Here is a 70,463-nt window from a genome sequence, read left to right as displayed (position 1 = left end):
GGAGGCGGAGGCCGGCGGGTGCCGGCACCCCCGGGGCGGGCAGGGGGCGGGAGCGGCGGCGCCCCCCGGCCGCCGAGGGGCCGCGCCGGGCGCTGGGGCGGGGTCTGCGGGCGCCGGCAGGGCGGGCGGCGGCGGGCGCCACGTCGGCAGCGGGGACGGGCGGAGGAGTAAAGTCTGAGCGGAGCCCGGGAGGGCCGAGCGAGCCGTGAGTGCCGTGCGGTGAGTGAAGGAGCGAGGCAGGGATGGGCGGCCGCTGCCCCTCAGCCCCGCCGCCAGCCGGGCAACCCCCGAGCGCCCTCGCTGCCTCCCCGCAGAGGAAGGGGAACTTTGAGGGGTGGAGGCAGGAGAGCAACCCGGCGCACCCCGGCGGAGCCGCCGGCGGGAGAGGCGGGTCGGGGATGCGGAGCCGCCGCCACCTGCCCCCGGCACAGGCACAGCCCGGCCGCCTTTGTGCTTCCTGCCGCGGCTCCGCGAGGCGGGAGGGCCGGGCCGGGCGTAGCGGCTCCACCGCGGCCTTGGCTGCCACGTCAGTGCCGCCGCCCTGCACCGAGATGCCGGCGGTGCCCGCTGCGGCCCGGCCGGGGACATGGGCGAGGGTCGCTGCCGGGCCGCCTCCGCAGCACCCCCGGGCACCCAGATAGATGCGAGGGGAGGGCGCGGCGGGGACTCCGGGGCTTTGGCCGCCCGAGGGTGAGCGGGGTGAGCTCCTGGGGTGCGGGACCGAGGGCAGGGTGGGCTGCTCTGCCCTGCCGCTACCATCCTCCCTGGGCCCGGCGCCCATGGAGGAGCGGCCCCCCCACCTGGGAGGGAGGGCAGCGGAGAGAGCCGTGCTCGCCTCGGCCTGGCTCCTGGATGGTCTTGTTCTTGCTCCTGAATTTCTCCGACCCAGGAGAAGCTTTGTTTCGGGTTTTCTTCTTTTTAAACTTTGCAATGTAGTGACATACTCTTTGTTTCATCCATGTCTCTCCTGTCCAGTTTGATGGAGCAGCATATTAAGACGTTTTCTGTTAATTGTTTGGGACCAGCTTAGCTTTCCACATTCACCTAGCCTAGGCGTTTATGTGGTGTAGCCTGGAATTCAAGGCAAGTTATTTTAGTCATATGCGTGGTTCTGGTCATTGTATGAACTGCAGAGACGGCCTCTGTGGATGCAATTAAATGCTTCCTTCTGCTCATTTAATTGGGGTGAAAATGAGAACTCTGCATCAGGATGTCCCTGCTTAAAGAATGTAAATATCAAGTGCACGTAGATCTTTTCAGTGTGTCCACTGTGTTTCTTCAGGCAGGATGCCCCTGTATAACTGGAGGGATACGTACAAGATAGCTTAATTTAGCATGTAAGTACTGGTTTGTATGCACATCAGTTTTAAGACTGCTCAGTAAATATTATACAGTATATCGTGTAAAGCTTTCTGTTAAATTGTGGTTAAATATTCAGAAAAGTTAGTATTGCCTTCTCAGTGCAGAAATGGACAGTGCTGCAAAAGTCCAAACTGAAAAGTGGGCTTTATCCAGCAAGTGACCAGGTCTAAATGTCAGGTACGAGCCAACAAACATTGTGGATGTTAGGGAACGGATTATTTCATTAGCAGAAGTGGCAAGGAAGTTCAGCAGCTGGCTGTTAGGCACAGTCAGGCTTTGTCTTTGAGGGTCTTCTGGAAAAGGAGATCTGAGACTGATCTGGAGCTCAGGCATTAGGAAAGTGTTTAAAGAAATGGGGAAGGTTCTTCCAAAAACTGAGCTAGAAAGAGGCAGAGGATGTTAAAACTGGTAAAATGGAGTTTTCCTGGTCTTTCTGAAGCTGTGCCATGCACCTTACTGGAATTTACCATGTACTTCTTAGGAACGAATTTTGGAGAGCTAGAAAAGGGGAATTCTGGTTCATGCCAACTTTGATTTTGTATCTTGTACATCATTGCATCAGAGAATACTCGGTTGCCAACATCAGGTGTTTCGTAGAGCCTCTTCTGGACCCTGATCTATATTTTGGTTGACAGTGATGGAGCAATGGGGGATTCTCCATCCATGGTAGATATGATACAGTAATGTCCTGGGCAGAATTAAGGGGTTTTTTTGCAGGAGCTATTATACCTCTCTTTTGCTTTTAGTCGTGGTGCGTGTTTGGTTTTTAATACAGATGTGTTGCGTTACCTTCCCAGCTGTGTTCAGTACCCTGCATACCGTGAGTCTGTTATGTACATTACTTATGACAACTTCTTTTGGAGGAAGTTGTAGCCCATCCTGCTGTAGGCTTGAAGTAAGTTGTGTTTCACACCTGGGAACTTCTGATCAACCTCTTGTTTTTAGTTGAAAATGCAGTCTTTTTTTCATGGCACGCTTGCTTCCAAACCACTCTTGCTTTGCATACAAATCTGAATTTTGAAACTTGGATTTTAAACTGAAGGCTTGTTGAAATACTAGCTATGTGCTTGTTTTTTAGCTACATGCTTTCTACATGCCTGGATTTGTTTTTGTACTTTAGTGCTGTTAGCATTGACTCTTCTTGCAGAGGCTCAGTCAACTCTCTCCCTTGCAGTAACAAACTGAAACACACATTTCCATGTTGGCTGTGCTCTGAGGGTTGTGTCTGAGAGATCTAAGAGCACTGAGCACAATTGCCTGTGACTCCTAGTCCAAGGAGTAAGGCAGTGAAGCTGATAGTGAGGGATTGCTTGTGCAGCTTGGAGCAGTACCCTGAAGAGCAGCCGTAGGTAGGATTACCTTTTTTGGCTTCATTCTTATTTTCTTGTTTAATTTGGAGATTCTTCCAAAAATTTATTTCCTTAACTATTATACCTGAAAATATTTTTTTTCCATGTATATGAAATACATCAGGTTCATTCAGAAATCTGCTGCAGCTGCTGAAAGAGGGGAAGAAGAGCTGTGCATGTGGCAAGGGTTGTTTGTTTTCCATCAGCTCTGTAGCCAGGCTTTCTAACTGTATAGCTGGTAGCCAGAAGAAAGGTAACTTCTATTGTGGTGGAACAAGACAGGGTAATGGGTTTGTTTGCAGCTCTGTCAGGTGAAAGTTCCAGCAGTGGCTGCTGCTGCTGCAGCCGTCTGGAGCAGCATTAAGCCGCCAGCTGAAATTGGCCCCATCCTTGGATCGTTTCATTGCTGCCCACAAATATCTGAGTAGCGGCATTGAAACAAGCCAGTTTTCACTGGCTGCTGCTCGGGCCAGGTTTGCTGTGCTCAGACAGAAGGGCTTTTTGTCTGTGAAGTCAGAAAGACACCAAGAGCATCCGCTGAAACCCGGGAAGTTACACACGTCTGTAATAGTTAGAGCCCACTTGTCAATGGAAGGATAAAACTTTACAGAAATTACTGTCCAAGAACCTCAGGCTCATTAAGGAGCGTTTGTGTCTTAACATGGATTATTGTGCTTCATAGCAATCCTCATGGCAGCACATGGATCAAGTCAAATTACCTTCATTGCCCAGAAGGAATTGGTGCTTTGGTGACATAAATCTCTAAAAATGTGGCATCCTGAGGCCATACCAAGTGTGCTTCTTCCATACTGGGGATTTGTATTCCTGATTCCCACTGTACACCCAGTGACAGTCACTGTTGCCTAAGATGTGATTAATCTTCTGCCTTTCTCATAGGTGTATGCCGAATACTTCTGGGGGAAACAACTAACTAGAAATCTTCACAAAGGAATATATTTGGTGAGTAAGTTTTATTCCAATCAGCTTTGATATGAATGTACGTGTAGTTGTTGCATTACTTCTAGAGCTTCTTGGTGCTTTCATTCAGGATATTGTAGCACAGTTAATGTTACAAATAGTTCTTGAATTAAAAACCCTCTTCTAAACAATTTCTTTTTATTTTTTTTACAACAGTATAAAACATTTAAGCTTTCTATGTATTTCATATTTTGACAATATGGAAGTGTGTTTTCTTTCAAATCAGTTGAGTGACTTCCATCTTTATTTTTTATTTTTTGTACGAAGGCTACAATATATTTTAATGTATTGCTAAGAAATATGAGAAGTTATTCCTTATCTCTTGAATGAATAACATCTTCATAAGCACACAGGAGAAAAAACCCAAGACGTAGTTTACATTTATCCCTGTTTGAAATCACTTCTAAGATCTCTTCTAAGTCTCTTCTAAGCTTTCACTTCTTGACATGAGAAAATACAGATGAAGAAGGGAACTGGAGTGTGCCAGTGATATGGTAGATTTCTGCTTCATTAATGTCCCTATGAGTTTTGCTGGGCCTCACGAAGATATTAAATGAAGCTGGAGGCTTTTCTGCGGTGACACAAGTGAATTTGGCATCACAGGATGAAAATGCAAAAGAAAGATCTCTTTGCTTGCTTTCTTCTTCCCTTTTTCTTTGGCCAGTCTTATTGTACTTTGAAGAAGGTTCTGAAAACGTCTGAGAAGAGTTCCAAGGTTCAGGTTTCTGATAAATCTTTGCCTTGTTGCATACGCCTGCAGTACTGGTAATTGTTGTGACTAATGATTCAGTGCATAGTGGGGACTTTGAATCTGCAGCTTCCAAGTTTCCTGAGTTCCTTGATGTACAGCATGTCTGAATGATTTAACTCGGCACGAAAGTCTTACACTTGCATCTCCAGGTCACTGCCTTCCGTTTCAGCTGAGCTGTAATCTCTGTTGGGTCTCATGAGCTTTGCTTTCTCTTCTTTGTGGGGACACATCCTCAGGGGAAAGCTTGGGATCCTCCCGAAGGATACACTGCAGTCTGGTGACGGGGAGACCCTGGTGCAAAGCAGAACATACAAGCCTAGATCTTAAGAGACAAAGGAGACATTGAATGCTTTTACCTCTATGGTATTATGTAAAATGTATGAGTGGTTTCTGTTTCTCTATCTCCATTTTCAGTTTTTGAAGAAAAAAGTTGTATTCCTGCCCTCTTGCTCTGAAGACTGAATGAAGTAATCTGCCACCAAGCAGTTATTCCAGGCCTTTGACCTCCAGTCAATAGAAATACTCATCTTAAATCTCTGGAAGGGAGCCAGGTTTAAAGCATGTTCCTGTGCATATCCTGTTCACCAGATAAGCTGCACTCTGTTTAGTGCACAGGATTTTTGCACAGAGTCTCTCAAGTCTACTGACATGTTAAATTGGATACAAGGATGCATAACACAAACTGTAACACGAACTGTAGATACTTGAAAATTTTTGTACAAGTCCTTTGTTGGATCTTGGTCTTGATTCTGGGATTTCCTGGAACACTTACACAAAGAAAAAAAAAAGAAAAACAAAAGGAACTGAATTGTGCTTTGTGAGATCTTGTGTGCCAAGTTGTCTTTCAGGTCAGGCTGTGAGCCTTTTCTGACAGTGATGTGATTCTGTTTTCACTTGCCCTGATATTATAGAACTGTGAGTAAAACCTAGTATAGGCTGGTTGGGCACATCTCTTGCAACATCATAGAATGATCAAGGTTGGAAGAGATTTTCAAGATCATCCAGTCCAACCATGCACCTAGCATCCCTGGAGTGCTTCCAGGCACCTGTAGAACCACCCATCAAACAGTAGTTTTCAACTTTCTGATTCTCAAACCCCTGAAGGCTCCCTTCTGTGTGGAACAAATTCAGTCGGACCAACAGTGACTTACTTGCCTTAGCTGCTGTTTTCTGTTGTCTTTGGGCCTCAGAGCAGCAGGTTGCTAGTGCCTGAAGAAGACCACTGGGGTCTGTCTAGTTGCAAGTGAGTGAAGTATTTCTGTTGCTGTTGTGTTAAACCAGTGTATGTGAATTATATATATTGTGTAATATTCCTATTTAACTTTTAAGGAGAAGCTAGAGATCAACAATTATGTAACCTTGAGGTTCTAGGAAAGGTAATGGGAAGGACTGCCTAATCTGAACCACTTTTTATATATAGTGCTCTGATTTTTATATGAGCTGCTATTTTAAAAATATTTTCTAGTATACTTTTAAACTAAACTAGAAACTCTGCTGTGCAATTTCTCTGCCAATACAGTGCTTTGCTCATTTAGCTTAGCAGGAACTGAAGCCAAATCTAACAGTCTAAACTAAACTGTGGAGAGTTATGAAAACAATCCTTACCTGTCTTGTCTGCCAGTCTTACTCTAACTCTTCCTATTGGACAGGTCTTAATTAAATACTGGTATTGTATCACGTACAACAGATTCCAGGGGTTTCACCTGGGCTGTGCCTGCTGTTACTATTGCTGTATCCAATACGTTCTTAATAGCAGAAAATACTAAACCTTGTGTGAAGTCTTGTGATGGTTTCTAGTGTTCTACCTATGACCAAAACTGGTAACTTGCTCCAACTCCCCTCTAAACTTTTTGATAATCCCTGACAGTGTTTTCTCTGTCCTCTAAAGATTAGATAACTTTTCTCAATCTCTTATGTGGAATTGTTGACAGAAACATTTTGGAAGCTTAAACAAGCAATTTCATCTGGTGTTCTTTTAGGAGTTACATGCTGTCTAGATACAAATAAATTCATGGAGGTAGTTCTTTATAAAAAATAGTTTACTTCTGCCTTTACTCATTTGTCTCCATTGAGTCTGCTTTAAAACTGTTTTGATCACTTTCTCATTCCTTTGTTTGAATTAAGACTTATTAGGTTCTGACTTTTATTTTACTATTTTTAGGACTTTCCCTAAAGGCAGTGGTTAAACTCCTTTTGCATTCCTGGTAATCATCTTCATGACTGAAATGGCCACATGTTAATTAGGAACATAGTTGCTTCATCTTGATACAGATGTTTTGGTTGAATAATGTCAGGCCTGTGAGTTCCTTCTGTCTACTCTTTCTTACAGTGCTTTATATTATTTCAGGATGGAAAAAAGCAACAAACCTACATGGAGCTTCGCATAGTGAGGATGATAACCAGCTTGCCTTAGATGAATGCAAAGAAGTAATGTAGTATCTGAATTAGGTCTTTTCTCAAAACCTGATTGTCCTCAATTACTCCCTGTGATTGTTTGGGCTCTTTTTTAAAAAAAATTTCTTCCCCTTATTTGTGATTAAGTAAAATAACAAGGAGTTCTATAATTGATACTTTTAAAAATTGTCTTTTAGCCCTTGTGTGTTTTAGTTTCTCAACTTTGTGTCGCTACTCTACAACTTCCTCACGAGTGGAAGCAGAGGGGCAGGCGCTGGTGTCTTCCCTCTGGTGACCAGTGACAGAACCCAAGGGGATGGCATAAAGCTGTGTCAGGGGAAGTATAGTGTGGATATCAGGAAAAGGCTCCCCCAGAGTGTGGTTGGACACTGGAACAGGCTCTCCAGGGCAGTGGTCACAGCACCAGCCTGACAGAGCTCAAGAAGCATTTGGACAATGCTCTCAGATACATGGTGTGACTCCTGGGGCTGTCCTGTGCAGGACCAGGAGCTGAACTTAGGGTCTTTGTGGTTTCCTCTCAGCTTGGGATATCATATGATACTTTCCTATTTCTTAGGTAACATGTTTGCATTTCTGGCTTTTGAATGGCACTTTTTCAGCATTTCCATCAAACTGACCATCCTGGTAGTAGGTATTTTTACTTTTGTGTTCAGCTTCTTGTGTGAAGATACCTGTGTTTTCTGAGCCCTGAATGGATACCCTTAGTAATGACTGGGAGGACTCTTTAATATTCAATTTAGGTTTGCTTCTCATCCAAAGGTCTATGATTTAGTGTGTGGGTGCCAGTTTTTAGTGTGATATTTTAACTTCATAATAATACTGTGAGGGTTTCAGCTTTTCTTTTCCAGATGAGTCTTCCCACCTGCTTCTGCCTCCACATTCCTTCTTCAGATCCCAGCCACTGCTTTCTCACCCAGAGCATGTACAGAGAGATTTGGGCATGACAAGAGAAGCAGGAATTATTTTTGTGGTGCTTGTTGACTCCTGGAAGAAATTAAATTATTTAAGGACTTGTGCAGAAGGAAGGGAACTAAGAGGTCACTGGCAAAAAGATGCTGACTGGTGTAATGTGACTTGTTTTTCCTTTTTCTGACCATGATGCTTGCTGAGGATGGGAAGCACGATGAGCAGGAGGACTCGGGGGAGGAGGCAGTACTTGATATCAAGGCATGCTTTGGTGGGGGAGGAAAGAAGGAAGGAATCCTGAACTGATTGTTACTTTCTTCTACTCCAGAGGAAAAATTCTATAAGCAGAGTTGCTGTTTGAGCTTTCTCCTATGCTTCCCCTGTCAGGGACTGCTGCTCTAGAAGAATTGCTCTAGGAAACAGCTTCTGATGTAAAGAAATCTCCCTGAAATGTTTTCATTGGAAAGTTTGTGTAGAGTTAAAACAGTCTAGTTCTGCTGCTATCACCACACCATTTATGCAGTTCTGTGACAAGATAAATCGTGTGTTTCTGTTGCTGTTCTTCCATCTTGTTTTCATGGCATTTGTTCAAATTATGCCGCAAGGACTTTGTGTTTTTAAACAGCTTTCCAGGTACTGGCAGATCTTACAGGCCTGCTGCTGTTGTTTCTCTAGCAGCCACCACCTCTATGATCACTAGGCTTTTTTTTTTCAATACTTAAACATAAGCTGTTGTATGGCAGTAGCTGTTTTGTTTTCCTACTTGTCTTCCTGATTGCTTTTTAGGTTTGAGATGCACTTGGTGTGGTGTGGCAGCTCTCATCAACCTGCTGATGTGGTGGAGAGCTCCTTTTTTGAGTCTGGCTGAAGAATGCAAAAACACAGTCTGATAGTAAAAATAGCAGCAATTTGACAGAACCTGATAGCTTGTCCAATAATGTAAAAGAAGTTCCTTTTGTCAGACTTAATCTGCTTGAATTTTGGATTCATGGATTACATTTATGCTTTGCCAGAAAAGATGTATAGCACATGTAAATTTCTTTTTTTAGGCAATAATGAATCAAATGGACAAAAATCAACAGGAAGTCCCATCATACCTTCATGATGAACCACCAGAAGGTATGTATTACTTTTCATGTTATGAGGTAAATTAAGTTCTCTCTTTAAAAATGGATCTGCAAGCTGAACACTTTAACTTTCTTTTACATAACAGTAAACAAAACAACCCTGGGATGAGATGGGCCTGGATTATTGTTCACTTCTGCATTACCTTGATTATAAAAAGGCGACTGAATATAACCGGGTAAACAACTGTACCTGTAAATCACAGAGAAGATGGGCAGTTACTGAAAGACTTAATTTGCAGATTAGTTTCCAGAGATATGAATTGGTCTCATGGGCATTTATTTCTACAATTCATTATGTGAGACAGAAAGAGCCCAGCTTCATTTTTGGACACGTTGTTGTGTTCATAGTGCATGTGACTTTTATGCAAGATGTGTTAAAAAATATATAGAACTTCATTAGTGCTTCTGGAGACTGTTTTCCGTCATACAATTAACAGTGGTTCCAACTGTTCACAATCTCATGGTTTCATAAAAACAAGCACGCGCTTGACTTTGTTAATGCAGTGACATCGTGGTCTCCTGGACCAGCTGAATATTAAATTGGTTATTAGATCTGCAGAGCAAATGCAGTTCCAAATGAGCAGCGTTTCTTCCAAGCTGTGGACTGGCAGGATTGAGCAGAGTCCTGTTTGCATAATGTGACTGGAAACATACTAGATCAAAAGCCATTCTTGGCACATAGGTTCTATGTTCTGTCTGCTCTTGCTTTAAAACCTAATGTGTTGGATGTAGAGGTCGGTGAGTCATGATTCCTCTCGGTTCATTGCTCTTCAGTTTATAATGGCCCTTTAAAGCTCTGTTGGTCTGGTTTTTTTTTCACCTCAGCTTTTGTATGTTGTATAACCAAAAAAGTTACTTCGTTTAAACAACAGTATTATCCACTAACTGTAGCAAAAAGGACTGGAGTAGCTCACTCTATTAACAACTACTAGGAAAGAAACACAAGTAGAAGAAGATGAAAGGGAAAAATAGGTTTTCATGGCACAGTAATTCTTCAGCTCTGTTATACTTGTTACAGTAGCATCATGTGAGGACAAAACATTTTGCCCTTTTGGGGTTGAGATCCCAGAAGCATTTCTGATAGCAAATGTCTGACTGGAAACTACACCTTAATGTGTTATCTTCAAGTCTAATTTTTACGGCTGAGTTTTGCTTGCTTACTTGTTAGGAGGTTTTTTTTGCCTTAAAGATTTAATTGTGTTTTATACATGTTAAATATCATGTATAGAAAGTGAACAGTGGTCCAAAAAGTAGAACTGATTCTTTATTGAATAAGGCAGTGAAACAAGTGGGTATTTTTTATCTTCCTAGAATATTCACTAGGTTTTCCAAATTCAGAGCATTACAGCAGAATTTGATCATCATTGGTTATTCCAAAGTTTTATTTAAAATCTGTGAGCAGCTAAGACTTACTTTCTTCTGCACATTGTTTTCTTTCAGTATGACAATAATTAGAGTATGAAGTCTAAAGAGATGGAGAAAGTTGGTGTAATTAGAGGGAGTAGAATGAAGCACAGCTCATCTTAATGTAAACTCCATCCTTGAAGAGGCTTTTTCCTTTTGGTTCTGGTTCATGTGCACTCTTCAAGCCTTACAAGTTTAGTTAAAATATTGGAATACCCTTGAAAAACAACCCCATTTTGAATTTGTGCAAGGCCTTATATGTGATACACTTACACCATCATAGAAAGATGGCCAAATGTGGATGGAAGGATACCAGTTCAATGCTGGCAAGATTATCTCTCTGAACAGGCTGCCAAAATACTCCTTAGAGGAAAGGCTCAATTCCAAAACCAATTTGCAATTTTTCGTGAAGATAGAAATAGTTGTAGTTTGTTCAAATCATGCTCAACAAGCTTGATGCCCAAAGGCTTTAAAGAATGTGTGGAAGGAGCTTTTGTGCTCCTGCTTTTCATGAGTAGTACTATTCTAATGCTGTATTTTCTGCCTTGCAAATGACAACAACTTCTGCAACCTAAGTTCATTCAAACTCTTGTTCATTCTTGGATTCCTTTCAGCGGGCTGCAAGATAGCCTGGTAGAGCCAACTCCTGGATAGGGAACTTGCGTCATTTTCTCAGTGCTCCATAAATCACGGAATATTCTGAGTTGGAAAGCACACACAAGAATCATCAAGCCCAACTCTTTAGTGGAGGGCCCACGTGGGGATCAGCCCACAACCTTGGTGTTATGTCTAAGTGACTGAGCCAATCTCCTTAGATTTAGGCATGATTTGGTACTCTTTAGAAAAAAGGAGACCAGGGATGTGTGTCCTAGAACAGAAATCAACTGGTAATAAAACTTTGCAGCACTGGGTGTTTGCTAGACCTCATGGACAATGCAAACAGGGTGGAAATGGAATGTACCAGCCATTACCAGAAGTTATTTATGCACCATCACATTTACACCTGTGAAATAGAGTAGATGTCAAAGGACTGGCTACCTGAAGTAAGGTAAAGATAAACACAAAAACTATGTTTGTTTATTTCTCTTATTATTTATGGAAAGTCAGTGTGTTGGCAGGGCTGGACAAAGGTCTCCCATGCATCTAGAGCTGTTTTTTTTCTTTCCTGCTGCCTCCTAGAGTAGTTGTCCTCCTCCAAACAGGTTATTTCTGCTCCTGACTCCTTCACCTCTTTATTTCATGTCTGTTTATTCTTTAGCTCTGCCCACTGTGGTTCCACTTGCTCTTTTCTTGGTTTCCCTATTGTTTGTTATTTGGAACTAGGTGTTGTATGAGCATCCAAGAAAAGCAGTCTGCAAGGTAAGTATAGACTATGTGCAGTGGCTGTTAGGCTGGAGAAGTAAATACTTTTGAGTAACTCTTTTTTGAAAATGCTTAAATTCTGGTGCTGAGATTGATTTGCTTGTTGTTTCTTCCCTTAGGGTCACTCAAAGACCACCCGCAGCAGCAGGCTGGCATGCTTTCTCGTGTGACTGGTGGCCTCTTCAGTGTCACAAAGGGAGCTGTTGGTGCCACGATTGGGGGCGTTGCTTGGATTGGAGGGAAGAGCTTGGAAATTACCAAAACAGCGGTCACATCTGTGCCTTCCGTGGGAGTGGGTCTAGTCAAGGGAAGTGTTTCTGCTGTAGCTGGAGGTGTTACAGCTGTAGGATCTGCTGTTGCAAGTAAAGTGCCTTTAACAGGAAAGAAAAAGGACAAGTCTGACTAAAACCAAAACTGAGACATACTCAATTCTCCAGAATATTGCATCAGTGGCATTAAAATCTGCTAAGATTGGGACCATGAGAAGCCATGTGTCTTAGACACTTTATCTTCTAATGAGTTGTGCAAGTAACTCAATTTCATCTGAAACGGACAGAAGAAGCTTGGCTAGCACAGCGTAAGAGGATTTATTAGAGCCTAGATTGAAGCTTTGTATCTGGTGAAATGTTACACTTGATAACTATAGAAGTGAGTGTATCTGAAGGAATAATACATATTTGAATAGTCATTTACTGTACGTCTTCTGCAGTTTTGGACTAAAATGTGAATGTGGAAACTTGGTAGTCTCTGTGATGTCATCGATACAACGAGATGCCAGTTACTGTTCTCAGTGGTTCCCACATCCTCCTGCTAAGGATCCTTCAGCTGTGTAAAAGCACTGTTGGACGTACCCAGTCTTGGTTATGAATCTATATTTGCAGGCAGCCTGTAAATATCCCTGACTGCATTCTGCCAGTGAAGATTGGAGCAAAGAGACTGGAGGTGTGCAGAAATTGGAAATGAGAATGGGAGATAGAAATGAAAAAGTTTAACAACGTCGTAGAACGGATCATAAAGAGTAAACTAACTTAATGCCTTATTAGAAGAAAAATCTCTTTTTACTAGGTGAAGCTGTGTAAAGAACTGTCCTGTCATTTCAGTGCAGTTTACAGAATGAGCTTTAGGCTCTTTATAAATCCTGATATCTGAAACTTTGTTGGTTTTTACTGAAAACATGATTGCTTCATCTCAGGTGTATTTAATAATATGCATCTATCTCCTGCAAGTGAGAACTTGCTTCTAATAAACTTCTTATAGACACTAGAAAAAATGACAGCCTATGGAAACTGGGCTGCTGTTTGTGGTCATCTAGCACAGCTGTCTAACTTGCTAGGAATTCTTGTGTAGCTGGAAACCACTGAAGAACTAGCAAAGCTGTTCTCTCAACTCTGTGATGCACCAGGTTAGCTTTTTGCTCTGTTTAAGCAAATGCAAGGCAATTTTCACTACCTTTCTCATACTTTTCACTTTGATTTTTGAGTAAAATGCAATACTTTTATTTAAAGCAAACCAAAAACAGTAGATGAGGCCTTAAAAAAAAATAAACAAAACACGATTAAAGTAATTTGTATACTGACAGGTTCCAAATGTTGACACCTCAAACAGGAACACCTGTACATCCTCTGCAGCATATGAGGCAAAATGCACTTGTAATGGCACAGCGTGAGGTTGCCTTAAAATAGAAACTATTTGTGGTCTTTTATCTGTTTAGTGATTTTTGCAAATAAGTAACCTCTTTGGAAGCCCATGGAAGGCATCTGTTCATGTTGTGTATGCAGTATTTTCTAAAAACTTGTGTTTCTATAGAGAACTTGTACGCTTGTTTTTTCAGTCGCTGTGGTTGTACTAGAAGGTTATATGGGGAGGACTTTTTAAAAATGAAAAAGACCTGAAACATCATGTGTCAAACTCAGTCCTCTGTTCATGGGTGTTGAAAGCACACCATGTCTCAATTAGGGTACTGTAGTCACCCAGTCTCTCTGAGCCATTGGTACTTCAGCTGCACTCTGTAACAAGTTTATTTTATATCAGAAATTGTATGTTGGAAGCATGATACTTGTAAGCATGGGAACTTGGGGTGGTAGGGAGAGCAAAAACCCAAGAAATGGCGTCTGCTCCTTCTCTTAGATGCACCAGCTGCTTGGTTCTGATCTGCAAGGATGTAATGAGGTAAGTTGATGCAACAAATGGAAGGCTTTAACTATTTTTTTATAGTCAAAAGCAAATTGCATAGAATATAGTATTGTTTAGAGGTACCGGTTAGCTCTAGAAATGAGCTAGCCTGGATATCAGAGGCAGTCTTGCTGCAGCATATAATTTAGTATGATCTGCTCCCCTGCAATTTCCAATGTAGCAATATTCCCCAAGTGCTGCTGCTGAACTCTTTGGGAGTCACCTGTTTGGAGCACAGTGATAATTTGTGACACTCAAGCAAACTCTTCCTAATAGTTTTCTGTAAATGGGAATGTTGAACTGGTCATACCCATTGTTTTATTAAATTCTTTAATTTTAAACTATGAAACTTGCAGCAAAACAAGCATGGTCTGAGATAAGCAATGTTAGGTATGTAAAGAGTTGCCAACACTTTGTTTTGTTCTTAACATATCCTGTAGCTATTATTTTGAGTCTTGTAACTGAAACACTTTTACATGGCACATGGTTTTTGTTTTTGAAGAGCTTTGTCCTATATCCTGTGTGTTTTCCATTCACTTATGAAACTTGCTTCATCTTAAAAACTTGTTCCAATTCTGTCATGGCACCTGTGAAACATTAAATTGTTGCTGTTTCAGACATTTGAAAGCTTCCTTAGTTTTGTGGAGAAAGGCATACTTAGGTATAAATCTTCCCATGGTACCATGCTCCTGAATGTCTTTTCTTTGTATCTACTTAGCACCAACCAGCTTTTAACAAAAGCTGTAACTTAAGTTTGTAAACTGTGCACAGACACAGCACAATATCCTTTGCACTAATTTTCTTTTTCCTGGTCAATGATGCTTGGGAATACCCAGTTTTAAGACCATAGTGAGCTGAATGGAATATGGAACTAAAATTTTCTAGGGGAGTGAGGTTGTTCTTTTGGAATTGTGTTTGTGGTGGCTTTATTTCACTTTCCTTTTCCCAGTCCCTGTTTCAAAAGGGGAAATGTTTATGAAGGCAGCTTGTACACCTGACTGCTTGCTAGGTAGTGAAAGGCTTACTCACAGGCTGGTCCACAGTCACTGTGAGTAACAAAAGATGAGGATATCAGTAATAGTGTTTTGGTGACTGGGAGCTTTCCTGAGGTTTTATTGTAAATGAATCCTGTGAAGAAGAGAGAAACAGGTTGCAGGATAGAGTTATGAATGAAGGATTGACTGAATTTTCATCTGGTAGTAGAGAAGAGCATTTCCGCTCATGCTTTTATATTGAAAAGGGAAAAGAAATTGAAACATTCAGAATGCAAAATGAGTTTGTGATAACTCAGGCTGTGACTTAGTTAAGGACATGCATTCTTTTCTAGTTCTATTGCCACTGGAAATAATACAAGTGGAATAAGCTGTTTCAAGAACTTTGTAAAAACAGATACCTGTAGAAATGCTAGAACTAAATATTCAGGGGAAACACCAATCTATGTCTTGGTTTCCTTTTCCTCCTAAGCCAACAATCAGGTCTCTGGCTCAGTTACAGGAGGCTTTTGAATTCAGATAATATTGTGGTCTGCTTAATAGCTGAGCAGAGAAAGACAGACTTTGTCAGAAAAGTGACAAAGGCAAGTTGCTGTGAATTTTTAATATGGCGTGATAATGTGTTTTGAAAGAGTCGGCATAGACAGCCTGGTGTCCCCTTCTTGAATTCCTGTCCCTGTCGCACGTGCTCCTGCAAGAGTGGCATTTTCCCCCAGAAACGCCTGGCACGTCTGCACTTGCCTGCAGAGTGCTCAGTGTAAGCCCTTCAGCTGTTGAGATCTTGGCACTGCTCCTACTGGGTGTTCCCAGCCCTTCCCCAGTCACAGCAGATAACGTGGCAGACTATATAAAATCATCGTCTTGCAGCAGCATCTTGGTCCACCCTCTGGAGCAGTAATTCTGTACCAGCTTTCTTCAGCAATTACAAACCACATTTTAAGAACTGGAAGTCTGGACTTGCCTGCCAAAAAGTGTGTTAAAAATGACCTTGAAGAATGCCTGGAGTGAGGGTGGTGTGTAGCTGGCTTTTATTCTGCTGTCAAGAGGGAATGTGTGTGGAATAGCTACTTAGGAAAGTCTGAGAAAAAAATCACTGATCCTAATTCTATTGAGATTATTGTCAGTGATGCTGTTTTATATTATCATTCACAGACCATAAATGAGAAGAAACCAAATCCCATGAGAAACTAAATGCTGTCTGATAGTTACTATTTTGAAAGTCAGCACTTCTTACCAGTTGTCATATGGTGTTATCTGAGAAGCAGTGCTACCCATATATTTAGAACCTGTTGCAGCTGTTAGCAAATCTGGTAGTCATGTTTAATCACCAGTGGTTTTCAGACTAGAGTTTTGTTGCACCTAATAGAAAAGCATGACTTTCTCTTTTGTCCTACCATCATTTGGGACTTGAGTCTCTCCCTAATATTTCTTGTCCCCAAGCCTTGCTAGAAGGGATTAAGAACTACACAATAGCAATAAATGTATCTCCTACTCTCCCAAACCATTTGAAAAAATAAGTAAATTTTGAAGTCTGAGAAATATAAAGGTTATCATCTTGTAGTTTCTTTGCATTATGGTTCGTACACAAACATACTAGGGTCTCACTGTGGCAGTCAATTAATAAAAAAATATTATGTCCAGCCCCTGTTCTCAGGACAGGGCTTTGCTGTCCAAGAAATCAAGTCTGTTGCAAGTCAGGATCCAGGAGCTACTTCAGCAATAAGGTAAAGCACTTCAAGAGTGTTTCCTGAAGACAGTGAACCAGCCAATTGATGAACACTGCTGGAAAAATAATCCTCCTTTTGTCTTCCTCAGATAACAATTGTGCTAGTCACTACCATAGGCTGGACTGTGCAGTGACAGAGCTGAAAATCTAAGGCAGTGAATGCCCTGTCAAGTAATAAAATATCACATCTGAGGTACTCTTAGAAAAAAAGCAACCTTTATAATAACCATAATTTCTATATTATTTGAAAGCAGTAGAATATTACAATTGTATAATGAAGTTGTGCCTGAGACCCCCTCCTGGACAAAGTACAGTGTAAGGCTACAGTCTGATTACTTTTGTTCCATCCCTTCTCAAAGAACCAACTTCCTTTTAATTTGCTTTTGCATAACTTGGAATTACAGCATTCAAATTAATCTTCAATGTGTAGAGGAGCAACAGGATTAAAAATTGGTCTCTCCTTCTTTGATTGTATCTTACCATAAGTGACTTCAAAATCTTTTTTAGTACCATTCAGGCATTCTAGATTTCCACTCTTTATATCGTATCCTAATGCAGAGAGCTTTTTAATTCGGTACTGAACAATTTGTGTTGTCAACTCCAGCACCATTGGTGTCTCTCTAATCTGTGCTATAGATATTCCTTCCTTCAGTAGTCCTTCAAGTCTTTCTTCCAAAACTGGAACAGAATAGTAGAGAAGGGCTGGGCATTTCAGCACTAGTTGTTTCAGTTCTTGATCACTGCACTTAAAGATATTTTTGGAGAAAAGTATACTCTCCTGCATAGTGGTAGAATTAAGTTGAAAAATGAAGCCTTTAAGTTTGGACAGCAGCTGTAGAACTTCCTGGTCAGTGAAATCATTCTTTTGGAGAAATTCCAAGTTCTCCTGGATTGTGGTGGAAGTATTTAATAAAATAAATGGATTTTGGCTCAATAGCTTAAGTATCCAGATCTTCATATTTGCTTCAGAACCCCCTAAATTTAAATAATTTCTTTGTAACGTCTCTATCACATTTTTGTTTTTCTCAACAGGGTTATAGAAAATATTGGGTGCACTTGTTAAGAACCTGGTGATTATATTATTCTTAAGTCCCAGTTCTTGAAAAAACAGTATGTTTGCCTTCTGATTCTCCTGATACTCAGTAGTAAAAAAAGACTCTGGAAATTGCTCTATTAATTTAATCAGTTGTTTTTCATTCTGGCATACTAATTGCCATAAAGCTCTTTGAGAATTTATCTCTGCTGGGGTGTGGAGAATTGCCTCAGGGCAGTGTTCTATAATGTTGGCCACAGTGGTCTCATCTGCTCCCATTTCCTGTAAGATTCCAGCAATTTCTTTAACATAGGCCACATCCTGGAGAAGGACCCATTCCTTCACTCTGCGTATCTTCGTGATGTCAACTGACAAACTGTAGAGATTCTCAAGGGTTTTTTTATTTTCCTCTCTGGACTTTGTATCAGTTGTGTAACTGGAATGCATTAGGAAGCTTCTGTTTGTTATGTCAGGCCATACTGATGAAAACTTCAGTCCCGGGTTACAGCTCTGAGATCTTGTCAACAGAAGAGTGAATGTGTCTTTTGCACTGTGAGCAACTCCTCTCAACATCATGGAAGTCAGAGAGACAACAACTGTAAGAAAACACATTTAAAGAATGAGTTAATGATCAGAATCATTGATGTTTAGACAGAACTGGCATAAGAAATTACTCTCCAGAGTGGTTTCTGTTATTAGTGCAAAATCCAGCTTTCACATGAAAGCAGGGGGAAAGACTCTTTGAAAGGTTAACGTTCTGATGGATATATCACTGGAACAGTAACATGAATGCAAGAGACCTGGTGTGGGGCAGTGCTCTGTCTACATCGATGCCTGCAGTCATATAAGCTCCAAGCTGTCAGCCATTTCTTGTAGCTAACATTGCTACTGCATTACAGATCACTCACACTGTATGAGAAAAATTATTTATACAATTTCATTTGACAGCAGTCCTACTAAATGAACAAAAAGGGCAGCTTAAATATCTTTCTTAGTTTTTATGAATGTATTTGCTTTAACTTCTCAGGCACTGTTGGGAGTGTGAGTTGTTCTTTAATGTGTCAGAGACCCACCACGCAGTGCTGCTTCAGCAGCAGTTTGTAGCATAACTTCATTTTGAAATCATTCTTTATATAATTAAGGGAGAAAAAAATCACATGAACCTTTACCTAAGTGTTTTTCACCAGCTGAGCGTGTTAATTGAGGTTGAATAAGAACCCTGGTATTTTGGGGGGAGGAAGTAAGTATACAGTAACATTTCCAGGCCTTCACCTACCTCTTCCAGCACCTACTTTGCCAGCTCTGCACCAATGCCTTATTTCTGCCTCCAGGTCTTTTCTGTAGGCAGAGTCCTTGTGGAATAGATGTGTGGCCGTGCTGGAGTCCACAGGGCCAACCCCACACCTCACCTTTGCTCAAACTGGCTGCCCAGTTATCACCAATAGCACATGTGCTGTCACCTGCTCTGCAGGGGCAAAGGAGCCTCAACAGTCAAACAAAGATATCAAGTGTATCTTTAACTTCCTGGGGGGTGTTTTCCTAACAACCCTTTGGAATTACCGACTGTGAAAGGGAGAACTGCTGATCTCTGCAATACTCCTGCAAATAGCTGCTGCTGGTAACATGCTTAAAACTGCTCAAACTGAAAGTGAGAACATTTGGACAGCTGCTTTCACCTCTCCCTAAGTATAGCATGCTTCAAAAAGTACCTACCTGATCATTGTTAAATTACTTTTGATTGGTTTTTTTTAATTGGTGTGGGGGTTTGTTTGTTTGTTTGTTTGTTTTTGAGAAAATACTGTTATGATCATGCAGTCTAATGTCCTGTCTAACGGACCAAGATACCTATTGCACAACTGCACAAGAGCCCTAGAATCTTCCTTATAGCCCATCTTCTAAGAACATATGTGGTTTGTTTAGAGCACTTTAGTGGTAAGTCCTCTTTCTAGTTGCCAGGTAAGGTTAAATATTTTCTAGAGGTAAGTTTTTTGTCTCAAGAAAGTGTACCTTTGCTTTTAGATTGCTTTTTTCCTGCTTCTGAGATGGACTACTGCTATGTTACTACATCATAAACTAACAGAATATGACGTAATTTCCTGTATGCATGCTAATGTTATTAACAGAAGCTGTTTATTGATAACTTGTTCTTTAGTATTATTTCACACCTTTAAGGTAAAACCAATTGCCTAATGCACTTCTTGTGTCAGAACCCCAAGGCTGATGGTTTTGTTTTCATATACCTTGTGACTTCAGAAGTGCTGTCCCAAGCCCCACAACAGAACAAGTGACTTTTCCCAGTAACCCCGAAAGCACTGGAAGTGTAGGTAAGTCACAGATGTTTTGTGTGCTGAAACTTGCACGTCCTGAAAAAGTGACTGCAAGCTAAACCTCCACAGGAGTGACACAACTTCCTCTGTCTGAGCACTCTGAGTAGTTCTGCTGAGTTTAGTGGGTCCAGTCAGAATAAACAAATCTCTGAAGGATCAGGGTTTTCTTCATCAATGCTTCAGCTTAGCTAGAAGTGGCCAGCAAAGTGAATTGTAAAAATTGTTTGAGATGTCAAATAATATTTCCAAAGTACAAACTGGAAAAACAACCACGACTTATTTCTACTTTAATGTGTAATCTTGCTGTTAAACAAAATTGCCTTGTGAGTAATGCAGTCTCTTAAAATTCTGTCATTTTTACTATTACAGAACTTTTAAAAAATTCTAATATAGTAAATAGTGCTCTTCTAAAATCTGACTTGGGAATGGTTGCTGCATTCATTTAAAAGAAGCTTTACACTTTCTAAAAATGTCTAGGATCATAGTCAGTTTTCCCTGTTGTTAGTGAGGATCGTAAAAGAAAAGTTTATTTGCCAAAATTCATTTGCCTGGGGTACTCAGGAGCCCTTGTAAAAAAGCCCTATGCAAAATACAACATGTGAAATAACATGAATGAATTTGAATATCATGGTGTTCTATAGAAACCGAGAAGATCTGAGTTATGATTTAATGGATTTCCAAGTCCATATATGACTTATCACATTTCCAGGGTATGTAACTGCTTTCGAGGGTTCAGAGTTCTCTTTAAGATCTTGTTGGATCTAAAGCGTGTTCCAATGTGCAGGACCCCACTGTAAGTTTTCACGTACTTAGATTGCTGTGGGGATTGTAAAGCAATTGAGAGATTAAGAAAAAAAACCCAGCCAGCTCAGATAAGATGCTTGCTCTCACTGCCACCAGCACCCTCTCACCACCAAGTGTTAGAACAGCAATAAGGAAGTGAACTAATGTCAAAGTTACCTGTGATCCTGCTTGCTAGCACACTTGCAGAAACCTGAATATAGAGAGTAAAGAGGTGCTGTAAGTTTTATTACTTAATGAGACTTCTATGTAAATCTTCTATACGAAATAGATACAAGGATCAACTGGTTGATTTATCCCTCATGTGAATTTCTGGATGTGTATTTTGAGAATCAAGTATCACTTTTTGAAAATTAGCAAATCCAAAATTTACTCATGCTGGATTGTTCACAAAAGCTTTTAGTAAAGAGGGCAACAGTATGACTGCCTGACCACTACCATTCTCATTATAAGAAACTTAGTAGGCTGTAAAGAATTAAATGAAACTACTGAATGCCTAGACTGAACTTTGACTGAACCAAGAAGAGTAGGTATCTACCTAGAAAAGAGGAGTGTAGACAAGGTTTGAACAGTTTGTGAAGGAATCTGGGTTGTTAGAGGTAGCAGTTTTGTAGATTAATGCACAGTAAATTGTCACATTTCTGCACTTTAAGAAATGAATCCCTGCTTTGCATTAGTGGTAGAAATGACATGAGGGATTATAAAATATATGCTAGGCCAACATAAAGCTTTCTAGAAAAAAATATAGAGGATCCTACGCTAAAACAGGTTTGAAGGGATCTCAAATGCTCAAAGCAGGGTATGCAGGATCCAGGCTGCTTTGTCCAGTGAGGTCTTTAAAACCTCCATGGATGGAGCCCAGCCGGCCTCTGGTTTACCTCTTCTACTGCTCAACTGTCCTCATGGGAAGAAGGTTCTTCTTACATCCAGGAAAGGAAAGACACTTGAGCAGTGCTTAAGGACGCACCGCACTATTTAAAGCACTGGTCATTACGTGGCGGCACTTTCAGCACAGAGAAAACAGGGGTCTCTATCACAGCCTGCTCCCACAGCCCGCCCACCTGGACCGCCCTTTCCCACCCTTTGGACTCTGCTTGGGGGCGGAGAGGGAGGAGCCGGATTTTCTCCTGCAGCCAGCACGGGAGCAGCGGCTGCAGGCCCGTTCCCACCGGAGCGCCGCTCCCGCCGCAGTCACCGGCGGCCGACGCGGGGGCCCCGCGCCCCGGGGTCCCTCCGAACCGCGCATCCCTCGGAACCGCGCGGCTTCTCCCCTTGCACGCCGCCCGCCCCATCCTCAGCTCCGCCGGCGCTCGGAGCGGGACAAGCGGAACGCCAGCCGGCCCCTCCGCCCCCGTGCCCCGGTGCCGGGCCCGGCGGAGAGCGGCCGAGCCCCCGCCCGCTGCCCCCGCCCGCGCTCACCGGCCTCGCCGCTGCCGCCGCCGGGCCGCACCACCGCCGCCGCGCGGGTGGTGCTGGCACGTACCATGTGCGGGAGGGGAGGGGCGCGGGCCGAGCCGCAGGGCGGGAGGACGTGGCTGTCCCGGCCCGGGCCCGGCCGGTTCCGAACCGGGCGAGCCGCCGCCGCTTGCCAAAGCAGGCTTGGCCAGCACTCGGAAAAGTGAAAGGTCGTCGGATTAAAAAAGCTTGCAGAGAGAAGTAGTGGGGTAAATAGAAAAAAAAACAAAACAAAAAACAACTTTGATAATAATTTCTAAGTAATGTAATAGCAAAGGCCGGAACATTTAGAAGTCAGAGTACTTGAGTGCCTGTGCGCTGACGGGAAGCAGATGATCCTTTTGATTCGGTAACGCCGACATCATGATGGGAGGCTTGTCTTTCACCAGTGTATTTTCTCCATATGACCACTGCCTTATTACATGATTAAATTCACATATAGTCATTGGGCTTATATTGTTTTGCTGGTGGCTTTTCAGAAGTTCATTGAACTGTGATGGTGAGAACCATGTTCCTCTATCTTAATTTTTGTAGCCATATCTACTTATATTTCTCATCTAGAGTAACAAATCAGCAGTCACATAAATGATTTCTAGACTAGAAATATTTTGCTAGAAGAGTTTGGATTTTTTAACTAACTCCAAGTCTGCACAATCACATCTTTCAGAGAGTGAAAATCACTACTGTTGTCTCTGTGAACCCTTCTTTTGTCAGCTACACGTGCAGTAGTTTGTACTGGGTCTGTGAAAAAGAGATAATGAAGAACAGAAATGCTATAGAAAGAACGTTTCCTCTAGGAACAGGGTTCACACTTGGTCTCCTAAATAACAGCTGTTCCAAGAACAGTTAACAAAGTCTGTGAATATAATCTGTATAATGATGTTAAAAACATGCATCTGAAAAAATAGCTTCTAATTTGTAACACAAAATATATTGTATACTTGCTTCTTTATGTTTTTTTCACTTCCTGCCTTCATGTTATCTTTTTTCCTTTCTATCTTCTCCCCACTCTCTTCATTTTTGCAATCACAGTCTGGGCTAAATTAGCAATATTGTTTAAAAAAGTTATTCACAAGAGAACACTGTAGAGAGGTTTACTTGTATGAGTTCCTTGATTAACTATCATTCTCTTTTTTATTTCAACGAATTTGGAGTGGCTCTTCCCTTGAGAGATGACATTTTAATTAATATAGTCTGCATCTATTATATATTAATATATCCTATTACAATATTAATTATACATTAATATGTTCTTTCTCTCATTTCTGAGTCAAGAACAAACTGTCTCACATAGAAGGCATGGCCACGTAGAGCCAAATAGTGTTTGACATAATGATATGCTAATGAAATACTGCAATTGTTATTTAGCCTGTAGCAACCAAGAGCTTAGAGACTGATGGTTTTTATGGCTACAATTTGTTTATGAAACCATAAGGTCAAGTGAGGAAGGGCTGTTTCCACCTCAGTATTCCCAAGAAGGCAGATTGCTTGATGCTGGACTTTATTCAAGTGTATCTTCAGTGTGGCAGCCTTGTGGGGAGCTAGCAGGACACATAATGAGTGTGAAAAAGCAATTTAAATGTTTGAAATAAAAACTATGTTGTGAAGTGACTTTCTTTGAAAATAAGGAATCTACTTCTTCAGTGTGTTCAAAAAGTATAGAATTTAAATGAGATTGATGGATAGTGGTCATTAACTACTGAACTTCCTTTTTCTATTTATTTGAAAATTATTTACTGACTATTTGGCTAATAGTAATAATTATAAAAAACAACTAGGCAAATAAAAACGAACTTCGTATTAATTGAGAAAGCAATTTTTGACTTTACAATGACCCCACTACTCCAGATCTGAGTTGCAGCAAGGGTATATGACGGAATCCTATATGTTCTTCTTGGATGAGAATGATGAGCTGTGGAATACAATTTTCTACATACAACAAAGTGATAATTGAAAAACTCATCATAATTTATGCTATTGTTAAAGTCAGTGCTCAAAAACTGTTCAGTCTCCACAAGCTACACCTTTTGAAAAGAAATTTTGTGTAAGACCAAGCAGAAGGGGATTCTAATCATGGCTGGGGTCTTTGCATACCTTGATCACCAATGACAGGTGCGGCCTCTTCTCCCAGGCAAGCTGCGACAGGACAGAGCCTCAAGCTGCTACAAGAGGAGGCTCAGGTTGGACATCAGGAGGAATTTTTTTTACGGACAGGGTTGTTAAACACTGGAATGAGCTGTCCAGGGAGGTGATGGAGTCACCATCCCAGAGGTGTTCAAGAAACAACTGGACGTGGCACTCAGTGCCATAGCCTATCTGAGAGGGTGGTGGTCAGTCAGCAGTTGGCCTCAGAGGTCTTTTTCAGCCTAAATGATTCAGTGATTCTGGTACTGTGTTTATTATGTCATTCAAAGTGAGGAAAGAAAAGCATGAAGGGAAATATATAATGCATGTGTCTCTCCTTGTTGACTTTTACTTTCTGTGGATCTTAGCAGAAAAAATACTTTAGAAGAAAAATGATAGTTCCTTAAGTACTGTCTGGAATTCTCGAAGTTAGGAAAGGTCCGTACTGCAGCTTTGAGTCTGCTGCCTTTTACTTGAGGCATTATTTCTAATGAGACCACTCTTGCTCTTGCTACCCACTTGTCTGTGAACACTCTGGAAGCTGTAGATTTGAGCTGCAACCCACAGATGGAGGTTTATTTTCAGATCTGCATCCAGAGCTGCCCTGTTAAGGTTCCAGAGGGTTGTAGTGTGTCCTGTCAGTACGATGCCTCTGTCGGCTGCTGGCCATGCCCCGTGTAACCAAGGAGCAGGTCCAGGGAAACCCGCTGTGTTGGCAGCACATAGACGGTGGTTTGAGCTCTGTAATTAACAGGCGTGAGAAATTCACCATTTAGTAATGGCTTTTCTAACGGTGCAAGAGGGACCATTTTAACTCGTTCTACTGCTTGAAAGCCCGTTTGGGTGCGGCAGCGCCGCACGGCCGAGCGGCTTTCTCTTGCCCGGGGGTGCCTTCTGACCAACACGTCCCGACGGCACCGGGCAGCAACGAGCCCTCGGCCCGCGTCACAGAAGCGTCAGGGTCGGAGGGGCCCTCCGGAGCTCCGATAAGCCAGCAGATGCTCCCTACGCACACGCTTATATAAGCGCCCCGCCTGTTTCCCGCGGGATGGGGCCGGGTGCGGTGGGACCGCTGGGCACAGCCCGGGGGCGGGCGGGTGACGGGAGCGGCGCGGGCGCGCGCGAGGCCCCATACATAACAGGCTCGGGGGCGCGCGCGCGCGGCTGCGCCTCCCGGCGGAAGCGGCGCCACCAAGAGCCGCCTCGCGGCCCCGTGCTCATCCGGGTCCCGCCGCGCCGAGCCGCGGGGGGCTGGCTGAGAGCCGGGCCCCGCCCCCGCTGCCGCGGTCCCCCGGCCCCGCGCCGCCCCGGGGACTGGGATTCCCGCCGGGGTTGCGTGTCCCCCGACCTCCTCTGGCCGCGCCGCGGCCGCGCGACCACCCGGCCGAGCCTCCCTTCCCCCACGCCCCGCCGGTAGCGATCACACCTCAGAAACGTGAGGGCCCGCGGTCACGTGGGAGAGGCGCCGGCCAATGGGCGGCGGGGGGCGGGGCGCAGCGGCCGGCGCAGCCCCGCGCAGTCACAGGGCGAGCGGCGAGGAGGCGGCAGCGGGCACGGACAGCGCTTTCCGTGGGCAGGGCGCCGTCACCGCCCCGCAGACACCGTCGGACCCAGCGCTCCTACTTTTCGTCCCTGCTCTCCCCGGCGCGGGGGCTCCGCGGGGTGATGCGTCCCCGCCGGGCGGCCGCTCCTACCGTCTCCGCCGGGTCCTAGAGCCGTCCGCAGCGAGGCCCCGCGGGCCGCCCGCCGCCCGTCCGTGCTCGCCCGGCGGCGCCGGGCCATGAGCGGCCCCGCGGGCGGCGGCGGTTCCCGCTGAGCGCCCGCACCCGGCATGGGGGTGAACGCCGTACACTGGTTCCGCAAGGGGCTGCGGCTCCACGACAACCCGGCGCTACGGGAATGCATCCAGGGCGCCGACACGGTGCGCTGCGTCTACATCCTGGACCCCTGGTTCGCCGGCTCCTCCAACGTGGGCATCAACAGGTGGCGGTGAGTGCGGGGCGCTGTGGGGGCCCTAATCCCCGCGTTATGTATTCGGTCACGCTGCCTCCCCGCCATCCCCTCCCCTCCGCGCCCGATTGGGCCGCCGCCAGCGCCGGCTTCCCTCGGCCGCTCGCCCTCCCGCGGGCCCGGCGGTGTTACATATCCAGCCCAGAGCCGGCCCGGGCTGCGGCTCCCGCGGCGCACGTGGGAGGGACGGGGAAGAAAGAGCCGGGAAGCCCACGGCAGAGTGCGGGGCGGTGGGCTGTGGCTTCCCGGGAAGGGGGGCGCTTGTTCTCGCTCCCGAGGGCGGCGGTTTAGTGCCGGGCGCTGGAGCTCTGAACGGGATTGCTGCCGGATGGAAAACCCTGTGGGGGAGCAGCCCGGAGGGCTTGCACCATCTCAGGAACTCTGGGCAGCCGGGAACCCCAGGGCGATTCCGGTCCTGGAGAAACTGTGAAGCTGCTCTCTTAGCTCAGAAGTACTTTTTCAGAGTAGCGTTTCTGTACGGAAGGGTATCACATAATATCCCGAATTGGAAGTGACCCATGGAGTCCAACTCCTAGACCTGCATAGAACAGCCCCAGGAAAACCACTGTGTGCCTGAGAGCGTTGTCCAAATGGTTCTTGAACTCTGGCTGGCTTGATGTGCAGTGTCCCTTTCTGCAGCGTGCAGATTTGTTCCTGCACTGTCAAGCCAGTTGTAATTCTCCTACCCGATATAAAAATGAACTTTACCGTGGAGCTGTGACTGATCCTTGCATGCAAAATGTGTGCCATAATGAGGCAGAGGTTAATAGGACTTCTGTGCATACTTGTCATGTGAGATTAGTTAAAACATCACTAGAAATCTGAAAATTGTTACCCTTGTAAAATGGTTTGTAATGCAGTAAAGTTTGTGTATCATCTGTTCCTCCAATGTCAGGAACTTGAAATGCTAGTGAAGTTAGCCTGCCCAGACTACAATGCAGAGAAGTTGCCTAATTATGGGAACAGGCACAATGAAACTTAGCTTAACACTATATCATAGAAGAATAATAAAGCTTAGAAATTTCAGGTTTCAGTTGCCTTTAGTTGAAGGATTATTCCTTATAAAGGTAACTTACCTTTAGAGGTTTTGGGTTTCTATTTCTTTTTTCATCTTTTGAGAGGTTTTCCTTACAATCTTCTTGTTTTCAAGAGCTAGAAATACTAAAAATGCTTTTTGTGAACTTTAACTTGATGGTTATTTCATTTTCACTGACAAAAATAAATTACAAATAACTATTAGATACTTCCCTTATTCGAAATTCATGATGTACATTTATAAGAAACTTTTAAATATCTTTTGTTTTGAAGATATATGTTTTTTTGAATAACATTCTGAGTTCCTGAAGAAGTTTAGAGGTCTTAATTTTGTGAATGAAACATGAACAGCTACTTAAGTTTTAAAAGAATGTGGACAATTGTCACCAATCTAAGTGTTAAGGAAATCACATGTCTTAAGAATACTTCATTGGTCTCTCATGTGCCCTGCAGTTGAAATGCTGAGCAATTTTTGGTTTTATTCTCTGAGCTAGTGAATGATAGACAAATGTGAACTTTGATTCCAGCAGGAGGAAGTTCATGTCTCTTCAGTGCTATTGGCCTGGTTCTTCAATGACCGTGTAACATGATTATTAGCTAATAGTCCTTGAGTACATCTGTGTGTGATATTGCTGGTTGGTTTACTTTAACAGTGTTTTCAGTGTTTTAGAAGGCAGCTAGTCCTTCCGCTGCATTTTGCATTTGAAGAAAAATGCCTGGTTTTAGTTGCTGGTTAGAGAGACTGAGTTTGGGGTAGATTACAACTGCCCTGTCCAAAGCACTTCCAGAAATCTCCTGGTACTCAAATACCCTCAAGGCACATGCTGCACATGGATTTGAGTAGGAAATTTTGCTGCCTGCATAGCCTGGTTTTGTGAGATCATCAGGTTTTTTTTCACATTTAAAAGTACAATAGCTGTATAGAATAACTGGCTGCTAAAGCTGTATGTTTATTACAGTTCTTCTCAATAAATGTTTATTTAAATGGACAGTTACTAGTTTGGTATGAATCCACTTTAGATTCCAGTGGTTTTAATGAGATGTTTTTAACCAGTGCGGACACATGCATTCCCAATAGGTATACACAAGATCTATGGTGCAGTTTTTTGGTTTGCCAGTCTCATTTGGCACTTACATTTAATGATAAAACATTCTATATTCTTTTTCACTTGATGACTGTGAGCAAAATCGCTGCTTATGTGCCTGTTGAGTAGGACGTTGAATTAGTCAAAACCATTTTATCTGAGACTAGGAGCAGAAGCCCTTTAGCATTAGGAAGGTGAGTCAAATTTAACTTCCTGGTGTGATTTTCCAGTGGTCCTTTCATAATTTGAGTTGATTGACACCAGGTGTTTTCGGGCCTAGTGCCCTGGGCAAAACTCTTCTCTGTCAAACTATGACTAACACAATATACGTAAGGAAAAATGGTGAAACGATGCAAGAAACCAGGAGGTTTAGTTTCTTGTTAGCATATTGTCACTCTGCAGGGTCACCAGTTACAGTTTATATTAACAAATGTGTGTTAAATCTGGTAAATAGCAACCTTTAATAGATTGGTGCTTTCCAATTAACGCTTCTCTTTAAACAGTCATGTAACAATCGGGAACTAATATTTTTGTGTAATTGCACTATTGAGCAAGTCTAATTACTAAGCAGTCACATGGTCTTACTGACCTCCTTTCTCCTGGCATTCAGCCTACCTGTTCTAAATTCGTGAATGCTACGTAACAAATGCCAGGACCTCCCTCAGCTCACTTCATTTTTTTTCTGTTTCTGATCTGTTTCTTCTTATTGTTCTTTTTTTTCAAGCTGTCAAACAAATCAAGATGTGCTTTCATTGAAACACGCATTTTCTGTGGGATGAGTTCACAGTGTTGTTCACAGATCAACACTTGAGAGAGAGAAATTACTTGGCACAGTAAAAGGTGATGGAGAAATGGTGGAAGGAGATGCCAAATGCTAAAATCACACTAAGGCTCTCTTAAAATTTTGTCAGTTGCCCTTAAACTTTAGGCACCGGAATTAACTTGTATCTAATTGTGTCAACAAAGCAGGCAAAGAATGTAACTTGCATACTCCAACAAGTAACCATTACCTACTTCTGAAAAAATGTGTTCCTATGTGCTCACAGACTTTTCCATATTAAGGAGAAGAGAATATCATGTTTAACAACATCACCTAGGGGAGAACTTCATTTAGCCCTCGTTTTAGGACAGAGTGGCAATTGATCACAATACCTGAAAAGAAATGCAAACATTCTATTAGTTGCTGAATAAGGATTTAATTTAGGTAATAATTTACTTCTTTTAGTTTATCTTTTTGAGTATGTATGTGTGTCTTTGATATGCTAGTTAAAACACCGGTGTGCAACAGCTGATTTTATAATGATGGGTAGTCTAATCTTGCCAATCCTTATATTTCTTTTTTTTTTCCTTAATCATTCCTGAAGAGAGCAGATTTCACTTTAAAAATAAGCGTAATAGAATTTGTTTTGTATTTCTCTTAGATTTTGTGTGAATATTAGTGTGTTCAACATCCTTCAAAGTTAGCTGCTGCTATTATGGCAGAGAGTGTATTGAATTCAGAGAGAGAAAAGAGGTGATTTTTTTTTCCACACAAATTCCAAGCAAATAAAAAATTAAAACATTGAAATAGGAACTTGTTTAAAAAAATAATACTTAGATATCTTTCTGTAGTATCTGTTAAATTTTGCTATTCTGTGCATCTGGTTTCGAAAATAGACTTACATTTTCAGCTTACATAGGTAAGATTTGTCCAATAGAGATGTGTTTGTTGGATGGGGGATTGGTGGAAAAAGGTTGTCAATTGAATTGATCTATGAGTGATTTGAGTTTCATATGTGTAATTCAGGCAGACAAAAATTCTGTATTATACTTCATTAATTTCTGTTGACATGCTTAGTATGTAAAAAGGAATGCACAGAAATATTTGACTTCCCTGATGAAAACATCCATTTAAGTTTGTTTTTATTGTGTAACACTTAGAATGAAAATCTATTTGATTTATGAAATATTTAACATGAAGCCCACCAAAGGCACTCTATTATTCCCCTCGGTTACACTGGGAGTAGAAAATACAACAAAAAGCTTGTGAGTCAAGATAAGGACAAAGAGAGATCACTCAGCTATTACCATCATGGGGGAAAGGAATTAATTTATTACCAATGAATTCAGAATAGGGTAACTGAAAATAAACTAAATTCTTAAAGCACCTTCTTCCCACCCCTCCCTTCTTTCTGGGTTCAACTTCACTTCCGTTTTCTCAGTCTCCTATCTCCAAAGAACAGAGAGGGGTGGGAAATGGAGGTTTTAGTCAGTTCATCAAATAATGTCTCTGCTGCTTTTTCCTCAGGGGAAGGACTCTTCACATTCAGATTTTCTCCACTATGGTCCTTCATGGGCTGTAGGTGAACAGCCTTCCTCTCAGTGGCCTTCAGGCTGCAGGGGAATCTCTGCTCAGGTGCCTGGAGTGTGTCCTCCCCCTCCTTCTTCCCTGACTTAGGAGTGTGCAGTGTTCTTTCTCTGACATATTCTCATTCATCTCTGGCTTCAATGGCTCCTGAGCAATAATGTTTTCCTCCTGTCACATACATTATCCCAGAGGTGCTATGTTGGCCTGCAGCAGGTCTGTGTTGGAGCTGTCTGGCATCGGCCTGGAAAGGCAGATGGAAAGCTTCCAGCAGCTTCTCACAGCAAGCCACCCTTGTAGCCCCCCGAAACCTTGACTTGTGGCCATGGAAACCCAGTGCAAGCCAGCATACCCTCTAATGAGTGGCTTCAGCTCTAGAGTGGCGTGTGCCATTTGGAGCACTTCTGTTCGCTCAGCCCATTAAATTGAGGGTGATTAATCTGTGACAAGTCTGTAGCTTGTTTCCAGAAGTTGCATTTTTCAGATGGGAGCTCTGTGGTACCTGCAGTTAGATTGGAGAAACCCTTCAGTGCCACACCCATAGGCTGCTTACCTGTTCTTTTCCACAAAAACCATTTTTTATCCCAAAAGTGCATCCAATTCAGCAACTCCCTCTATAATTTGTGTTATGTGATCTAGCCCTATGATTTACAAAGTACGTCATTGAAGCACACTGACGTATGTCCTCATGGGTTTAATCCTGCACTGTTGATGAAAGGGTTGGTTCCACCCTTTTATGATAGCACACAACCCTGTGGTGAGCCAGTTTAGCTCATCAATCTGTCCAAAAGAGATTAATTACCAGTTTTGGTGGGATTAGCTCTCTGGTAGATTGTGCCAGCAAAAAGGTCACCATAGTAGTAGTGAAGAGGCAAAGAATGGGAAGGGCAGTTACCATTTCTTTCAGTGTCAGTATAGATTTGAGTCAGATTACAATGGTCATATCACTCTTGGCCTGCATTGCTCAATGTCTGCAGTAACCACCAGGTGTTTTTTTGGAAGGGGATTATTGATTTCTTCTGTGGCTTGCCATTTGTTGACACCTTTTGAAATGATACTGCTGAAAATAAGTATTGGCCTTTTTACTGTGCTGGGAAAAGATGCAATTTCTTTTTTGTCAGACTGTCAGAATGTGAGAAATAAGCTCGCTACCCGAGAAATTACACTGTGCTTGCTTCCTTATTTTAGTGAATGATCTTGTATCACCAGATTCTGTAATATAACTACTATTTCAGTTGAACAAGAAAACTGCACTGGTTGGTGTGGAGGGAGCAGGTGCTACTGCAAATTGAATTGTACTCAGTAAGTTGGTTTTTTCAAATAGTAGTTACTATAGACCAGAAAAATTATAGTGAGCATCTATACAATCTGGGTTTTGACTCCAAGATTCATCTTGGAGGAGCCTTAATTTCTCAGGTTACGCAATTTTGATTTTTTAGACGCCTGGTTTTACATCACTAATCTCCAGGTTTGAGGATGTCCAGAGAAGATCTGGGTCAAGTGTTCTTGATATTTAATAGTATATGGACTTTGAGTATTAAGGGAGGAATGTGGTTTTGAAACAAGTCCATAGGATTTTTTTAGTATTCCTTCTCTTGGGACCAGTAATCTATTTTTGTTATATTTTACAGAAGTATCGATAGATCACATTCTTTATGTGAGTAGGGCAATGTAATCTGTCCGCACCTCATAGTATTTCCTGCTCTGGTCACAAACAGGGAGAGTGATAACCCCCAACAAACACATTCTGTAATGAATGTGAAAGCAGCTTTTTTTAGGCAAGCAAGAAGACAAGACTTTTTGTTTGTTTGTTTTTCTTAACTGATCAGTATGTGGCAGTGTCGGTGAATTTTGCATCAGTTTTTCAAAGCAAGTTATTTTATGTTATTATCCACTTTTGGCCATTTTAATACAATAAAATATATTTTCCTCCAGTTTGGGAAAATGTCTTTATCCCAACCAATGGAAACGACACTTTAAATATATTATGCAAATATTGCAGAAAAGCCTTATCATTGTGCACTGCCTGAACTTTTCAGTTTCTAGCAGTTTATCTACAGCATGAAAGCCTTTATTTTCAGAAGTGGTTCTTTCCCATACTGTGTCTCAGTGGCTGGCAGGTTTTCAGGTTAGTTATATAACCTGTGATAGGAGGAAGGTCAAGCTGCCAGCAAAGTCGGCCATTTTTTCAGTGCAGAAGTCACACTAAAGTCTGTGATGTTATGAATTTGCATACTGAAAGAAACCCTTTGCTTTAGGGAATTTTGTGACTTTTCCATAGTGACCTAAAAAGGCCAAAGTCATGTTGAGCATGAGTGGGTTGTGTAAGCAGTGTAAGAGTATGTGTGTTCCATGGGCTTAGTAATTTGCTTATCACATTTTAGCAAGTTTAATAGCCATACCTTTGGTTACCCCTAGGAAAGGACTGGGTTTGATTACCAGGGTAAGAACTTCATCATATTTTAGTGCAATACACTTCACTTAGATTTCTCAGAACTCTTAGTTTAACATGGAGCAAGGTTAGTTTGTGTGCTTCTATGTACTTCTGGCTTTCATGTTCTTTGCAATCTAGGTCAAGAGGTGAGTTATAATTGCAGTGTTCCTCTAAGCCTGAAGCCTCCATTTGTTTTTCAGGTCACAATAAAGCATTTACTTTCACTGCTTTGGAGTTTTGTGAGTGTAAATGATTCTTTATAAGGGAATAAAGCTTCAGTGGAGGTGAAGTATAGACTAGAAAGGATAGGTCAATATTTCAGTGTTCTCTTTCAAGTCTGTATAAGTGTCTATATTATTGGAACAGTTAAAAATTGGAGTGCATTCCAATTACCAGTGGAGATAATAAAAACCAACACATGAGCTTTGTTACCATTAGTTTAGATAGTAGGTGAGCTGCCGTGAACAGAGCTTCCTGAAATACGGGGGTTTTTGGATAGATTCTGTACTTTGATTTTTTTTCTATTTATTTTTAAATTGCATTAGTATTTGAAAGGTCTAAAATTCAGTGTTGGTAAACCTTGGTAGAAAGTAAGAATTTCATAATACTCAGGGTTTCAGAAGTAAATTAGTAAATTCAGGTGTCAAATTGTTGCTTAAAATCTCTTTGAAAAGTGCTAGTGCAACAACTTTTTTGCAATAAGACAAAACCTGTTCAGTTTTATCAGAGATAGAAGGGATTTCTTCCATTGCACATTGGTTAGGATATGTCTTGGATATCTAATTTCTGTATTAACAGTCATGTGATGTACACCTGAGCTTTTGTGTTATGCATTACTTCCTCCTACAGCTAAACTAGAGAAACTTTCTGGACCTGTTTTAGAAATTTATTTTATCTCAGTGTTTCTTAATTTATAGAAAAGCATTTCCCTTCCTTTTCACTCTCATGCATTCCTTGTTTGACATCTATATGTTTGTGGCTCTTTCACAGACATGAAAAGTAAAGGCTGTAAAATTCTTGCACTGAAAGTTTCTACATTTTCAGAACACAAACCTTTATCCCTTCTGAATTAACACCAGAAATGTTGAAAAAATTATGTTTAAGCTCAAATGGGGAAGTTGTGAAATATGAATATATATTATCAATTCTTCAGTGACCGAGATGAAATATCTACAGTGCAAGTTACTTAGGAACAATTCCTGTAAGGAAAACTTGGATTTTTCTACCTGTTATCTATCCAAAGTATGAAATCCATGGTCTAGGAAACGCTTTATTTTTTTTAGTAGGGAACCTGTGGAGTTAAGTGCTTGCAGTTTGTGGGGGTTTTTGGGGGATTTTTGGGGTTTTTTTTTTTTGTTTCTCAATGCTAGTGTTCTACTGACCTTGTCGGTGAGGGGTAAACTGTGCTGTAATTGAGAGAAAAAGTGATTGAAAGAACAGAAATAGGAGGGTAATTTGTATGAGGCAGAGAAATAAATAAGTAGGCAACTTGTTCATGTAGGCTGCTTGTTACTTCGTGCCTTGAATAGTTCATAAAACATGGTCATGCTCTGAATGGTTGCAGTTTTGCTGTACACTAAAGATACAGAACCATGGCAAACATCTCCATTTCACAGTCTGTGCAGTTCTGAAGTACTGGGGAAGTATACAGAGAATTGTGATGCAGCATTTTATAGAGCAACTGGCGTTGAAAATAGTTAGTTGCTTGATTTCTAATATATTGGATTCATTGAAGAATGGACTAAATATTGTCTTTGCTATGTTCTCTGTAGAGTTTCCTCTGTGTTGAAATTTTCTGTCTGTAAATCCTGTGACATCAAGTGATTTCTTTTTTTTTTTCATTCTTTGTCCTTCATACTTTATAGTCTAGAGACTAAACAAGCTCATTTTTTTCTAGAAGTCTTAAAATTGAAGAAAACATTGTGGCTTTTAACAGAGATTACCTAATATCTTTTTCCCTTTTTCCTGTCTCATGGGAGAAGGATGACTACATTGGCAAAACTGAGACGTGCATTTAAAAGAAAATATTCTACACAGTAATTTTTGCTATCCAGGTTTCAGAAGGGTCTTTGGGGAGAGCAGGTTACATTTCAGTTTTTTTCTTTGTAACTCTTGCTATTAGTGAACTCAAAAAGTCGAAGCCATCCAAGTCTTAATGAGAGTGATCAAGCCAAGGATGGCATCTGAATTATTTGTTTTATTTGTGTTGCCTAGGGATAATTCCTGTGACTTTCTTTCATTACTTTTCAGTAGATGACAGGCCTGGTAAGGTCTGGTTTACTGTGCTTTATCCATGCTTATTTTTAGACAATGTAACTATTTGCTGTTTACTGCTCTTGCACAGTACCTCCCAAATCCTGTGAATGCTTCTCTAAAGGTCTCTGTGAGAGACTTTAATTTTTTATTTTTTTCCTCTGACGTGCTCTTTCACTTGTATGACCTGAAAACATCTCCTAGTATGTAGTTTATTCAGATTATGACAAAGGAAAAGGTTGAAAGTTGCTGTGATATTGACAGTTCTGCTTTAATTGCTTTCTATTTTCCCCTTTTATTTCAAGGTTTCTATAACCTTAGGGGACCTGTGTAAAATTAATTTTCATCATATAGTCATGGTGCTTTTCAGTGAGTAGGGTTTTTTTACTTGGTTGAAATTTCCTTTCTGTAAGCTAGTTGCCAGTAAATTTGCTGTTGAGGAGTACTTTATTTCAGCAGTAGTCTGTTTTTTCTTCTAAATCATGAAGCAAATAATGAGTTTGTGGGGGATAATGTAGATGTTTCTATTTTTACAATTTAGAATTTGCCTTTTTGCATTCTTTTGAATGTAATTCCATCAACCTCTCTTTTTCAGTGCCAACACTGAAACATTGTGTTTGTCAAAGCAATGCTGCATTTGCAATATTTGAAGAAATTTTTCCTCCATTTCTTTACTGCTTCCATATGAGACATCACAATGAAGCTTGCATTTTTGTCACTGGAGGTCACACTTTGAAACGGAAAAGTGTTACTAAGTAATCGTGTGTTGCTCTTTTAGCAACAACTTTATCTATTTCTCATCATAATTCCACACTTTTTCTTCTATTAGTCTGTCTTTATTCCAGGGTCCTATTTTTGCAGATGTTGCTTTATGGCTTGTCAAGTGCAGTGGTAAAGTAAAAATAATTTTTAGGCTTTTTGGGTGTTTTTTTTAAGATTTTGTTTGAAGAGTATTGAGATTTTCAGGAGCAGTTATGTGATTCTAACTGGCTTGTTTCCAAATGAAAGTGTGTGGGAAATTCCAAAAACTTTTCCATTTGCAGTACTATATTATCACCAGGTGCAGTACTTTTCCTGTTCAACTTAGGAGTTTTAAGCATACCTAAGGTAAAGTAAGGTTTGGAGAGCTTTTTTGTGTGTGTTCTTCGTTTTTCTGCTTTTATCATATGAGTTGTATTATCTGTCAGAAGCTTTCTGTTGACTGGAGTTTTAATTATGGTGTACTGTATGGTAATGCCTAGCTTGCCTTTACTGGGAAGGAGTTTTCTTTTGCTTGGAAATGTTTGTTTCTTGTGCCTGTCTCTAACTATACCTTGAATAAAAGCTTTTGAACTTGGGATTGAATACACTGACCGAAAAATACCTAAGTACAAGTCAGTGTGATTGATGTTTGAAGTCTTGTAGTCTTATTTCTACAGAGATAATTATTTCATTCGTTAATTTAGGAGGCGATATTTTTTCCTTTGTCATAAGGAAAAATGCTGGTTTTAGCAGCAACAGTAAACAGGAAATTATGTAATTGTCAGCATTTCTTCCTTTGTGGTATCTTTGTGTCTCCCCTCTCCAGCGCATGCAGGGTTAAATAGGGTTTAAGAACATGTAAGCTTTACCTGCCATTCACCAAGGTTTTTCCTTTATGCAGTTTTAATGTTATTTAGAGCTGTAATGAAGGATGGTGTCCGTTAGCTCGTGCTTGGATGGTGGTACAGGAACAGCCTGTTTGTGCCGCAGTTTGGTGCCAGCTGTTGGGTCTGGCAGGGCAGGGGACACGCTGTTCACGAACGCCTGTTCCTTTTCACACCTTCCCCTTCCACTCTTTATCAGCTCCTCCGGCTCTGAGCGCTGCCGTGGCACTTTTTGAGCTCCGAGCACATATTGGGTTTCATGTAACCTTTAGCCATCGACACTTCTGAATACGACACGGAGGAGCAGAACCGACCCGCTGCTTGTACCTGCTCAAATGAAGCCTTTTCCTGTCCCTGTTAGGAAGGAAGTTCAGCTGTGAATCCTGTCGGAGTGGCTCCATAGGGAAGGAATATTCGAATCTACTACAGCAGTTACACATAACTGGAAAAGTAGGTCATTGTGGCAGGGAGTAGTCCAAACAGCTGCCCGGTTGCTGCAGCAACGACCTACTTTGCAAAACTGTTTCTGTTGATTCATATTGAAATGTTCTTCTTGAAAGCGCTATAAGGAAATGATTAGGTTAGGAGATATGTAACAATGGAAGCTGCAGGCTTTGGGGACTCCTCCTGCCCTCCTCCTTCCCCCATGTCTCCGTGGTTTTGCCCCATGGTGTTGGATATAGGAGGATTAAAGCAAATAAGGTTTGTTTCTCTTCAGCATGGGGGGGAACATCTGTTTTTCGATTGAAGGTTCTGCATAACAATGCCTATCATTGGTGATTCTTTCCAGAGTTCAGAGCCTACAAATCTTCCCCCATGAATTTTGTCTACAGAAAAAACTTTAGAGTTAAAACAAGCAAACCAGAGAACTACCTTTTTCTCTGAAAAGATAAAATTTTTCTTGAGCACTGGAACAGGGTCCCCAGGGAAGTGGTCATAGCACCAAGCCTGACAGAGTTCAAGAAGTATTTGGATAATGCTCTCAAGGACATGGTGTGATTCTTGGTGTTGTCCTGTGCAGGGCCAGGAGTTGTGGGGCCCTTCCAGCTGAGGATATTCTATAATTCTATGAGTATCACTCTTCTGGAATGCTCAGTTTCTCTTGATATTCAACTGCTCTTATACTAACCACTTGTCTCCAACAAAGTTTATCTACATCCAGAAGGTGGGCTTGGTGCCTGCCCCCCTTTTTTTTTTTTTTTCCTTTTTTTTTTTTAATTGGCAATGTTGTCTGAATCTTCTCTTTTGCTATGAATTCTAATCCTCACACAAGCAAACAGGAAAAAAGTACAGTGATTCTGTATAAAAGGATATTCTCCAACTGTCTACCTTTATTCTTTCAACAAAGTAATTAAAAAAAAAACTGTCCTAAACTGGTGTTTAGGAAGTGATTTTTGGAAATCCACTCCTGTCTGAGTTGAAGAGTTACCTCCATTAGTCTGCCCACATGCTGAGATAGTTGAGGAGGTTTTCCGGATTTGTGCAACTTGATAAACAAATCTCTGTTTTAAGTTATTTGTTTGGGATGGGTAAATGTTTTTTTTTCCTACGTGATTATTGCTCAAAACCCTGAATACATCTTTATCAATGTTAACATCTTTATCTTGTATTTAGCTCTAAATGACTAATTTCAGTTTTGAAAGACCAGTTCAGAAAATTTTGGCATTTTGATTCATAATACTAGCAATGGGAAGTTAAGACAATGCTGAAAGTCTGACTACCATTAGGTGAGCATCAGTCAATTTTAATTAAGATTTCCAAGAATAGCTTCAGGATATTTTTTTTCCATTTTCCAATCTGTCTACGAATTTCAGTGCTTGCTAAAGTATTTCAGCTCTATCTTGAATTCTCTTCTATTAGTTTAATAGATTTTTGAGATATGGGAAGCCATGGGATTGTATGTTACGGACTTGCAATTTATCCAGTGTAGTTGAGAAATTTATTTATTTAAGCCAGTGTTTCATTTCTAGGAACCATAAAACTGCAAAATTTTACTAGCACTAACTGTAGCCTTAAAGAGGTCACTTCAATTTAAGGAGAGGAAGAAGATTTTATTAAAGTAATTGAAGGGCAGTATAAAATCAGTCCTTCAGAATCAGATTGCAAAATTGTCTTGTTGGAGTGCTCTTATGCTTGTTCTTTTGAATTGAGTGTTAGCTATTACTTTGTCATGGAACAGCTTGGATTGCTGAAAATAATGTGGCTGAAATATTTTATAAAGCAGGCCAGCTCTCTTTTAATTACATCAAGCCTTAAGAGATGCTAATTTAAATAAGACAACTTGGATACATGAGAATAAGGTGGTTTAAATTTATGTATGATCATGTGTATACTCTCAAATAACTCTAATTTTGTAATTTGCATCTAGGTAATATTTCCCCAGTTGTCTGCAGTACAATTTGTTTGCTTTTGGTTTTCCTTTATGGATCCAACTAGTTTCTCTGGAGAGAACAGGCATAAAGAATTAAAATCAAATAATAAAGACTTTGATTTATCAGATTGGAATTAGAGGATTAGAAAAAAATAAACACAGAATATGTACATTAAAGAACAGAAGACACTAAGAGATTTAGGAAGCTGTGAGCCTGTTAGTTGTCTATCATCAGCAGGCTGACCTTTGTAACATGAAGTAATTTGAGATGTTCATTTCAAGTTGTATGGGAATAATTTAGGTGAGTAATGGGTGCCCTTTGAGTGTGAAGTTAAGATCCAGACTTCATAGAGGCTAAATACACCATTTGCTGTGATGTATGGCTCACAAAATAGGAACCAACTTCATAATGCTATTTCATGGAATCACAAAATGGTTGGGGTAGGAAGGGACTTTGGAGATCATAAAGTCCAACCTGCCCCCCGCTAAGGTAGATTCACCCAGAGGAGGTTGCACAGGATGTATCCAGGTGGGTTTTGAGTACCTCCAGGGAAGGGGACTGCAACTGCTTTGGGGCCTGTTCCAGTGATCCGTCACTCCCACAGTAAAGAACTTTTCCTTCATATTCAGATGGAACTTTCTGTGTTCTAGTTTGTGCCCATCATCCCTTATTCTGTCACTGGGCATGGCTGAAAAGAGTCTGGCCCCGTCCTCTTGACACCATCCTTAAGCTATTTGTATGCATCGATAAGATTCCCTCTCAGTCATTTCCTATCCAGACTACACAGGCCAGGCTCTCTTAGCCTTTGCTCTTTAGAGAGATGCTCCAGTCCTCTCATCTGCTTTGTAGCCCTCCCATGAACCTTCTCCCAGATCTCCTTGTCTTTCTTCTACTGTGCAGCCCAGCATACCCAGCCACAACCCTGGACGTGTCACTCTGGATGTGGCCTCATCAGTGCAGATCATCTCCCCTGACCTGCTGGCAATGGTCTTCTTAATGCATCATCCCAGGGTACCATTGGCCTTCTTGGCCAGAAAGGCACACTGCTGGCTCCTAGTTTAATCTGCTGTCCCCCAGGAATCACAGGTCCTTCTCTGCAGAGCTGCTTTCCAGCAGGACAGTTTAACCTGTGCTGGTACTTTCATGCACCTCTCCTGTTCTCCATGTCCTTTGAAAGATGATGGAGAATGGATGATGGTTTAGCAATAACATCTGCCAACTCCCTCAGCACTCATGGGTGCATCTCATCGGGATCTGTGGATTTCTGGATGTTGAGCTTGACTAAAGGGTATCTAGTCTGATGTTCCTTGACCAAAGGAAAACCTTCCTTTTCCCTGACTTTCACTCTTGCTTCCATGCTCAGGGATTCCTACAATCTGGCTTTAGCAATAAAGACTGAGCAAAGAAAGCATTCAGTAACTGTGCCTCCTCTGTATGCTTTGTCACCAGGGCACCCACTTGATTGAGCAGTGAGCCCATGTTTCTCTAGTCTTCCTTTTGCTACTTGTAGCAAAAGCTAAGAAAGGTGTAGAAGAAACACTTCTTGTCATACTTGAATCCCTTGCTAGATCCCATTCCAAATGGACCTTAGCATTCTTGGTCATATCCCTGCATACTCTGACAGCATGCCTCTATTCCTCCCAAGTGGCCTGTCCCATTTTCTATATTCCATAAATGTTTTTGTGTTTCAGTTTTGTCAGAAGCTCCTTGATTATCCATACAGGTCTTCTGATGCTTTTCATTGATTACTTACTAATAGGGATGCACTGGTCCTTAGCTTGGGAGAAATGATGCTTGAGTATAAACCAGCTCCCTTGGACATGCTCTTGAGTATTAACCAGCTCTACCTTTTGGAGTCTTAACCCATGGGATTCCTCCAAGCAGGTCCTTGAAGCAGCCAAAGAGTCCAAGGTTGTAATCCTGCCTATTACCTGCTTCCTTTATCTTTGGGAGATTATGAATGTGTTTTGAATAGAACAACAAAATTGTGTGTTTCCTTCCTTTGGGGAATGCTACCCTTGAAAAGTTAGTTCAGTTGGAAAGAAATTAATGAGGGATTGTGTGTAAGGAAATGCTAGATTTGTGCCCAGTGTGAGCTAGGTTTAATTCAAATGAGTTTGTTGTTCCTAATAGAGTGGTAGTGCTTGCTGTGGTTGATGTTCTATTCCCACCTCATGTCTGAAATGGTCTTTATTCCTTGGTGTCGAAGAAGATGCACCCAAAAGGACTCAGCTTGGAGAGATTAAATTTTAAACACGGTTTTCTCTTGATTATTGTTCAAAGCCCTTTCTTCTATCTGTTTAAGAATTGCCTTCCCCGCCCCCCCCCCCCCCCCCCCCCCGAGAACCTCTTTTACAGCTGTACGTGGGCTTGGTTGTATCTTGCATTTGTCCTCCATCACAGCTCTGCTTTGGCTTGAAGTAGTAAATATTAGGGGGAAAAAAAGCCAAGTGACGCACTTCATGGTCTGTGTTTAGTTTTGTTTTTGCAAGTGGATCAGCTGTACTAAGTTATAAAAGATGCTGTAGTCTTGAATTGCTCTCTAAAGAAGCTGTTTTTTCTTCATTGACTGTAAAGCACAACCCTACAGGAGATTAGTTAACTCCCACAGCTACTTCACTTAAGTATCTAGAGTTGAATAACATGAACTTTTTCCTGCTCTTGTGTATAATCTCAAGGGATAATACCTTTACGAAATATATTATTGTATACCATTTTAGGATGTGGAAGTTGAATGTGGGAATAGTTGAAACATTGTGGTACAGTAAGGGATGCCTCTGTGACCTTGATTTGGTAACAGGAAAATACTACTGTGGCTGGCTGCCAAAGGATGCTGTGGAGTGTACATAACACTTAAATCCTGTCTGAGCTTAATCTTCTTACAGTTTCGTAATAATATACTGCTTGCACTAAGACACATAGGTGACAAACAGGAAAATATACTGGTAAAATACTAAATATTTGTATAAAGGGACATCAAATTTGGGATACTTCTCGGTGCCTCATACTCTGTTTTGATTTTTGTTTTGGTATTTGCATTATGATTCCTGTTGAAATTAGTATGAGGTACATATTTGCCTTATACTGAAATCTCCTTATAACCCAATCAAACATATGGCAAAGTATGTGTGAAAGAAAAGTGCACTCTCTTTCTAAAGAGAAATAAATAGTGCATTATTTGTGTGATAACTAAATTTGGGTCTAATGCTGTAAATTATACTTCCTCTAATAAAATGTAGTTGGTATTTTACAGTAATATTCTTTCTTTTTGTTGAATCCAGCTCTACTAAACTCTGAAAGATGGAGGAGGAAAAAACAATTGAACAGGGTAATAAAGCTAGCAGATATTAGGCTGCCTGAGATAATTCTGATAGACAAAATCTGGGTGGCAATCAAATATGTGTAACAACATGAGTCTCTTGTTTGACAGAGCTTTTCTCTTGATGGAAATCAATGGTTTGGTGTGAGGACTAGTGGATAGATAAAAGATATTTAAAAAGAGATGTTAAACACAAGTTTAGATGGATTGTTGGAAGCTGACCAGTCGTGGGTAAAAGGTATTAAACTTAGGAACAGAACACGTTTCAGCACTGTTCCTTTTCACTCAAATTCTTAAACTTCCTCTCAGAATGAGGAAGCCAAGGTAAATTCCTATATTTTCTGTGTCTGTGCAGTCTAATACTCCTGCTAATGGTTAAATTCAGAATGTGTATTAGTTCAGAAAAATTATTCTTAATGGTTTAGCCCACTAGCATTTTCAGATGTAAATAGTACCTGCAAGACAAGTCATTGCATTTTAAGTCCCCTCTGTTCCCAGCAACTGCCCTCATTTCGTACTGGCAAAGATGCTTATATGTGATTGTTGTTTCTGGGTGTTTATTACTCCTAAAAGTAACACTAAAGAAGACCTAAGGGTAGCTTTAAATAGTGTGTCCGTAGGTTTCCTTTTTGCAGGTCTCCTCCCTAAATAAAATTGTTACTTTTTTAACAGACTGCTCTTGACTTCTTCCCTGTACAGTCTTTAATCATGTTAATAGTGCAGAGACAGGAACATTGCGTGATGTAGTGCTTGCTTTAGTTCATTTTGTTAATGGTTAACTGTGTTAACAATTACTTATTGAAGTTTTTGAATAGCTACTTGTATGGTATCAGTTTCTTTCAGTTGCATGGTAGCTAAAATTAAGAGCTGTATTATGCAATTAATTTATATTTCAGACTCTAGGCATATCTTGTATGATTGACAGCAGAGAAAGTTTGTGGAATTTCTTGGAGTCAACTGCTAAGGTTTTATGTGCATGTCTTTTAAAGAATGAAGTCTTCAGCAGCTTTCATGAAAGTTCTGAATATCATTTTTTAGATGCCTCTGGCAAAATGTAATGCTCTCTAAGAATGTTGCTTGCAGACAGGTATGTTTTGCATCAGCATCTTCCCCATGTTAAAATCCATAAGTCTTCTCTCCCTCTATCAGTCAGTCGTGCATGTACCTTTCACATAATTTGCTACTGTGAAATTATTAGCGACCATTTTCTTCTGGTTTGCCCAAGGGATGTTTCAGACTAGATACAGAAAACAGGGATGATATTCTAATCTGATAAAAATTACCTGGGCATCCTTTTTTTTATCCTTTAATGAAGTGAGACATAGCTCATGTAATTCATTCAAAGTGAAAAAGTGCTTTCCTATTGACTGTTAAGTTGATGGAAAAAAAGTTTAGATTGCAGACTCAGAAACGTGACTTGGTATTGCAGGGAGAGATTTAAATATCTTCTCATTGCCAGAGTCTGGTAGAAAGTATAGCAGAGTTCAAGCCCAGTAGCTCTTACTTCATAGCTGTTATGAAGAAACTTTGCCTCTAGAGCTCACATACTGAAAAGAAATACATTTTATGAGATGGAGGTGTCATCCATTTTCATTTCGTAGACTAATTTACCATTCTTTTTTGGTTTTGTTACACTGTGAGAGGAATGTGTGAGCATTTTGGTGTATCATTTCAGAGAGAAAGGTCAAGTAATTTTGCATTCAGATAAAGATGCTGTGCTGCTTCTGCAAGTTTTAGGGCTACTAATGAGAAAAAGAGGAGATGAAAACTTTGTTGATGACAAGTAGTTCATTCGATTATTATATTTCTTGTTAAGGTATGTTTTTAAAAGCGATTATTTAAAAAGGTTCATATTTAATTGAACAAGGCTCTTTGCGGGGGAGATTGAACTAGATGATCTTTAAAAGTCCCTTCCAGCACAAACTATTTTGTGATTCTGTAAATCTGTGTAAAGGCTTTTATGTTAGGCAACTTCTATTAATTAAATAATGAAAAAATTAATTAATGAAAAAATGCCTTTAGATGTGGTATAGCATAAATACATGAAAACATTTTGTTTTGATGAAAACAAAAGAGGTGATTAATTATTTGCGTCACATTTTGTTAAAACACATTTGGTTCAACTGAAAGATTAAAATATGATTAATAAATGGCATGCTTGTTCTGAGTAACTGTGAGCTGAATGTGTGTTCTGAAAGTCAGAAGCAGTATTCTTTTGCATTGCTGTTATTCTAGATATTGTAAGGTGACTAGGGTTTGATTTGGTCTGTTATTTTTGAACAATGTGCTTTCCCTGAGTCTTGGGACACAAGCTGTACTTGGACTGTTTTTAATTTGTTCTGGTTTTTGTTGAGGTAAAGGCGAGTGTGTGTGTCACCTGGCCACCCTCCTTCTCTCTTCCTACATATATTATTTTACAGTTTGAGTCTACATTGTTATTTTTGTTAAGTATCTGAAAGAGTTTTATGGAGATTGGAGTGTGGTGAGAGACAAGAGAGATAATAGAAGGGATTTGGGGAACCAACAAATAGAGATTAAACTGTATTAAGGGCAAGTTTAGAGATCTTGGATGTGAATTGGAGACTAGGTCAGTGCATGTTATCTTCTTGAATAGAATTTTGTGCCAAGTCCAGACTAAAAGTTATGTATTGTGATCAGTCAGGTAGGAAGAAAAGAGACTGAGAAAATAGAGGGAACTAAAATGCCAACAGGAGAAAAAATCAAGTTTCCTGAAATACAGGAATAGTTATGAATACTTTATGTCATCAGTTTGTTTCCATAACCTATCCCTCTACTCTGTGAGATGAGTTTAGACAACAAACAAAGAAGCCACTGTAACAACGAAACTCCATACAACCAAAGCACAAAAAATACCAACTAACCAACAACAAAACAAAACAACAAAAAACCCCCAAACAAACAACAAAACCACCGTAAAAACCAACCAACCAAAAAAAAAACCAAACAAACCACACATAAAAACCCTAAAAACAAACAAAAAAAAAACCCCAAACCACCAATAACAACAACAAAAAAACAAAAAAAATCAAGCAAAAAAACAACCAAAAAATACCCCCAACCCCCTGGACTATTCCAAAAGTATCCAGGACAGTATTGCAGTTTGACTTCCTAGTGATTTGTGAAGTATATGTGAACACACATGCTCCATGGAAGTGAGGTTCACATGGCTAAGACTAATGAATAATGCCTGTCATTCCAGGTTTAAAAAAAAACCCACGAGAAAATGAAACTGTAATTTTCAGAGTCCAAATATAATTGACTTTGTCCTGGGAGCGTGGGGCTTAAGTTCTCTCTGATAGAAGATATGTAACCCCATCTGATTCTTAAAATGACTCCTGCATGGTTTCTAACTAAATGAGTATAGAGAAGTTTCTTCTTCTTTCCTAACTACCACAGAGTTTTTTCGAAACAAAACCGAGCAAAGTGAGAAAATTCGGCATTTTTGGTTTGTTCCAGTTATTAAACATCTAAACATAGTTTGCTGGCCAAGAAGCCATTGTATTCTTTTATGCTGGCTGCCAAGAGGCCTGTTCTTACTCTTTCAGGTCAAGTGAGCCACACATTTTAAGTATTTAATGGCAGCCAGGGGAGGTTGCTCCCAGCCTTTTAGTTATTATTTTTGTTAGTTTTTTTCCCCATGTAAAGTTGGAAGCAATGTATGTTAGGTAGGCATCACTTACATATTGCTAAATACTTAGAAGATAGCTATTAGCAGGTTTACAGCAATCATGTATGCTATATCCCTCCTAGAAGATACCATGAAAATGCTGTATCTGGTTAGCTTTTAGGGTTTGTCTTAAAAATGTTTCTGCATATGAACTCCTGATTTTAATAAACCTGGTTCTTGGTGTCTTTGTCTTCATAACACTGTGGGCACTTGCAGAGGTGCTCCTGCCCTTCCGTGGTAGCTGTGCACCTTCTCAGCAGGTGCAGTCTCCAGCTGTCCTTGGCTGCTTCCCCTGCCGTGGTCTCAGGCAGTTGCTCCAGAGGTGCTATCACTGTGGCCTTGCACCTGCACAGAGTCATTTCAGCAGAATTTCTCAGGAGTAATGGACAGCAGTGTGGGAATTGCCTCTTTTTTTTTTTTTCCCGTTTGGGTGTAGCTTGTGGTTTATGGCAGGGGATGCAATAATGTGTGAGCACAGAGGTTAATGACCAAGCAGGCACTGACTCAGCAGTTCCCTGGTCAGCATGTGCTCTGCTGAATGCCAGCGACACTGTAAGAAGGAATGACTGAAGGGGCTTGAGCAGTTCCTGGTGAAATGTATATTGTTAGTAGAGAACTACAGAATGGTTGGCTTAGGAAGGGACTTTTGGAGATCACCTAGTCCAGCTGTCCCTACTAGAGCAGGTTCACCTGCAGGAGGTTGCACAGGATCATGTCTAGATGGGTTTTGAATATGTCCAGGAAAGAGGACTGCAACCTCTCTGGGCAGCCTGTTTCAGTCTTGTGTTACCCTCAAAAAAGTTTTTCCTTATATTCAGATGCAGTTTCCTGTTTCAGTTTGTGCCTGTTGCCCCTTGTCATGTTGCTAAACTTCGCTGAAAAGAGTCTGGCCCCATCCTCTTGACACTGTATTAAAGATATCTGTATGAATTGATAAGATCCCTCCTCAGTCATCTCTTCTCCAGACTACACAGGCCCAACTCTCTTAGCCCTTGCTTGTAAGATGAATGCTCCAGTCCCCTCATCATATTAGTTGCCCTTCACCCGACCCTCCCCAGTAGTTTCTGGTCTTCCTTGGGCTAGGGAGCCCAGAACTGGACTCAAAACTCCAGATGTGGCCTCACCAGGGCAGACTAAAGGGAGAGGATCACCTCCCTCAACCTGCTGACCATGAGAAAAATATTATGGAGGAGCCACTTCTTAGAATGGAGAGAGTCCAAGGGAAGGGTACTCATCTGGGGACCCCCAGCACTTCTCTTTCCAGCTGGCTGCAAAGTAGAGTTCTTTTTTTCCCTCCTTCCTTTTGTTTTTATTTCTTACCCAAACCACCTTCACCATTGGAGTTATTTTAGTTATTGTATCTACTAATAAATCTTTGCACATGTGAACCTGTTTCTACATTCTTGGTGCAACTACCTGTTTCCCTTGAACACTTGCAGATTTGCACCACCCCATTTCCCCCCCCTTTTTTTTTTACTTAGGTGCTAATTTGCTCATTAAATAATTAATGTGAGGTTACAGCCAAGATGCATATGTTATACAGAGGGCTGTTTGTATAAATGAAGGCCAAAGGGTTAGTCATGACTGTGTACTCCTCTGGTATGCTGTTTTTAGTAACAGTTCAGTGTTGTAAGAAGGGCTTGGATTAAGTTTAGTAGCAGTGTGCCAACAGCTGATTATCTCTTTGTTCATTGGATTTTTTTTTTGTAGCATAGGGGTTTTTCTGTCTTTAGAATGGCAAGAGATTTGTAGTTTTAGTTAAGACCTAGAGTATGTTTTAGTCCATTCCAGACCTGAATAACATTGAGGGGAAAACTGAAATGACAAGGTGGTTTGGTTTTATGAATTATGTATTGTGGAAGATATTACATGATGTCATACCACTGTAAGCCAAGTATAATTAGGATGTGAACATGCATGCATCACTAAAATATGCAATAAGTGCTCAAGGTCTGATAATTGTTATTGATTATTCTTCTTAGTTACCTTTTTCTATTGTAAAATTGTCTGGTTTGCCTCAGAAAATAAATGTTCTTTTAAATTCTCGCAGATTCCTGCTTCAATGTCTTGAGGATCTTGACGCCAATCTACGGAAACTGAATTCACGCTTGTTTGTTATCCGTGGACAGCCAGCAGATGTTTTCCCCAGGCTTTTTAAGGTAAATGCTACCTTGCAGTTGTTGCTATCCACAAATATGACCAACAAACTAATTACAGCTAGGAATATTTATTGTACTGTTTCATTCAGTGAAAGTTATTCATGCAAATACTAATCTATCCTTGCAGTTTCTCATTAAGTTTGTGTTAGTTTTGAATTTTTCCTCTCTAATGTACATATCACCAGCTGAGTTGAGTTGCTTTTAGACTTTACTGGATTTTGTTTCTTTCTTTCCAGAAACAGAATTGATTTCAAATGGTTTGCTAAGTGTGGGTACTATATATTACTACATTTTCCTTTTATAGTTCTGAAATTTTCCTTTTATAGTACTGAAATAAAATTTTGTGCTCATGAATCTATGTTCAAAGCCTAATCTGTAAAAGAAATCTTTTATTTAGGCCAAACATCTGCTGTGATTGCTTTTTGGTCTTTAAAGGTGATTTAATCTAGTAGTAAGATTGTTAAAAGCACAATGTAACAAAAGCAATTTCTAGTCGAAGATATTTAAGACTTTTTTGGGAAAGGGTCTTACTGAAAAAATTAAAACTGAGTGATTGTTACTGATAGTAATATGTTGTCTATGGATAATAGAGTATCTAAGGTAGTAATATAATAGTATAAATAGTAAAAATGAACACTTGACAAATTGATTGAATTGAGGTGACTGAAACGAGCAAGACTGGGGGTACAAAAAGAGAGACCCATTTTTCCAGAGCGGTTGTATGTTCATTATTTTTGTTACCAGGTCTTCAACACCAACCTGAAAACTCAACCCAAACTCACATTTCCATCTTCATTATTGTGCTTTTGTGAAATGCTAACTGGATGGTGCTTCTACTGGTCTTTCCTTGATTTCCTCTCAGTGAAGAATTTCCTGGAAGAGTACTCTGGCATTAGCTGCTGCTAATGACAATGCTTGTTGCATTTGTCTGCCAAACTTAGTTTGATTGCATTTAAATAGGAGCAAAGGTCTTCCGTTGTGTGTTGCCTTCTGGATTTGAGCAACCTGTAACAAGTTGTCTTAAATACTTTAATGGCTACTTTGACAGCTCCTGCTTCAGATTTTGCTGCTAGGCTGATCTTTTCTATGCCTGGCAGCATTGGATTGCCACATTTTTAGAATATTAATTTTAGTGCTGAGAAGAAAATGAAAATAACTTGTAATAAAGATAGCATACAACAATCAAAAAAGAGCATTCACATCTATCTGTGTCTTCTGGTTCCTCAGGTTAGTGTCTTTATCATATATTGATTCACTGAGGGGCTTTTCAGGACATCTTCTATGCTCAAACAAGTTACTGAAGCTCTTGAGGATTTCTTCATTTTCTGGCTGAAGTCGACCTGGAACATGCATCTATGTTGTGTAATTATATCTCACAACTTCTTTTGTCAGACCAGTAGCTGTACATCAGACGCTAGCAGTGCAGTGAAGGGCTTATAACACTGAACAAAGCTTTTCAGATCATCCCTATTGTGTCTTAAAGGTGAACAATGATCCTGACCCTGAAGAACGAAGGCATGTGGAAAAGATAAGTTCAGTTAAGCTTGGAAAAATAACTTCAGTTGAGTTATTAACTTAAAGTAGGAGATAGTGGAATTTCTGTAGAGCCCTTTCAGGTGTCAGGAGCCCTATCATAGATGCTAGCATCTGTGGATTTCCTAGGAATGTATCACAGCTGTTTCTTGGTAAGGCTTTCCTTTTCACAGACTGAACAATTCCTTCAAAAGGCAGAACACTGATCTATCTTTATCCTTGTAAAAGACCTCAAACACCTTTAGGCTCTTTGATTTCTGTTAAGTTTTGGCTTGTTCTTGCCTCATCCTCTTCAATTTGTCCTGGTCTGCTTTCTATCTTTAGTTCTTTGGGATTGGCTCAATAAAGAAAATAGAATTGAAACAATCACTAGTTTTTTTAATGCATCAGTGTTGCTAAAACCGTTCAGCAGTATGAGTATGTGCAAACCGATCTGTGTCCATAATTCTTCTAATTGCCTGGCTCATGCTGATGTGATCTGGATATATTCACATTACATAGCAATTTTCTCAGAGTTTCTTGACTCCCTCAGGGATGTGACTCTGTGTCTTGGACATGTTTTTTATGATCTTCTTTGCAAAAAGCCAGAGGAAAAAAAGGGTTTAGAAAGGTATCTGCTGCAACTTGTCAGACAGTGGTTTTGTGTTACGAAGCATTATGAAATGGGAAGTAAACGTTATGTTCTGGTGTAGGAAGTTGTTTGAGGATTCAAGGCCTGCTGGGTTACTCTTGGCAGACTTAAGGATGGTGAGATCCCATCCATGTTTCAAAGAGCAAGCACTCCTTGGAATCATCTGTCCTCAGGGCTGGGCTTCATCTAGGAGAGAGCTGGAGTTTGGAAGTGAAATAGCACCTCAGATGATCAGCACCGAGTGCCCTTGTCTCTGGTATAAATCCAGTTCTCTGAAATACTATGGTGTATTAAACCAAGTCATTAAGATTCTGAGGGGTTAGAAAGGTATTTGAGTTTGATTGGCATGATAGCTTTCTGGGATCGTCTTGTGTGTACTTCACCTTTTCAATTTCCTACTGTTGCAGAAACCTTAGCCATCATTGATCCCTTTGTTCCCTTCTTTTTACTCACCTGTGACTGTTGGCCTTGGTAACAGCATCTGTGCCAAAGAATATTAGACTTAAAGGCATAAGGTGTTCTCTTTGTAGAAAACAGCCTTTTTTCTTTTTTTTTAATTAAGTATTTGAAGATTGTCAGAGTGAGGAGAAGGGATTTGGAAAAGGCAAAGAAAGTATTTGGTGATAGGGTGGGGCAGTATTTCCACTCCCTTCACTTGGAACTTCAGTTCTGTTGCTGAAGTGGACAGGCACATGTAGAAAGCTTTTCTGCAGAGCAAGGTACTGCTGCTCATCCATGTTCAGCAGACAGCCTTTGTCATCTTCCCCTTTTGTTGAGTCTCTTAAGGTATGTGGATCCTCAAGTTAGAGTTGTGTTTTCAAAATTTGCATGGAAATTGTTCCATTACAGTGAGCACCCACAGTAATAGGACAGATGGAGGCTTTTTTTATGCTTGATAGGTACTTAGATGCCAAAAAGTTTGAGTTAATTTTTGTTATTCTGGGTGCCTAATGTATTTTGCATCTTTCTATTTCTCTGAATAACTATCCACAGGTAATAGTTGGTGTTCCGTTCTGCCCCTGTCCTTCCAGTTCTCCTTTCCCTGACCCTCCATCATGCAGCTGAGTTGCTAAAGGACCACACTTTTGGCTTGTGTTGTAGGAATGGAACATTGCAAAGCTTTCTATTGAATATGATTCTGAACCATTTGGGAAGGAAAGAGATGCAGCTATCAAGAAGCTGGCCAGTGAAGCTGGAGTGGAGGTCATTGTTCGGATTTCACATACATTGTATGACCTAGACAAGTAAGTTTTCATTTACCTTGGATTTAAAAAAAAAGGAGGAAAAAACCCCTTGGAATTTTATATAGTATTTATTTATATATTGTGGGCTACTTTCTCCACTGAACAGTTCATAGTTAGGAAAACTACAAATTTGTTTTATGTTTTGCTTTTATCCAACCATCCAAATTTTATTACATACAGAGTAGAACTTCCAAACTCCAAAAAATGATATGGAACTGTATCTGAAATGCAGTTTTAATTTGGAGTTCTTTTGAAAATAATGTTTGTGTTAATTAGCTGGCGTTTAAAATTAAGTTACTCAAACATACCTGTAATTTCTGCCAAATAACATCTGGTTTTGTTTAGTTGTTTTGTTTGTCTTGTCTTTATTTCACTTTTTGTGAAGTTATGAGAACTCAAAAGTTATGAGAAAGTCCTTTAAGTTTAAGAACTGTTCCCTACCAATTATCTATTCAATAAGTAATTTGTGATTGTTTGCTATCCCTGTATTGCCTTATTTAATGTCTTGTTTATATTTTTCTGCAGATCTATTTAATGGATTAGTGTTAATTCCCTATTATAGAAACATAATCCACAAGCTAGTTACAAGTGTTACTTGTCTTCTCTTAGCATTAAGTGATTTATTGTGGTAGCTGCCCATTTTATTCTTTTACGAGCCAATGTAGAAGAGACTGTTAGACACATGGGAGGGCAGTGAAATTGGAAGTATTTACTTTTTTTAATCAACAGCTGACGTTTTTTTAAATCTCAAATTGAAAATTCTCTTTTTCCCCTCCTACTCAAATGTTAAATAAGCATTTGGTTCCATCTACCACTTTGTAAGTTTTTCTGTGAAGTTTTCCTTTTTTCCAAGATTCAGAAACATTAGAAATGGCAATGCAAAACATGAAATTGTGTTTTTACAGCAGTGTATATAAGCTATATGTTAATTTCCCCCCATATTAAGGCATTTTTAATATCAACTACTGTTCTTAATGCCAGAAAGGGAATTTCTTTGGATGTAAATACCAGACCTTGTGCATGACTTGGATACTTCTGTATGTAGCTAGGATCTCTATCTGCTTTACTGATCTGTTCTTTTCTTTGCCTTGAACTGTCAGTGTTCATTATGTCCTTGTTCATGAGGGAATTTCTGTAAGCCAGGAATGAAGAAAATTGACTTGGTTATAAAGAGTTAATTTGTATGTCTCCCTAGTGGGGAAAGAAGGATGGTGTATTTAAAGTTCTAACTGTCTGGATTACCATGTGTATTTGGGATTCTATGTAAGCTGGAGGGAGGTAAGAAGATATTTCTTTGTATGGGTAGGTGTGTATATTTTGAAAGAAAAACAGTTAAATACTATTGTCTGGCATTCTTTTCTTTTTTCTTTTATATAGAATAATAGAATTAAATGGAGGACAGCCTCCTCTTACTTACAAGCGATTTCAGACCCTAATTAGTAGAATGGAACCCCTGGAGATGCCTGTGGAGACTATAACCCCAGAAGTAATGAAAAAATGTACTACTCCAGTTTCTGATGACCATGATGAGAAATACGGTGTGCCATCACTTGAAGAGCTGGGTATGTTCTCAGATTGCTTTGACATTTTGAAACAATTAAGATGTAATCTACCACTAAAAGCACAATACTTAAAACAGCAAGTGAGGTCCTGCTAGTGCTTCATTGTTAACATGATGCAATTATAGCATACAAAAGGAACAAAAAAAGATAATCAACTCTGTAAATTTTGGTTGTTTTCTGGTAAATGAGGGGTCAGGTTCAACTATACTAAGTACTGTTTGCCTTCTTGTAATACAGCGTAGCCATTTTCCCAGGGTACCAAATAATCATCAAGCTACTAATTAATAGTCTTTGATGCTTCATTTCATATTAAATACACTTAGTATCTTTGTTCTTCAGGTCATTAATCTGTCATTTAACAAACTAGTTTAGAAAAACCACCCTCTTTTCTTGATATACTTGAAAAAAGATAGTAATAAGACAATTAATTACTTTAGAAGGCTCTGAGGGGGGAAAAAATGTCTTACAATTCCTTTAAATTACATTTATAGAAATGTATCAGCTATTGTCCTGTGAAGCTCCTCATCTCTTTCCTGTTTCCCCACACATCTCAAAATACAAGCAAATGTGCTGTGACCTTCAGATTGCTAACAAAAGGGTCTGGACAAATTTTGGTTATTCTGTGACTGCCCTGTTTAGTCCATTTCAACTCTCACGAAATAGACCTTGGTTTCTAAAGTCTTTATAAGAAGAGATAATCTCACTATGCAGTGGTTAAACTATAGGCAGACATGTTCTCCCATGCATCTAGTGAGCAATCTTGGGGCAGGTGGGGGGGTGTGGAAAAAAAATTCTTTTTATCTTTTTTTTGAGGCTCAAGTATGTGTTTATCATCAAATTAACAATCTCTGTTATTTAAGTTGAGGTCAGTGATATCTAGGAATGTTCTGAAGATGACACTCATGCTTTTACCTTGGTGGAAAAGTTTTAAGACATTTGGTAAATTACAAAAGCAATTGTTGCTTCCTAGTAGTAATTTTTAAAAAGTTGCTGTTTTAGGATAGCTTGCATATTGCAGATTTGAAAAATGGTAGAGGGATCACTTCATTAAAATAAAAAGACTAAAAACCAAAAGAAACCAAAATCAGGAGAATTGGGACTGAAGTAAGACCATTCAGCATCTAAAATTTGTAATGTAGGTTAATGTAAATGTAAGAAGAAAAACTTGAGTTTTGCTGCAAGTTAGAGGTATTTGGATGTGCTTTGAGAAGACTTGGCTGCATACTGATTTAAAACACACTTTTTCATGTGTCCAAATTAGGGTTTTTCTCAGGATGCAGTAGTCAAGTATCAATATGCTATAATTTTGTTGCCTTACAGTGTAAGCAAACAACCAATTTCCTTGTTCCAATTTGTCTTTCAGGTTTTGACACAGATGGTCTGCCTTCTGCAGTATGGCCAGGGGGAGAAACAGAAGCTCTCACACGCTTAGAAAGACATTTAGAACGAAAGGTGTGTTTCAGATCCCTGCAAGTCTCTCATATCTGGGAAACTTAGTTACTCTTTGCTGTGAAACCTAAGGGGATTTGGGCAAATTGTGTTTAAAAAAAAAAATCAAACCCACGAACTTGAACTCAAGGCCTCAATGATATAAATCAATAGGCTTTTTTTTAAAGATGATAGTAGATTATCTTTGATATGAATTTTAGAGACAGTCTGTTTTACTCTTCTCTACTAAAAAAAAAATTACTTATTTTTGAAGTAATTTTATTTGAAACATACATTTTATAACTTTGAAGGGGAATTTCTCTGATAACTCATGTATTGCTAGCTGTCTAGTTTTCCAGTGTATTTAAAAGAAAGGGCACAGATAGTTCTGGAAGACAGTCCATGCCTTCTGTATTGAGTTGATTTACCTTCTAGAGGCTCTGCTGATGTAAAAGGAACGCCTGTGTATCGTAGGTGATCTGACCATCTGTCCACTGTTTGGATTCAGTTACACACAGTGTGTGATTTCTCCCTTTCTGAGTTGCTGTGTAGCCTCTAGTCTGATTTTGCTGTGTGGGTTTTGTTTTGTTTTGTTCTTTTAAGGCTTGGGTAGCAAACTTTGAAAGACCACGGATGAATGCAAATTCCCTTTTGGCAAGCCCTACGGGACTTAGTCCTTACCTCCGCTTTGGCTGTTTGTCCTGTCGGCTCTTTTATTTCAAGTTAACGGATCTGTACAAAAAGGTAGGACTTCTGTGTGGTCAGATACATATTCTTAGATGCCATGGTTTTCCTCTACTTCTCCTAATAAAATGTTTTTCTTTAATGATGATCTTCAGGTAAAAAAGAACAGCTCCCCTCCCCTCTCCCTCTATGGCCAGCTGTTATGGCGTGAATTTTTCTACACAGCGGCGACTAACAATCCACGGTTTGATAAAATGGAGGGGAATCCTATCTGTGTTCAAATTCCATGGGATAAGAATCCTGAGGCTTTGGCCAAATGGGCAGAAGGCAGGACAGGTTTTCCTTGGATTGATGCAATTATGACACAACTTCGTCAGGAAGGTTGGATTCACCATTTAGCCCGGCATGCTGTAGCATGCTTTTTGACTCGAGGTGACCTCTGGATTAGCTGGGAAGAAGGAATGAAGGTAATGTTTCTTATTCTTGAATTTCTTAAAGTGCCTGTTAAAGTTTCAGATAGTCATTCTAGAACTGTTACTGTGTGGTCTAAGTTGAAATTTAAAGCTTAAATTGTGGGTAAATCTAAATTGGTTCTGATAAACCAGGTGTGTTGAAATTTTGCCTCTTGAATATCCCCTTTTATTGGAATGTTGAGTGTTTGTTGCAGTCATTCAGGTCTGAAATTCTTTTAAATTTGAGATTTCTTCCTAAATCTTGACAAATTAAACATGGATAACTATTGTAATTTAGATTTCTTTTCCCAATCATTCTGTGTATGAACAGTTTCTGTTCATATCTTGCAACTGCTTCCCTGCAAAGGGGAAATACTATGGGAATTAAAGAGAGAAAACTAGAAACTGTGAATGGGCAAAGTGACAAATTGCTGAAAGGACAGTGTTATAACTGTGGGTAAAGGCAACATGATTTGGCTGAAGGCTCAATGCAGTTAATTTTATGCAGGTATAAGATGATGAAGTTCAAATTTAAAATGTCAGATTTTTGAAGAAAACAATGGAATAATTTATTCTCACTAATTAAGCCTTTGAATCGATTTTACATTTTTAGAAGCATAGCATAACTTTTACTGAGTAATAACTTATGAAAAACTAAGAATCAGACTATTTTATTTTTGAAATTTAAAAGAATTGAATTGCCATCGGGATTTTGACCTCATATTTCTATATGTATATAATCATAGGAAATTTCTTTTCTTAAAAAATCAGTTATAAGCAAACACCTTTCAGTTTAAAAAAAATGGGTTACTTCTGCAGTTCACAAATACAGACATTGAAGATGCACATACATAGGTAACTCAGTACATTACAGATACATGGCAGCTTGTCCTTACTTTTGCACTAATGCAGATATATGAAGGCCGCAGACTTGTACAGTGGAAAAATGCTCAATTCAAGTTTCCATAGCTAGCAGACGTTAATCTGGCTTCCATGTGGTGTTATTTTCAAAGTCTTACTACATGGCAGCATCTAGTGGAACAATTGTGTGCTAACACACTTCATGTTTGAAGATCTTGTTGCATTATGATTTTAAACGTTTTTTGAAAGTGCTATAAGATAAATCCTATTTTTTCAAAGTAAACTTTTTTCCTAAGTAGTTGCAGATATTTAGTAGAAGATACTTCTGTAATACTTACTCAGTGTATACTGTGGAATCAGTGCATTGTTGAGTATATGGAGAGAGAGATCAAGAGATCATTGTTTGATGGTATAACCTTATTTAGACCTTGTATAGGAATAATATTAGCAGAATTTGAGTGGCAGTACTAAGATGTTGAGTTTTTAGTGCCTTAGCATGAAGAAAGATGGTTGCTTTGGAACATTTGGAAATTGTCTAAGTTTGAAAGGAAAATCAGAACTTGAAAAAATATATATTAAATAAGTATCTGTTCTTAAAATTACTTCTAGGTGCACTGCTTTTATAAAAAAGTCCTTGAGCATTGTCCTTCACAGAATGAGGCTTCGCCTGTTTTTTGTCAGCCAGCATTGCTAGTGCTCTGACTGAGCAGATAAACTTCCTTCATACAAGTTAGTACTGTGTTGAAGATGAAAAATTAAGCACTGCTGGGAGCTTGAATGTTTCACAGCTTCTGAGCTCCAGATTTAAAGTAAAACCCTCATAAATCTTCAACTTTCTCATGGTTTATTTTGTTTTGTTTTTAAAATATAATAGAGGTAGCAAATCACCTGTCACACCATCCTTCAGTCTTCTTGGTGGTTCATAATGTCTCCAGGAATTTGAGTGTGTTCTCAAAACTGTGACTTGCTAGATTAACTGTTAGCCTTCAAGAACACAACTTCTTCATGTTTGTGCTGCCCACAAACTCTTGAATTCTACTTGTTGGATTCCTCACATAGGGAGAAAATCTTGTGCAAGTTGAGGTATTCAGACTAGCAATTTGAGTTCAAAATGTACTTTGTATGTTCCCTGTTTTCTGGAATTTTGCAACACTTACTCAACTGTGATGTGATGAAGCAATTCTTCTGAAATCAGCAAATGCCACTTGGAAGCCATAAGGCTCCAGCCATCCTTTGGGGATTTATTTTTCAAGGATGTGTTTATGTAAGAATGTGTAGCTTCCTGAGATGTTTACAAGTTTGTTTACAGGATAAAAGCCTAGTTTTGAATTTTTTCTTTTGTTATTGAGTTTGGCATTAAGGCATTTGCAATTGCATACTAAGCATTCTGTGAATGCTGCCAGGTAACATAGTGCTTAAATAAGAAACTCAGGAACTAATCCTGGAAAAGTGTCTTGAAAGTATGCCATGCCCAGACTAACTTGTTGCACTGATTTCTTAAGGTCTTTGAAGAACTGTTACTTGATGCAGATTGGAGTGTGAATGCTGGAAGCTGGATGTGGCTATCCTGTAGTTCCTTCTTTCAACAGTTTTTTCACTGCTACTGCCCGGTGGGTTTTGGCAGAAGAACTGACCCAAATGGGGATTATATCAGGTAACTCAAAATTCAGAAATTGCAGTGATGATTCATGGGTGTTGCTTAAACTATTGAGCAGCCTTATACTTAACATGACCTTTTTACCTTTCTCGTTATTTTTTTAAAGACGTTATTTGCCAGTACTTAGAGGTTTCCCTGCAAAATACATCTATGATCCTTGGAATGCCCCAGAGAGCATCCAGAAGGCTGCAAAATGTATTATAGGAGTTAATTATCCCAAACCAATGGTAAACCATGCAGAGGCAAGCCGTCTGAATATTGAGAGGATGAAACAGATCTACCAGCAGCTTTCACGATACAGAGGACTGGGTATGATTATAGATTATTTGCTTTATTTATTTACTTAAAACTTTTCTCACCTTCTAGCAATTCATAATTTAGTCTCATAGCAGTGAGAGTCAGGTCTAAGTTTGAGGGGGCAGGGTCCATATCCAAGTAAATATTATATGTAACTGAGAAAGGAAGGAGTTTGAGGGGAGTGCCTCTCCAAATACTGCCTAGATTTTTTTTCTATGGGACTTTGGAAGTGTTTTTGTTAAGCTGGGCTTTTTGTACATTCTGATAAACTCTCATACAGTTAAGTTTTAGTACTAGTTATTAGAAAATTAATATGGTTCATAACTTCAGTGATACTGTATTTGCATATGCAAATGCTGTTGCAGAAGTAGGCACCAACCCAGGCTCTGGTAGATTCTTCCCCTTTGCCCTGAGTGGTAAACCAGGTGCACTTTACTGCTCAGGGAGATGTGAGCAGTCAGTGTGTTCAGATACTGGGTATTGAATCAGGATATATATTGCACTAAACCAAATATATTGGATATGTGTAACTAAGGAACATTGGAAAAGTTATGCAGAATATGATGTAGAAAATTTAAGTAAATGTGAATTAAAATTGTTTGGCAAGAAATAGAAGCAGGCAAGACAGGTGTTCTCCTGTCGTAAAAGTAAACCACTCAAGGTGAGGGTGGAGAATTGGCTATCACAAGGAAAACAGAACACTGCACTTGATATTTTTTTTCTTGCTATCTTTCTTTATATATTTTGTTTTGCTTTTTAGGTCTTCTTGCAACTGTGCCTTCTAATCCAAATGGAAATGGAAATGGTGGCCTAATGGGCTATTCACCAGGAGAAAGCATTTCTGGTTGTGGTAGTACAGGAGGTCAGTCAAATTCTTTAAATACATAGTTATTGGGACTGAGCTACATGAACTTCTTTTATAATGCTCTTGCCATTTTGTATAATAAGGAAGAACTGCTTTCATAAGACATTTTTGAGTGCGAGTCAAATACTTTCAAATTTATTCACTGTTTGATAGTATTTATATACACATCTTTAAATTATTTTTTAGTGTCACATATGCAAATATTTTTCAGCTGTTTTTTCCCCTTCCAAAAATTACTTATTAATTAGCATCAAACAATTTGATTTCAAAGGCATTCGAATATTATTTTCTCCTAGAGATGTATAAACATCCTGATATTTATAATAAGGAGTGATTTGTGAACTTTCAAGTGAGAATTATTAACTTTGTAAAGTTTTCTAATGCTGGCATTAGATTGCTTAGTGGAAATTACTTCTACTAAGAAAAAACAAGAATAGTATTAAGATTGTATTAACCCATGGTGTATCCTAAATACTTAAATGCTATATACTCCTTAGACTCTTCAATGTAAAAGGATATAGCAGAACTGGAAATCTGCTGGGTTTATATTCTTCATAGGCTTTAGTCAAGGTTAGAAGCAGATTGTGGAGGAAGATGGACCTTATTGTTCTTAGCCAGTACAGTTCTCCTGAAGATTTAAAATACAAACTCCTTAAAGCTGGGTGCTTGAGCTTTTATTTCTTATAAGTTTAGGACATGTATAAGACAAGAAGGGTTTATGTTTAAAAAATTGACATTATGTGCACTCTTTTCTCTTTAAAATGCATTCATGTATACTTGTACTTACACTTTTCTCATTAGAAATGTATTCCTTTCGTATGAGCTTGAGTGAATTTGGAAAGAAAAGTACCATTAGAGCTTTGGACCTGTAATGAGGTGGTTTTTAAAAAAAAAGTTTAAAAGCCACAATAAAAAGGAGAAGAGAGGGTAAACCCCCCACATTTTAAATCCCAAAACTGGAGTTGTACCTTCTGTTATGTTTAAGTCTTTTCCCTGCCCTCTCCAGGAGCTCAGCTGGGAGCTGGTGATGGTCATTCTGTTGTTCAGCCATGTGCCCTGGGAGACTCTCATACAGGAACAAGTGGAATTCAGCAGCAAGGTATTATGGCAGTGCCTGTCTGTAGAGGATCTCCAAATGCTTGCAACTATGGAAAACCAGACAAAACATCAAAATAGTATGGATAGATTTTGGGTGACAGCTGCTGTCTACAACATGAACTGACCTTGTTTCTGTTCTTGAAACATTGAAATTATTTCTTAGAGTGAACTTGCTTGTTTTGTAATTTTTATCTCTAAAGTGCTCATCTAGAGCAGTATTTGTATGTTTTGAGTGGGAGGGATCACAAGTGTGACTAAACAAAAATTAATAAACATTATCCTAGGCTACTTTTAAAGAAACTGAAAACCAGAAGTTCACCTTGTGTATTGGATAGTAAAATTTGTATGTTATCTTTTCCCTGATTTCACTACCACTCTTTCCATATATAATTAATTTCCACAGTTTGTGTGGATAGTCTCTTATTGTGGAAGCAAATTTTAGTTACTTTAACTATACAGGACCTTAAGCTGTGGTTTGTGCTAGATCCAAGTTGCAATGAAATTTAACCCAACTGTTTGTTTCTTTGCAGTCTTAACAGAGGTGGTGTGTTTACTGATCAGGAAAGGCTGTAATCTGTGTTTTGTTTAAGCACCCAGAACGTAACTGGAACACCGCAACTGTTCAGAACAAGAAACCTTGCAATTGCTTCTGCTGATTGCACTATTCATGCAGAACACTCAGTTTCAAGGTTCCCAGTAGATAGTATACGTGAATCAAAAGAAAATTCTCATCTTTCTTTCTTTAAAGTTACTTGCTTTTTTTGTTTTTCCACAACTAAGTTATGCCAGGGATTCACTAGCATTGCTATAACAAAATAATAAAAAGGATAAGGAGACTTGGCAGAAGTAATGTCAAAATTTGTAACAACTTATAATTAAAGTGTTTGGGTATACAAGCGTTCTGCTTGTTGCAAATATAATTCATAAATATATATGCACTAAATGTTGTTCACTCTGCAGATATGAATGCATATATGTTTAACTGCTGTAGACTACCATGAGGCTTATTTTTCTTTTACATAAGAACTCTAGCGCATTCAGGATAGTTTCTGGCAGGATTTTTCTTGATGATGGAAAATAAATCAATTGGCTCCTTTTTGTTGTTGTAAAGAACATGATTTTACACTTGCTTGCAGCTCTAAGTTTTATATAGTATAATAAATATCTACTGTGTCTGAACAGGTTACTGTCAAGCAAGTAGTATCTTACACTATGCTCATGGAGACAATCAGCAATCACACTTATTGCAAGCAGGTAATTTAAACAACAATGAAAAAAAAAAACCCCAAACACTTTTCTTGGATATATAAGGGTGCAATAGAGTCTTAATGTAAACACTGATTTTAAATTATCAGGAAGAACGGCCCTTGGTACTGGCATTAGTGCAGGGAAACGCCCAAATCCAGAAGAAGAAACTCAGAGCGTTGGACCAAAAGTCCAGCGACAGAGCACAAATTAAACTGGTAAGATCTGAGGCACCTTAAAGTTATCCAAGTTCTGTACAAATTTTGTGTCTGTGATAACATTCATGTCACTGCAGTGCAAAGGATCCTAAACTATTGCTGTAAATATCTATTTTCTGGGGACTCTGCAAACAGACAGTATGAAATCTTGGCTGTAAGAGTTTTTGTGAATTAGGAGATAGGAAGTAGTTGCAAAAATAGAGCCAGACTGAAGATTATCAGACACAGATCCAGGTATTAATGAAAGGAAGATGGATAAACTGTGGTTTTAATACATTAGCAGAGCTGCTTAAGTAGCTTCAGTTACTCTCTGCTCCTACATGTCACCTTAAGTTGTGCCAGTAGCATTGTTTGTTGTGAATGTGTGGTGACCTCAACCAGGAGACTATGTCAACTTAAAAGGAAGAGCTCAGGGCCTCGATTAGTTTAGGTACATAAGTGGACTAAGCAGAACATGTTTCAGAGCGGGACTGCCAGAAACCTACAAAATGCTATGTGGTTCTTGAGTGTGAAGATGTAGGGACCAATAAGATTTGAAGACGTGAGCCTTTGTTATTGGTCTGTAATTGAAGCAGGTTACTCAGACTCCCCAGGTTTGTCAAGCTGTGGTGAAAGACTTGAATTTGGAGAAGGCATTGTAGATGAATGCACACAAACAAGTGTGAAAATGTGGAGAGAGAAGCAGAAAACTGGAGAAGGAGTTTTGTATATGTAAAATCATCAACATAGAGAAGATAAGCCCATCGTAGTTTCTGGATAAAGTTAGGAATAAGACAGAGGAAAGAGAAGGCCAAAATTGCTATACCTCTTCCCCCAGTAAGCTTGATTTGAGAGCAACAAAGAAGATGACCTGAAAAGAATTAAATGAAAAAGTAATTACTAAGGACGAAAGCCAAATAATGGAGGACTGAAACAAGAGGGGACAGGATTTCAAGACTGGGAGTGCGGCTGCAAAGGTTAAAGGTGATTGAGATATTTAAGAAAAACAAAGTGGAGCATTGGTCGTTACGAAATTTGAAGAATAAGTAAGAATAGCACAACAAGCGAGATAATAGCACATGGAGAGACATTGTTGGAACTGGAAAACAGGGATTCCATACAACAAGTGAAGATACATTCATCATCTCTAGAGATAAAAAGGGAAATTCAGTCTACTTCATTTGATTTTGACAGCAAGATCTAATTTTGCTTGTTATACAGTGGCGGCACTTTGTCAAAGTTACTGCAGTGCATTAGGAACAATTGTGTCATACTGATTTGATTCAGTGCAGAACCACAGCATTGTTTCCACAATGCTGTCAATTGAAGAAGTGAGCTGAGACCTTAGTGAGTGATCCATCTGCTATTTTCTCACATACTGGAAGCCCTGTGAACTGCTTCTGTGTTCTCAAACTGATTTCTGTTACTTGGATGGGCCTGAGTGGAACAATGCCAAGAGAGTCTGTGTTTCAGTAGCTGTCTAATCCTTAGTATGTGTAGATTCATTCTGCATCCATGTTTTGTATTGCAGAATTCCTTAGGTGCTCGTGTCTGTGTAGAAGAAGTACCTGCAGAGAGAACGTCTGGTTCCTGTTTAAGCTCTTTTTCAATTGAGAGACAGGTTGGAGGGGTTTTTAGTTTGGCAGAGAAGATGATTTTGTTAGGGGTGTTCAAAGCATGCTGCAAAAGCATTATAGTAAATACAAACATCAACTGAGATCATACTCAAAACCACTGCTGGCAAAAGGTTGTGCACTTCTGAATAGCACTCAAGTAGAGTACAGAGGCTTTTGTTGGGTTTTTCTTATTTTGTTTCCTTCTCCTTTTAGCCTCTAAGGTGAGAAATAAGAATTCTGAGTATTTGGGCCAATACAGATTGGGACAGGGCTTCCTGCGTTGAGAAGGGGGGAAACAATATTGGTCCCTTGAATTACTTCTGGCTTCAAAGACTCACATCAAACTGCTTAAGAATAAATTTTTTTCTTTTTTTCTTGCAGCTTGATTGGAAGAGAAGTTTGTCACTCAAAGAACACATGGGACAAAATTCCTGCTACTGTGTATTGGAACTAAAGTGTTGTGAGAGTTCATGTTCTAAAATTACATACTTTTTCATAAATTATTTTCAATTGTTCTCAGTTGTTGTAAACAAGTCCAATTTTTGGAATGCATTATTTCTAACTGGCATTTCTATGGTTTTTAACTTTTTAATGACTCTTTCACAAAGGGCAAATTGAGTTTTGTATATAAAGTATTTGGTGAAGAATTTGCTAACTTATTGTAAATATAAATATTCATGATTAGTGATAGACCCATCAATATATTTTTGATAATCTTTCATGTATATGGTAGTAGGAAAAGCTATAGTGCTGTTCTGAAAAACAGATGAAAATAGAAAGTTTGGAAGCTTTAAAATTGTTATTATTTTTAGATTCCGTACCTGAGCTCTGTATGATCAACTTCATATTTTCATAATGTAAGTGCTTACGACTGTGTTTAATCAAATACAGTAGAGTTGTAACCATAATTAATCACATCTGTATATAAAACACATGCCAATCGTAGTCAAGTTGTAAAATTTTCATGTATATGTCCAGTCCTTGTATTTCTCAGTTGCCTTGTTCAGTAATGACATACCTTGTTAATAAAAGAAAATTGTATATATAGACAACTATGTTTGTCTTTTGTGTGCTCTGTTGCTCCTGCTTATATTTCCAAACAGAACTGTTTCAGGAAAGAAGAGACATACTCTTTTTAGACTTAATCTGGAAGTTGCAAACAATGAACTATATCACCTTTTACTTCCAAGTTTCATGATACTGAAGAAAAACAATATTCACATTGTCCAGGCCTTCTTCTTGAAACTGCATGTATATATTCTGACCATTAAGTGTTTTTTACCGATGTATTTTTTGTTTCTTCAGAATCTAGGTGTCTGGATTGTTTGGGTTTTTTTCCCTGCTATAATTACAATTTGCTTGATAGCTGCGAAGTCTTTCCTGCAATGCATTTAATTTGCTGCTTTTTGAGGACGTTGATTTCAGACTTGCTTGAATGCTCAGTCAATACTGTCTCAAATGTTTAGAGAAGTTGTATCTAAGTGTTTTCTCAGACCATTAAGATCTCTGAAGAAGCACTATGAATTTGCATATGACTAGGTAAGTCATATTACTTGAATGGGTGCCCAGATTAAAATCCTAGAATATCCTGAGTTGGAAGGGACCCAGAAGGATCACCGAATCCAGCTTCTGGCCCTGCACAGGATGATTCCCAACAATCTCATGCATCATATACCTGAGAATGTTGTCCAAATGCTTCTTGAACTCTGTCAGGCTTGTGCTGTGACCACTGCCCTGAGGAGCCTGTTCCAGTGTCCAACCATCCTCTGGTGAAGAACCTTTTCCTGATATCCAAGCCAAATCTTTCCTGGTACAGCTTCCATCCATTCCTTGGATTCTGTCACTGGTCACCACAGAGAAGAGATCAGTGTTTCCCCCCCGCTCTTCCCCTCATGAGGATATTGCAGACTGCAGTGAGGTCTCTTCCAGGCTGAACAGACCAAGTGCCCTCAGCTGCTCCTCATACAGCTTCTGCTCCCGATCCTTCATCATTCTTGCCGTCCTCCCTTGGGCTCCCTGAGACCTTTAGATATTTCTTGTATTGGCACCTAAACCTCCCCCAGCTCAGAGCAGAGCAGGACAATCCCCTCCCTTGCCTGGCTCTGATGCTGTGCCTGATGCCCCCAGGACACGGGTGGCTCTCCTTGCTGCCAGAGCACTGCTGACTCATGTTCAACTTGCCTTGACCAGGACCCTCAGCTCCACTGTTTTCCAGCATCATTATTTCCCAGTCTGTTCATACATTCAGGGTTGCCCCATCCCAGGTGCAGAATCCAGCACTTGTCTTTGTTAAACTTCATGTGCTTGGTATTAATTATTAACTAATTCTCAAGTGAGAGAAGTTAATTATCTTGCTCTTAGTATCACATTGGTGACTTCTAGACAGGGGGCACTTCTGTGGGGTTTAAAATTCAGATTAGATTTTTGCAATGACATAATGCAGCAGGGATCTTGTGGCAGAATAAATTACCATAGTACTAGATTTTAGATTATAGTTGTTAATGTAAATATCTCTACATACTGATTTGTATACAATGGCAAAATCAAAAGCACTACTAAGAAAATAGAGGCATGTCTACTGTCTTGAGGCAGAGAATGTGTGAAATTGATGAAAAAACTCAGTGGTGAGAATAGAGAAGCAGATGCTAAGTATTTTCCACAGATCAGTCTAAATAAAATGGAGGGGTTCCCTAGAGACATACATAATAAGGAGAATTAACAGTTCTTTTTTTGTCTAAGTAGTCTGAAAATAGAAAAAAGAAATAGGCTTAGTCTGCCTTCAGACATGTTTTACTCTGTCAAGATAACGCTGAATTTTTTTGCTAACCTTATATTAAAAGAAACATACCATCTAAATTAAGTATTCCACCTAGATTTTCTGAATCATTAGGCTATGAAACTCCCACAGAGAAACTTCATCAAGGTAAGAACATCTGCTTAAATATTACCTTCCCCCAACCAGTCTGGAAATTCAATAGGTGAAAGAAGAAATTTCCCAAGGAGTTTATTTTTATGGTAAGTTAATTCCCCCCTTCTTAAGTGCTGAAAGGAGTATTCTTCTTCTTGATGTAGGCAAATCCTTGGATTTGCAAAGGAAAATCTATGGATATGCTGTTTCACTTGTATGCTGGCTTGAAGTGTTCTGGACTGTGGTGGAAGAAATAGTCTGTGATCAGTTTAGTGTGAGAGAGAGGAAAAGTTGCCTTCAGAGTAGCAATAGCCTCATAAAAGCCCTTTGCCTCATATTCTTCCCCTCCAACCTACTAAGTGCTGTGACCATGAAAATAAAATAAAGGGAAGGCTTTGCACATTAAAAAATTACTAAAGCCATTGTAACCTGGAGTTTTTCTCCCCACACACCCCTTTGTGATTTTACAAGGAATTGGACATGTGCTATAAATCCAGTATGGAATAAGGGGTGGGGTATTGTTGCTTATTAGATCTCTCCTCCAGAAATGGAGCTTAAACTATTCCTCAAAAACGTTCTGTTCGCAAGGGATTTAGCTGGCCCTTCTCTGGGCTGGTAGGTGATGGGGAGAGGAGAGTTTGCAGACTTGTCGTTTGTGGAAACCAAAAAACATATTCTAAAAGCATGCGGGAACAAATTTAGGGGATATGAAAAGAAAATAGTTCTTAATTGTCTTCAAGCATTCGGAACCTGAGCGTTTGCAAAGGAACTCTGTGTGACACGTACTGTATTGTTTTGTGTACGCGTACTGTACTGGTGCTACCTGCTTACAGAGATTTTTGAAAGGAGTTAAAACGCAAAACCCGTGAGGTTTGTGCCGGTGCTGGCTGGGGCAGAGTTAATTTCTCTTTTTTGGGGGCAGCTGGCCCGGAGCGGTGCCGGGAGCGCGGCTCTGTTGTGGCTGAGGGCGCTGGGCCGGCAGGGGGCGCTGTGGGCGCGGCCCTGAGGGAGAGCCCGGCGCTCGGCCGGGAGCGAACCCGGCTCCTCGGCATCGCAAGGACTGCGGTGACAAAGTACTCCGGAGAAGGGAAAGTACGGGGGAATTATAGCACGGCTGCATAATAGCTACCCTGTGCTTCCCGGTCAGAAACCAAACCTCTCCTGTTACTCTGGAAGTTGCTTTCCAGGAACGCTGCCGTGTGTGCTTGCCTGCACAGACATACATTCTCTTTTTCAAATGCGCTTTGCCTACGATCGTTTCTAAGAGCCAGTTTTTAAGTATTGTCAAGATTTTACCTGTTTGAAATGTTTGGTGGCCCCGGGGAGCCTTTTGGGACCAGGGCATGGAGCCAGGACAGCTGAGATGCAGGTTCTCGTCTCTGCTCCATCCCAGAGCCTGAAGAGACTCAGGTAAAGCTCTCCCGATTCCCAAAGCCTTCGTGCACAGGCTCCTGCTGGCAGCCGTGTTGTTCTGCATTAGATCAGATCAGATTAAGCAGGCTACGAAGAGAGCCTCCTTTCTCTTCTTCGTGCTCCTTATTTCCAATAGAAAAGTGTTCTTTGGGCAAGAATTCCCACTCTTAGAGGGCTAAGCGAATGAAATCCTTGCTCTTCACTCTCTACCTCAGCTTTCAACCCTAATGCTTATTGCAATATTTTCCCCCAGAAATTTAGAAGTGATGAAAATTTCTGGCTAGAGGGGAAATTTGCATTGATCCAAAAAGCACAGGGAAATTTAAAGCAGACACAGAGAAATAATTTAAATGTTGATTTCAAGAGATCTAAGCTCCTGCTTTCGAATAGTGTGCACTGCAAATGCAAAATTAATTCAATATTAAACTAAAGAATGCAAATAGAGTCGATTTCAATATTTTTTTTACAAAATTACTCACAAAACAGAAAGACAGAAGAAGCATAAAAGAAATGGAAAAGAGATACAAAAGGAGATTCTTTCTTTGGGATGCTGTTGTTTGCTTGCTTGCAAGAGTTCTTAGTGTAAATTTCAAAATCCAGAACTCTTAAGTGCAAAAATCTCTTTTGCAAAACGCCAAAGTGCAGCCAATGTGCAGGATCACATCCAAGAATTTGTGGTTAGTGGAAGCTTGCACTTAATGCAAGCTAGAATTATGCTTTTCTCTGCTTTTCTTAACCTTACTAATTACACAAAACACAAGAAGATAATCTTATTAACTATGATTATTCTGACTGGGAGTAACCAATAAGTACACTAGTTAATAATAAGAACAATTTATAAGCAGCATTTGCAGAGAGGGAGAATTTTCTTCAGGTCTGTTTGGCTTTCTAGAGCTTCAGACCGTGTGGTCATCACACATTAATTATCTGGACCATACTTTTTTTCTCAAGTGCCTTTTACCCTGACCAAGCGAGGAATATTTTTAAGCAAAGTCACCTTTACCTGATAGTGGTGGAAACACATCCCTGCTCTGAGGAATGGCTTGCACCAGCAAACGTCAATGATACAATGCATTCAGACTTCAGAGTGGCTGCTACACACCCAAGAACAGGGGATTTCAAGAAAGCTTGGCAAATGGATGGAAGGAAGCTGATGGAAGTAGGGAAGGATTTTTGCAGAAATCTAAGGGAGGGAAGAAGGAAAAATAAAAGGATGGTGCAAGGAAAGTTGCCAGCTGAAAGAAAGAAGGAAAAAACAGGTAAGAAATAGAAGTCCCTTGATAGATACAGGTTTATGGATACATTTAGCATCCGTTGTCTTGCCTAGCTGGATAATTGTTCTGTTGCAACATAAGCCTTTCTTTAAGAGGGTGAAGAAGGGGCAGAAATAATCCTTGCAGGTATTTTAGGTGCTACACAATGTTACAATTTTCTGAAATACTTGCAGCACACAGGGTTTGGTTTCCAAGTGCTTGTGAATTTTGATGGATTTGGTCCCAGTTCTACTGCCAGCCCTTCCAGGAGAGAATAATTCTGGGGTAGCACTGGGCTTTTCTCCCTCCTGCAGGGCAGCTGCCCCAGGTGCTTCAGCATTGCTTTTGTGCATTCAGTAGAGCATGCCTGGGACTTAAGGGACTGTCTCGCCTCATGCAAAATGTTTGCATATGTGTATTTTTTTGTAATTAGCACAGTCAGGCTTTGATTTTGTGACCTCAAATGCTACTAATTACGGCATTTACTGATGAGGGGTCTCCTCCTCTGCTGTGGCTCCTGTTGCTAGACTTCTGCCTGAGAAGCTGCAGCTCATCAGAGGCTTTTTCTCCATGTGTGTTAAGGGTGTAAAAGCTAGGATTTTAGATGCTTGTAGAGGTTGTGGTGTTGTGTGGTTTTGGCAGAGTTCGATATAAATATATGATGCAGCTCTGCTCCTGGGTAGCGAGGGGAGCACTGAGGTGGCTGTGCAATAAAAGCCACTTGTAGGACAGAAACACCTTGTTGTAGTCACTCAGAGGAATTTGGCTTCCAAGAATGGTTCCAATTCTCCCTGTGGTTCTCCTCTCTGCCCCGCTATGGTCCAGGTTACCATTGGGAGAATTAAGAACCATTCCTTAGTTTCTTGTAGTTGCCTGGTCTTGAGCGAGCAGCAGCTTGCTGGGAGACATCT

The 70,463-nt window shown here is 40.1% G+C and overlaps 3 protein-coding genes across 8 annotated transcripts; 2 read left to right on the top strand and 1 right to left on the bottom strand.

The window, feature by feature from the left end:
* Window positions 1-99: 99 nt before the first annotated feature.
* TMEM263 (transmembrane protein 263) lies at window positions 100-14,446 on the top strand. 4 transcript variants are annotated; one of them, XM_088165377.1, is made up of 5 exons: window positions 169-219; window positions 1,283-1,337; window positions 3,609-3,671; window positions 8,811-8,880; window positions 11,774-14,446. In XM_088165377.1, exons 4-5 carry the CDS (start codon window positions 8,817-8,819, stop codon window positions 12,058-12,060), a joined length of 351 nt encoding a protein of 116 aa, XP_088021503.1. In that variant the 5' UTR covers window positions 169-219; window positions 1,283-1,337; window positions 3,609-3,671; window positions 8,811-8,816; the 3' UTR covers window positions 12,061-14,446. The 4 variants fall into 4 exon arrangements, with proteins under 4 accessions (XP_014732467.1, XP_088021503.1, XP_088021502.1 ...); XM_014876981.2 differs by lacking the exon at window positions 1,283-1,337 and having other exon boundaries at window positions 100-219; XM_088165376.1 differs by lacking the exon at window positions 169-219 and having other exon boundaries at window positions 849-1,337.
* A 2,292-nt stretch (window positions 14,447-16,738) lies between these two features.
* Window positions 16,739-22,294, bottom strand: MTERF2 (mitochondrial transcription termination factor 2). 2 transcript variants are annotated; one of them, XM_088165375.1, is made up of 3 exons: window positions 22,125-22,166; window positions 20,865-20,898; window positions 16,739-18,173 (listed from the first exon to the last, which is right to left on the bottom strand). In XM_088165375.1, exon 3 carries the CDS (start codon window positions 18,151-18,153, stop codon window positions 16,957-16,959), a length of 1,197 nt encoding a protein of 398 aa, XP_088021501.1. In that variant the 5' UTR covers window positions 18,154-18,173; window positions 20,865-20,898; window positions 22,125-22,166; the 3' UTR covers window positions 16,739-16,956. The 2 variants fall into 2 exon arrangements, with proteins under 2 accessions (XP_088021501.1, XP_014732465.2); XM_014876979.2 differs by lacking the exon at window positions 20,865-20,898 and having other exon boundaries at window positions 22,125-22,294.
* Window positions 22,295-25,801: 3,507 nt separating this feature from the next.
* On the top strand, window positions 25,802-65,030 carry CRY1 (cryptochrome circadian regulator 1). 2 transcript variants are annotated; one of them, XM_014876976.2, is made up of 14 exons: window positions 25,802-26,273; window positions 48,500-48,608; window positions 51,874-52,016; window positions 53,394-53,578; window positions 54,942-55,030; window positions 55,610-55,750; window positions 55,846-56,157; window positions 58,506-58,657; window positions 58,767-58,969; window positions 59,718-59,819; window positions 60,829-60,921; window positions 62,103-62,174; window positions 62,276-62,383; window positions 64,360-65,030. In XM_014876976.2, the coding sequence occupies exons 1-13, from the start codon at window positions 26,116-26,118 to the stop codon at window positions 62,377-62,379; spliced, it is 1,863 nt and encodes a 620-aa protein (XP_014732462.2). In that variant the 5' UTR covers window positions 25,802-26,115; the 3' UTR covers window positions 62,380-62,383; window positions 64,360-65,030. The 2 variants fall into 2 exon arrangements, with proteins under 2 accessions (XP_014732462.2, XP_014732464.1); XM_014876978.2 differs by lacking the exons at window positions 62,103-62,174; window positions 62,276-62,383 and having other exon boundaries at window positions 64,360-64,485.
* The last annotated feature ends 5,433 nt before the right edge of the window (window positions 65,031-70,463 follow it).

Source organism: Sturnus vulgaris, chromosome 5 (assembly GCF_052056855.1).
Source record: "Sturnus vulgaris isolate bStuVul1 chromosome 5, bStuVul1.hap1, whole genome shotgun sequence".
Classification (NCBI taxonomy): domain Eukaryota; kingdom Metazoa; phylum Chordata; class Aves; order Passeriformes; family Sturnidae; genus Sturnus; species Sturnus vulgaris.
The sequence above is the reverse complement of the archived record's forward strand: the minus strand, read 5'-3'. Positions and strand labels throughout refer to the sequence as shown.

Coding starts and splice junctions, on each gene's coding strand:
- CRY1 (XM_014876976.2), top strand. CDS start 26,116: ATGGGGGTGAACGCCGTACACTGGTTCCGCAAGGGGCTGCGGCTCCAC. Junction 55,031..55,609: donor AAAGACATTTAGAACGAAAG/GTGTGTTTCAGA, acceptor TGTTCTTTTAAG/GCTTGGGTAGCAAACTTTGA. Junction 55,751..55,845: donor TAACGGATCTGTACAAAAAG/GTAGGACTTCTG, acceptor GATGATCTTCAG/GTAAAAAAGAACAGCTCCCC.
- TMEM263 (XM_014876981.2), top strand. CDS start 8,817: ATGAATCAAATGGACAAAAATCAACAGGAAGTCCCATCATACCTTCAT. Junction 8,881..11,773: donor TCATGATGAACCACCAGAAG/GTATGTATTACT, acceptor TTCTTCCCTTAG/GGTCACTCAAAGACCACCCG.
- MTERF2 (XM_014876979.2), bottom strand. CDS start 22,191: ATGGTACGTGCCAGCACCACCCGCGCGGCGGCGGTGGTGCGGCCCGGC. Junction 18,174..22,124: donor CGGCGGCAGCGGCGAGGCCG/GTGAGCGCGGGC, acceptor GTTTTCTTACAG/TTGTTGTCTCTCTGACTTCC.